The sequence below is a fragment of the Melopsittacus undulatus genome, chromosome 1 (genome assembly GCF_012275295.1).
Source record: "Melopsittacus undulatus isolate bMelUnd1 chromosome 1, bMelUnd1.mat.Z, whole genome shotgun sequence".
In the NCBI taxonomy this organism is placed as follows: Eukaryota; Metazoa; Chordata; class Aves; order Psittaciformes; family Psittaculidae; genus Melopsittacus; species Melopsittacus undulatus.
Window position 1 is genome coordinate 49,926,761 of NC_047527.1, and position 72,089 is coordinate 49,998,849.

Genomic DNA, 72,089 nt, shown 5'->3' on the forward strand with positions numbered 1-72,089 from the left:
CACATCGACCTGCTTTCATCAAACTGCTGTGTTTCAATTAACTGCTACTGGTTTGACTACGTCTGTATGTCCTCCTTTGTGCTTTCACATGAGAGCTGTGTGAGCCTGTCTTGTATATCATAACTACTACCCCTGACTGTGCAGGCTGGGGAGACTTGGTGTTAGAAGCTATCTCATCCTGCAAAATTTCTCAGTTTCAGTTTAGAGAGCAGGAGAAGAGGCTGCTGTAAGTTCGGATACTACGCTCAGAACTGGAATCGGGTGCTTGCTCCCAGGATTTTCTTCATGATAGTGCAAGGAATCATTAGTGCAAAATGTAAAGAGTGTGGAAAAAAATATCAGTGCACCAGCAAACTCATCTTGTCAAGTACATTACAGAATTTCTTTGTATCCTAGATCTCTGGACTTAGGTATGTACCCTCTAGAGGGAGCAGCAGTTACTGCAGAAGCAAATCCATGAATCCATGTGGCAGGAGGGACAAAGGATCTCATTTGTCAGCCAGTCACTAGCAAGTTTCTTCATCTGTTTCAGAAGGCAACCCAAGAAAGTAGTTGCTAATCATACTATACAGTTTCAGCTGTGATTTGTGCTGTGAAAAGACTATTTTTCAGAACAAACCTGTTCTGGGTAATAAAGTATGAAGTTCGCAGCAGCAACGAGCACTAAATACAGTAGATAAAATTCTGAATTCTCTGCAGGCCAGTAAAAAAAAGAGAAAGCTCTTGACTTTAACGAATGCAGATTTCTGCACCAATTTCACAATACTGGAGAAGAAAAAAGATGTTCCACTGTATGGTATTGCTCTTACTTGAAAATGTGTCTGTTTAATTAAGATGTCCCACTGAGCGCTGTGAAGTGTGGAATTCAATCAGCTGCTTTAAAAGTTAACAAAATGGAGCATGAAACAACCATGTAGAGTTAGCTTGTGCATTCAGCTTGGAAGAAAATTATTGGGGCGGTAACTTGTGTAAAGAAAGCTGTCACTAGAGCTAGAATGTAGTAAAGAGCCACAGGCAGCCTAAGCAGCCTAAGGGCATGGAAATTTAAGAAATACGTCCCTTGGAGCTAAAATTATCACTGTAATTGTTTTCTGGGGTCTCTACTCTCAGATAGGCTTGTCCTCAGATGCGTAGTAAATAAGCAATATTCAGGTGGATGTTTGTCTTTGTACCTTTTTATAAACACATATGGGATGCAGCACCTAAAACTGTTTCTTTCTGAATATTACATTAGCCTTTTACTTAAGAATGTAAACAGTCTTGTTTTGCTTAAATTCAAACTGCATTTCATTGAATTTGTGTATTACATTTAAAGTTGGTTTTATGGTGTAGTGCAATTTATTGTGGTACCAAGTACAATGAAATATCAAAGATATGTGACTGTGTATTTATTGATCTGTCTACTGTTCAGGCCTCAAATAGGATTAGGTCCCATGACATTTCCAGATATTAGGCAAACTATCAAATGTAGACTTTCAGAACATTCTTAAAATAGTGTAATATGTTTACCAGCTCAAAGATATCAATTCTTTTCGTAAGGCCACATCAACATAATAACAAATTCTGAGGGGGAAAAAAAAAGCAATTTTATATATTTCATGCTGATAAAATACAAAAGTGATAAATATAACCTTCTCTAGGCAAAAGATTACCTGAAAAATTATCAGTGAAAGAAAAATGATCTATAGATTTTAAGCATCCACATTTTGGAACAATGCACTTTCTCAAAAAAATAGTGCCTATACCATAACAGGAAGAGGTCGTCATTGATCAACATTGTCAGAAGTCGTTAGAGTAACATTACCACTGAGTACTGGCAACACTAATTCATCTTCATACTTTTTAGTTTTTCCACAGGTTCATTTTTACAAAGTAAGAAAGTGGAAGAATACAATGTTGTGTGAAGACAAAAGTATAAACAAGCAAGCCAAATCAAAGGAAGCCCAAAATCAATGCCCAGGAGTGAAATCCATTTACTATTTTGAATTCTGCAACAGGTCTTCAACATAGCAGTATATTAATTTTCTCTAGGGTGGGAAAGGGAAAGAGACGCAGTGAAAATATTCATGAGCTTTATCACCCAGAGACACATCCAGATTAAAAAGGTAGGCATCTCCTACAATCTATAATTGACAAGGCACTGACATTTTACCTTCAAATCAACGAGCTTAGGTTTTCATACTAGAGCCTGACAAGCTTTTTATATATTCTCCCTGTTACACTCATTTGAAGGATCTACCCTTTCTTCAAATAGCTCACTGAGGGGAATAAAAGGACTATAATGTAAAGGGGAAAAAGCACTTTATTAAACCTCCTACTTAGCAAGCTAAGCTAACAAATATCCCATGGAATTAAAATTCCATTTTGGATTTTGGATTAGACAGTTCTATTGTGTCAGATTTCTGAAATGGTATCTGCCAATGCAGGGGCCACACCAGGTCACTGCACTAGCATGTTCACAGCTAGAAGAATGCTTCAATCAAGCACAAGACCAAATGACTGAAGGGAAAGATCTAAATTGATAGTTCTAAAGGTCATGAGAAATAAATTCAGGTTGGGAAGGAAAGTAATCAAAAAGGCCTGGTACAGAAACGTTGTCATTCCTCAGCTTAATGAGTACTTTACAAGAGTAAATAAAGGGAGAAGGTTGAAAGTAATTGCTAGTTAAGTGTTGAGATAACTGTGGTTTTGGTGCCTCCTAGAATGGCACGTGGTACACTGGCTAGCTGTGATTTGGAGGAATTTGATATTGGTGATTTTCATTTTCAGTAATCCTTCCCTGGCTTCAGCTACAGAACGTGACCTCTTTGGGGATATATAACATCAGTATAAAATAATTTTGCTCAAGTCAAAAATAGGAACAGTGTCCTTTTTCCTGCCTTCCCTGATCCCCAACTTTTTTATGCTTTTGCTTGGACATTCATGTGCCTTAAAAAGGGTAGAATATGCAAAAGAGATTAGAAATAATCCTGCATGAAACTTTCAGATAAGCAGGAGTACCTTATTACATTTCCTTTGTTTAGCCCTGTTTTCTTTAGAAAAATGAGAGATTGTTTTTCCCTATATATATAAAAAAATTCTCTGTGGCCTTTCTCCATTGGTTTGATATTATGTTCTTCTTACTCTGTCAGACAGTCTGTTCAAGACTAGGAATAAAATAAGCCAAGAAGACCACTAACTATTTCAGCTTCCTGAGAAAAGCGGAGCTACTAAATACTGAGATGCATGGGTATTTCTTTTTTCTCATGCTTCCATTGTCAGATAAAATTCATTTGGTTTAGCTATTTTCATTTGTTCAGAGGAATGGCTAATGCAGAAAACAACTGTTGAGAAATACTTGACAGCACTGTAATGTTCGGTTAGGGGTAAATCTTCAGCTGGTGTTAGCTGGCAATGCATTAACAAGATAATGGAGCAAGACCACCTTTGCCAGTGGAAAGGCAAAAGAAAAGCTTTAAAGTCAGTTTTTCCTGCCTGAAGGTGGTACCACCTCTCTATACTCTGTAGTAGTTTGTACTATATGACGTGGGTTAATGATTTTAGAGGGCTACAGCTTCATCTGCAGAATACATGAAAGTTCCCGGGAAGTAACTGCAAGTCCCAGATAAACTGTTTTGAGTGGACCCTGTAATAGCTTTCCAATCGGAGGGACAAAAATGATAATTTAAATTAAAAAAAATGCTTACAATGAGGGCCACATCTGCCCTGTTTCTGAATTAAACTTTGGTAGAAATCAATATAGTATTTCTTCTGTATTAGTTCTGAGTTGCACCATCTTCTTTCTAAGCAGGTACACACAGATGAACCCTCACCAATGGCATCATAATTTTTTTTTTGTATGTAACAATGACCTTTAAAAGTGAAAAACAAAAGAGAAACCTGACAAGCCCTGCAAGCTGCACACCATTTACACAAGAACTCTGTAGAATTTACTCTACCTGTGCCATCTGCTTATGCTACTATCTAGAGGGCTATGTTCATCGGAGAAAGGGCAGAGTTGACAGAAAATGGTTTTCTTCATTTCGGAAGAAGATTCATAGAAAATAGCTGGGACTCTTTCAGTCTAGTGTCACACACCTTCTCTTCTTGGATAAGGTCAGAATGAGACATAATGGAGAAATAGATGTGACATTTCATGAGATGCCAATACTTGAAATTCCCCACTCCATGTCAATTTAGAATAAAAATACAAACACTACTGTGAAGCCTGATTTCTGAAATATTTCAGTGCAAGCTTGTCAAAAGTAATTTAGTTGACAAAATTCTTACTTATTTTCCAGAATTTCTCAAAAATACTCAGAGATGCTTGATTACCATGACATAAGCATTAACAGAAAAAGCAGAAATGCAGAAAGAGCAAAACAACATTTTGGGGCATTGCCAGTTCAGACATTCTGACTATGATGAAATGAAATGTCGGTATTGTTTGATAATTCCCTGTCATTAACAGACAAAACTGTTACGCTCTTCTCAAATAGGTCTGTTTCCTGAAGCACACTCTGCAGCAGGAACCTGCACCCTCAGGAGTGTTTCTAACCTAAACCTCCCATGAGATACCTGCAGTGTACAGCACACCACCAGTAGGTAGACACAGCTCATGATGATTTAGAAGCATGTAAGAATTAAGGCCATGAGAGCAGAATCCTCAGACTGTGTTGGCTGGCTTGAAAATAGGGTTATTTAGCCCAGGTAAAGCACCAGACTGGCCCATGGGCTTGCTGGCCATGCCAGACAGCTGAAGAAGTTCACCCAACAGAGGTGTAAACCTCTGCTGCTGTTGTTCCCCTGCACCACTCAGACCTGCAAAGCATACTCTTGTTTTCTGGTACTTTTTTATCTGGCACAAAAAAAGCCATCTGATTACCCTGCAGGAAGATCTTCCTCAGCTATATTCATATTCCTACTGCATTAATTTCCTTCCTTCACTTCTTTGCCCAAGTTCTTTTCTGTTACCTGTCTTGATTTCATTTTCACAGAGACAACAATCTTTTTATTCAGATACCTCGTAAAACTCACTGTTTTCCATGACTGAGTGGAATGAACACAAACCATGCCTGAGCATCGGCATGCATTCTTTCCATGCCAGGATTAAAAGGTGGAAAATAGAGAGAAAAAAATAAAGCTACAGAAACCTCTGTATGTATTCCTTCCTCAAGCTTTCCCAGGGCATCTTATTTTATCTGTGTGGGGGTTTTTATGATTAATTCTCCCCAGGGCAAGAAATGTCTTTACTCGTATTGAATGCAGTCATGAATATCTCACCCAAGTTTAACAATATATAATAACAAGTCTGTAAACAAAAACAGCAGGAATTTTGAAATATCAGCAAGCTCACTGGCTCCCTGGATTTTGTTGTTGACCTCAGATATGCCAAGACTGGAATGACTTTTGCAAGCAAACAAAAATAAGTTACCATCAAGTTTTGCTGCTTTAGTTGTTTGCACCTCCAATATACCACAGGTGTCATATGTTAAAAAAAAAATAATACAATTAAATCCTATGAGGAAAGACAAAAGGTATCATTTTGGAAGGAAAATGACAACTAAATGTAAGGAGAAAAGACTTGAAACTTTTTGTCCATGAAGTTCCTAAAAGGCATCAGTAATAATTTCCTAATACAAATGCCAGCAGCGCCAACAGCACTAACACTGTACTTGACCTGCTGCTCACAGACAAGGAATGGCAAATGTGGCTACTGACAACAGTTTGGGTTGCAGTGACCATGAAATTATTGACTTTAGGATTCAGAGGATGCCTGGACAGGGGAGCTGCAGAGTTTGAAGTCTGAGCTTGCAAACTTTGAATTCAATAGAAAACTTCTAAGCAGAATTCCCTGGAAAGTAGCCATGAAGGATATAGGTGCCTTGAGGAGTGGGGTTGGTTTTATAAAGAAAATTTCCAGAGAGCTCAGGAAGAGACTACCCTGTTGGACAGATATATTGTTGGACAGGAATTTCAGTGAAAGGTCCACTGGTCTGAGTACAGAGACCCCAGTGAATCAAGATGTGAAAAAAAAAAGACTTAAGAAGTGGAAATGAGGACAAGTAATAAAGAAGAATGTAAAAGCATTGTTTCAGCACTTAAGGACCACATCAGAAAGGTCAGTGCTCAGATGAAGCTAAAAATAGGTAAGGACATATTGCATAACATGAAGAGATTCCACTGGAGCGCTCATAACAAAAGCTTGGAGAAGATATTGGTCCACAGACAAACAGGAAAAAAAAGCCTCATGTCTGCTGATATAGAAATGACTGAAACATTTAATGCCTTTTTTATATAAGTGTTCACAGCTGAAGCCTGCTGCCAAACACCTCACGTACCAGTTCATTCTGGGAAACAGAAGGGCAGCCAGTAGTGAAGGGCAACATGGCTAGTGGCAGTGTAAGGAAATTAGATGTATTAAAATCCATGGGGCCAAGTGGGATCAACTGAGGGTGCTAAAAGGGATGACTGGTACACTGTTCACCACCTCTGAATAAAATGGCTGTTGGGAGGTTACTGATGACTGGAAAAAGGTAACAATAAGCCCCTCTTTAAGAAAAATTAGAATCCAGAAAACTATAGACTGCTGAGCTTTACCCACAGCTCCACAAACCCATAGAGAACAAAAACATAATCAGAAATAGCCAGAGTGGGTTTACCAAACACAAATCAGGGTTGGTCAGACTGATTGCCTTATACAGCGAAATGGATGGCTTTGTGGGCACAGAGAGTGGTGCGGGAAGCTGAGTAATCTTGGACTGTGCAGACTCCTACATGGGCTGCAAATTGGCTGGACCATCAAGTACAAAGTGGGCAAACATCCATTTGATGGCCAGTGACAAGCAATCTACTTCAGACAGCAAACTAGGCACAGTGTTCAATATATTCACTGTTGATGTGTATGATGAGACAGAAAGGAGGTCGCAGAAAAGGCTATCTTTAATGAGAAGGAGTAGCTGACACCCCAAAGTGCAGAGCTTCAATCCCAAGGGAACTAGCAAGGCAACAGAACCTCAGAAAGCTGTGCTGTCATTTTGCAATTGGACTCATACATTGGTTTTTGTATTGTTAGGAACCTGATTTACTGTTGGTATTATTTGAATTCTGCTGGAATATGCTACCAGCTTTAATATAAGTGATCATTTCATTTATTGTTCTCTTTCTGTTTTACCTTGTAATTCAGCTTTATGAAAAAAATTACCACCCTTTGACCAGTTTTTTGACCAAAATTAGACAGTTCTTTCCGAGTTTTCATGTACTTGCTTTTGAACCAAAATGTGTTTTGTGAGTATGTTTTTTTTCTCAGTTGTAGTGCAAAAAAACAGCATTTTCAGATTCTATGCATCAAATTTGCTCTTTTCAGAAGTGCCCAGTTTGGTCTGTCTCTTCATGTAGCTGTCTGCTGCCAAATGTCTAATTGGCTCCCAGTTTGTCAAGGTGAACTTTTACCATGTCAAACTAATTTCTGAAAATGTATATTGTTTCCTTTAACAGCCTCTGCATCCTGAAGAGTCTGGAGTGAATTCGGTATCAGCTGCTAACCTTTTCTGTATAAAAGAATAATCGTTAGGTCCAATAGTTTGAATGGATTGGTTTCCTGACCACATTAACTAGCCTGTGGCTTGAAGCCAGCAAAGCATTTAAGCATGTATACAAATTAATGTGTGAGAAGACTCATTCAGTAAGAGCTCTAATCACATACTTATATGTTTTGTATTTACACCATTAATGCCTTTAAGCATGCTTCATGAGCAAAGAAACTAGTTTAAGATTAAAAGTAACTAAATTTATGGCATATAAAAACATTATCAAACAGTGTACAGAGATTTTAAAGTGGTTTATTATCAGCTGTGGACAGAGCTCCTAATTTTCTTTATGCACACCCCTACCTTAGAAGACTGAAATTCTTTATTTGAGCAGCATATGATGTCTGAAGCAGTAATTGCAGTGTCAACATCAGTTACAGGATGTTAGCCAATGTGTTTTGCTATCACTAATTTGCTATGCTTTTATTAGGTCTCCCAATCCCCCTTCTTGTTTTTATGTTATAAATTATAATAATAGACTCTTAATGGATTTTCAATGGTTACATCACAGATTTCTTGGAAAACATTAAATCCCAATCAAACCATTAAAGAACATATTTCATGCCAGTTTCAACCAGTTCCTTTTCACCCTTGTTACAGGATCAAAGCCAGCTTGCCTATACCTTATTTTACAACAGCTATGAAGGGTGACATTTTAGACTTTTGAGAGAAGCAGTCATTATTCCTCGAAGCTTTGTACTCTCAAAGAGTTTTCTCAGTTGTAGTTTTTATTATAAATGCCATTTCTGCATCCTCATGGTACTGGTTCAAATATTGTGAAACGAAGTTGCTCAAGAGGACCCCAGCCTAACATTTGCTGTTATGAGGACCTCATCAGATCATGAAATGAGCTGGTATAAGGCAAAAAAAAATGCCATTATGCTTTGATAACTGTACTCTTTGTTCTGGTAGAGTGACTAGCCCTTCTTTTTAATATTTGAAATGTCTATATCATGTGGGTCTGTGCATGTGCAAAGAAACACAGAGAAAGACTGAGATTTAAGTATGTAACTTGCACTCCCCAACAACAATTTTTTCATCATTGAGAGTCTTTTACTATAACAAAATTTTAAGAAAACACTCCAGGGAAAATCTTCACAGAAGAAAAAATATTCCGTGGTTCTAAACAGCACCAGAATCTTATCTTAAGCATAAAATTATATTTTACATAAAATGCACAGACAACATATCAACAGTAGCATTAACTCACTAAAACTACATATTGTTTAAAGACATAATCATAGAATCATAGAATAGTTAGGACTTGAAAGGACCTCAAGATCATCTAGTTCCAACCCCCCTGCCATGGGCAGGGACACCTCACACTAAACCATGTCACCCAAGGCTTCATCCAACCTGGTCTTGAACACTGCCAGGGATGGAGCATTCACAACCTCCCTGGACAACATATTCCGGTGCCTCACCAACCTAACAGTAAAGAATTTCTTCCTTATATCCAATCTAAACCTCTGCTGCTTAAGTTTCAACCCCTTACCCCTTGTCCTGTCACTACAGTCCCTAATGAAGAGTCCCTCACCACCATCCCTGTTAGGCCCCCCTCAGATACTGGAAGGCTGCTATGAGGTCCCCACGCAGCCTTCTCTTCTCCAGGCTGAACAGACCCAACTTTCTCAGCCTGTCTTCATATGGGAGGTGCTCCAGTCCCCTGATCATCCTCATGGCCCTCCCATTGACTTGCTCTAACAGTACCATGTCCTTTCTATGTTTAGGACACCAGAACTGCACACAGTACTCCAAGTGAGGTCTCACAAGAGCAGAGTAGAGGAACAGGATCACCTCTTTTGACCTGCTGGTCATGCTCCTCTTGATGCAGCCCAGAATACGGTTGGCTTTTAGGGCTGTGAGTGCACACTGCTGGCTCATGTTCATTTTCTCATTGACTAACACCCCCAAGTCCTTCTCTGCAGGACTACCATGAATTTCCTTTTTGCCCAACCTGTAGCTGTGCCTGGGATTGCTCTGACCCAGGTGTAGGACCTTGCACTTGTCATGGTTAAACTTCATGAGGTTGGCATCAGCACACCTCACAAGCGTGTCAAGGTCCCTCTGAATGGCATTCCTTCCCTCCAGCGTATCAACAGAACCACACAGCTTGGTGTCATCGGCAAACTTGCTGAGGGTGCACTCAATCCCACTGTCCATGTCAGCGACAAAAATAGTAAACAAGACCGGTCCCAACACCGATCCCTGAGGGACACCACTCGTTAGTGGTCTCCAGCCAGACATTGAACCGTTGACCACATCTCTTTGAGTGCGCCCATCCAGCCAGTTGTTTATCCACTGAGTGGTCCACCTATCAAATTGATGTCTCTCCAATTTTGAGACAAGGATGTCATGTGGGACAGTGTCAAATGCTTTGCACAAGTACAGGTAGATGAGGTCAACTGCTCTACCCCTGTCCATCATTTTTGTAGGCTCATCATAGAAGGCCACCAAATTGGTCAGGCAGGATTTTCCCCTAGTAAAGCCATGCTGGCTGTCACCAAGCACCTTGTTGCTTTTTATGTGCCCTAGCATGCCTTCCAAGAGAATCTGCTCCCAGATTTCGCCAGGCACAGAGGTGAGACTGACTGCTCTGTAATTCCCTGGGTCATTCATTGTCCCCTTCTTGAAAATGGGGTTTATATTTCCCTTTTTCCAGTCATCAGGAACTTCACCTGTCTGCCATAATTTTTCAAATATGATGGCCAGTGGCTTTGCAACTTCATTTGCCAGCTCCTTCAGGACCCGCGGATGGATCTCATCAGGTCCCATGGACTTGTGTACATTCAGGTTCTTAAGATGGTCTCGAACCAGATCCTCTCCTACAGTGGGCGCAAGGTCTAGGTTTTCACAGTCCCTGCGTCTGCCTTCCAAGACTCGGGTGCTGCGGTCAGAGCCTTTGCCAGTGAAGACCAAGGCAAAGAAGCCATTCAGAACCTCAGTCTTCTCCAAGTCCTGTGTAGCCAGTTCTCACGATAGCTTCCGGAGGGGGCCTACATTGTGCTTAGTCTGTTTTTTAGCCGCTACATACCTATAAAATCCCTTCCTATTATCTTTAACATCCCTTGCCAAGTTTAGCTCCAATTGGGCCTTAGATTTCCTAACTTGGTCCTTAACTACCCTGACAACTTCCCTGTATTCATCCCAGGCCACCTGTCCTTGCTTCCACCTTTTATAAGCCTCTTTTTTTCTTGTAAATTTTTCTCAGCAGCTCCTTATCCATCCAAGGAGGTCTCCTGGCCCTCCTGCTGCACTTCCTTCTAGTCGGGATGCAACACTCCTGAGCTTGTAGCAGGTGATCCTTGAATATTAACCAAGAGTCTTGGGTCCCCTTGCCCTCTAGGGCTATATCACATGGAACCTTACTAAGCAGGTTCCTGAAGAGCCCAAAGTCTGCTCTCTTGGAGTCCAGGGCGGTGAGCTTACTGCACGCTCTTCTCACTGTCTTGAGGACCTCGAATTTTACCATCTCGTGGTCACTGCATCCAAGATTTCCCTGGAGAGTCACATTTCCAATGAGCCCTTCCCTGTTGGTGAGCACGAGGTCAAGCAGGGCACCTCTCCTCGTCGGCTCCTTTATTGCTTGCAGAAGGAAGTTGTCTTCCACACAATCAAGAAACCTCCTGGATTGCTTGTGCCGGGCCGTACCGTCCCCCCAACAGATGTCAGGGTGGTTGAAGTCCCCCATGAGAACAAGGGCCTGCGAGTGTGAGGCTTTTCCTATTTGTCTGTAGAGTTCTTCATCCACAGGTTCCTCTTGATCAGGCGGTCTGTAACATATCCCCACAGAAATTTGTCCTGTCACCGATTTCCCCTTAACCCTGACCCACAAACTTGCTGTTAACTGATCACCTGTCCCCAGACAGAGTTCCATACTCTCTAGCCTATCCCTAACATAAAGGGCAACTCCCCCTCCCCTCCTACCAGGCCTGTCTTTTCTAAAAAGCCTATAACCTTCCATTCCAACACTCCAGTCAAAGGAGCCATCCCACCATGTTTCGGTGATGCCTATTATATCATAGACTCGTAGATGTGCCCACATCTCTAATTCCTCTTGTTTATTCCCCATGCTACGGGCATTTGTATAGAGGCATCTGATCCGAGCTCCAAATGAAGCCGGCTCAATGGCTGGAGCGACTAGAATATTACTACATTGCTCAGAGTATTTATTATAGGTGCTGGCAACTGACTGGGTGTGTTGGGATGGAATGATGCTCCCCTCCCCCAACACAACTAGTTTAAAGCATCCTTGGCAAGTCTGGCAAGCCTCCCAGCAAAGCCACTCTTCCCTTTCTTTATCAGAGCAGTTCCACCAGCCCCCAGTAGGCCTGGCCTACAAATGTGGGCCCATGTCCAAGACACCCAAACCCTTGACTATGACACCACCCTTTTAACCATTTATTAACCTGTCCAATCCTCCTTGCCTTTGGAAGGTCCTCCCCTGTGTCTTGGAGAATTGTCGAAAAGACTGTCTGAGCTCCAGAACCCCTGACCACCTCTCCCAGAGCTCTGTAGTCCTTCATTATACTCCTCAGGCTACTACTATCTATAGCCTTAGCACCCACATGTATCACTAGAAGCGGGTAATAGTTGGTGGGACTTACTAGAGCAGGCAGCCTCTCTGCAACATCCCTGATCCATGCCCCAGGTAGGCAACACACCTCCCTTGTGACCGGGTCAGGCCAACAGATGAGCGCTTCTGTCCCTATCAAGGCAGAGTCCCCTACTACTACAATCCGCCACTTTTTCCTGGCGGCACCAGTAGGGATCTTCTGTACCAGTGCACCAGCTGGCTCTTTCTGGTGCAAGTGCATTTCCTCATCAGCCCCCTGCAGGACAGCAAAGCAGTTCTGGGTGGGTACAGCAGATTTAGGAGGAAGCCCCTTGCTTTTCAAAGAAGATTAAGAAAGAACACGGGCAGCTTTGTAAGGCAAGCACTTTTCTTCCCTTCTGAACAGAACAAAACTAGGAAATTTCCCTAAAATGATCTTTCACTCCTCCCAGCATCAACCCTGACAGCAACTCTGAAAATTTTGTACTCTTATCAAAATGGTAACACTTTTTACTAGTTTATATGTTTCGTTTCAAAAAAACTTGTTAGAAACAAAATAAAATATTTAGGAATATTGATTAACCATGACAATGGATTTGGTTACCTCCAGGAGAATCTAGGTTGTTTTATACAGAAGAATCACAGAATCATAAAATAGCTAGGGTTGGAAAGGACCTTAAGATTACCAAGTTCCAACCCCTCTGCTATGGGCAGGGACACCTCACACCAGACCATGTCATCCAAGACTGTCCAACCAGCCAGGGATGGAATATTCACAACTTTTCCTCTAAATTGGAGGAACATCAATTTGATAGGTGGACCACTTGGTGGATAAAGAACTGGCTGGATGGTCACACTCAAAGAGTTATGGTCAGTGGCTCAATGTCTGTCTGGAGACAAGTAATGAGTGGTGTTCCTCGGGGATCGATGTTGGGATCAGTCTTGTTTAACATCTTTGTCACTGACATGGACAGTGGGATTGAGTGCACCCTCAGCAAGTCTGCCAGTGACACCAAGCCGCGTGGTTCCGTTGATACGCTGGAGGGAAGGAATGCCATCCAGAGGGACCTTGACACACTTGTAAGGTGGGCTGATGCCAACCTCATGAAGTTTAATTATGCCAAGTGTAAGGTCCTACACCTGGGTCAGAGAAATCCCAGGCACAGCTACAGGCTGGGCAGAGAAGAGATTCAGAGCAGCCATGCAGAAAAGAACTTTGGGGTGTTGGTCAATGAGAAAATGAACATGAGCTGGCTTCAGTGTGAGCTTGCAGTCCAGAAAGCCAACCGTATCCTGGGCTGCATCAGGACGAGAATGACCAGCAGGTCAAAGGAGGTGATCCTGCCCCTCTACTCTGCTCTTGTGAGACCTCACTTGGAGTATTGTGTGCAGTTTTGGTGTCCTCAACATAAAAAGGACATGGAACTGTTGGAACAAGTCCAGAGGAGGGCCACAAGGATGATCAGGGGACTGGAGCACCTCCTGTATGAAGACAGGCTGAGAAAGTTGGGTCTGTTCAGGCTGGAGAAGAGAAGGCTGCATGGAGACCTCATAGCAGCCTTCCAGTATCTGAGGGGGGCCTACAGGGATTCTGGGAAGGGACTCTTCATTAGGGATTGTAGTGACAGACAAGGGGTAACGGGTTAAGAGTTAAACAGGGGGGGGTTCAATTGTGTATAAGGAAGAAATTCTTTCCTGTGAGGGTGGTGAGGCACTGGAATGGGTTGCCCAAGGAGGTTGTGAATGCTCCATCCCTGGCAGTGTTCAAGGCAAAGCCTTGGGTGATATGGTTTAGTGTGAGGTGTCTCTGCCCATGGCAGGGGGATTGGAACTAGATGATGTTAAGGTCCTTTCCAACCCTAACTGTTCTATGATTCTATGATTATATGATTCTTGGACAACCTATTCCAGTGCTTCATCACCCTCACAGTAAAGAACTTCTGCTTTATATCTAACCTGAACTTCCCCTGAACCGATTATCTCTTCTCTTATCACTACAGTCCCTTATGACAAGTTAGGTTTTCTCAATGGGATTTCAGTCATATGTAGATCTTTGAAATACCTTCTTTCCAGTACTCTATCTTAGCATAAGCAGCATAATCTATATTAAAGATGTCTTTGGTTTTGCTTGCAAGTCAAAACTGAACTTTGGTTTTGCTATTGCAGAAGTATGACACTGAAATATAGCAAGAGAACTCAGGGGATGTGTCTCGAAAATACCAACCTTGAAAGTCTTCTTCTTAGACATTACTAGGATTACCATTAATATTATTACATAACTGAAGCTGTATAAAAATCAGGAGATGGATATCTCCTGCCTGACACATCAAATAGTCTCAGAAAGGCCCAGAGTTCTACGCATATCAAGATGCTGTCACATCAGGATGCCTTGCTATACCTCTAGCTGCAAAGTAGAGCAAGCTGGGAGAACAGCTCCAGCTCCTCCCAGTCCCCCCAAGCTCTTCAGTCTCAGCTTGCACCTCTGAGGAATTCTGGGGGATTCTAAAGCCAATACTCAGGTGCAACAAGCTCCCAGGAGTGAATTCAATAAGGATTGGAATATAAAACATAGTTAGAGATTACATAAATGCTAACTAATGCATATGAAATTCCTGCAGCTCTTACTGGAAAACTGAGTTAATTTCACGCTTTAGGAATCATGCAGAAAAAAAACAGATAGCACTCAGAAAACAGATCTGCCACTCAGTAACACAAAAGTCCAAAATCCCACTTTATTAATCTTTTGAAGGAAGCCATTAGGTTATGCTTCAGACTCACCAGAAATGGCATGTTCAAAGCAGAAGATTCAAGATAAAAGGCCCAAGGCAGGATGTATCATGTTGCTACCAGAGGTCTAACTGTTGGATATCAGGAAATCTGGTAGATTTCCACTGCTTAGAGGGGTAGGTGACAAGATTCATAAATAAGCCATATCGTACTATTAATTGCAGTGTTAAGATGGAGCCTTTCCTATCAAGCCTGTTCTCAGAATAGTACTGTACTGGATATCACATTCATCAATAGTTCACCTCTCAGTTCAACTAACAGGCTGTGAATGTATATTCTTTCCCCTTACATGCTCACTGTGTATACGACATCAGTATAGCAGGACCACAAGAGCACTGGGAGGTTTTAAGTCTCGTGACTTCCGTTGCCAGAGTGCACATTGCATTTTCAGCAGGAGCTATATCTCATCTTCTGGAAGTCCTGACATCTATTTTTACCAGTTAGCACTCCATCCCTGCTTCTATAACTGTTGAACAACATGTGTTTGTCAACTGTCTGCTAGCTCTGTAGGCAATTAAACCAGGACCTGAAAAATATTTCTAATATGATCACAAGCAACTAGAGGCTAGAGATTCCTGATAGCAGAATGTGGCAGATCTATTTAAGTTTTGCAGACACCTCAGCTGAAAGGATGTACACACGGGTGTTCACTTCAAGGCATGGATTGATCTGTTTTGTGGCAGCATAACAAACCAGCACCTCTCTCAAGCTGTTATCTTGTACTCTTATTTCTCAGCTTTTGATTTTTTTTTTCTATTTCTGTTTGCTGGGTTTTGGGTTTTGGGTGGGTTTTTGGTTGAGGTTTTTTTCAGTGTATAGCCCTAGTAGTTATGATTGTTAAAGAAAATGTTCAAAGTTTTGCCAGTGCAGATTTCTATGTGAATATTCAGGTATCTCAGAAAAGCACTGACAAACAAAGCTTAAAGACCCCAGGCAATCCAGGGCAGCTAATACCACCATTCCTTCACAGTTAGTCCTATCTGTTTCAAGGGGTGACTTACCAGAATGAAAACCAGAGTGCATTCTGGTTTAAGGTTGAGAGCATACCCATACATATTCTTTCTTGTCTTGGCTTCTGGTTCACTGTGGACCATTTTCAACCCTGATTGATGCCAAAGACAAAATTCTGTTCACTACTGAGCTGAATAGAGGGGTCTTATTAACTGAAAACTGGATAAATCTTTTGCAGTCTCCTGGTTACTGATTTCTTTTCTCTGTAACCTCTTCACAGACTTTTTCTAGCAGCATACTGGAACAGAGGTAGATATATTCATAACTCTTACTTATAAGATGCTATAACATTAGATATGCAAGTACTCTCCAGGTTCTTTGTTACCAGGACAAGCACTGAAGAGCAGCTGAATCTGGATTGCAGAGACACTCCAGATGCCTGGAAACTCCAGACTTACCAAACCTGGGACCATCATGTTGACAAAGCAACCTCAGAGCCATGGACAAGGGAAGCCTGAACAAGCCTGGGACAAAAACCACAGTTCTCACCAGGTTTGTCAAAACAGGTGGACTTACTTGAAACACTCCCTTTTTTGTTGAATCGGCACTTTCTAGCGCAATTTCTGACCAGCTTTCACCTCAGACTTCATTAATGTTTTCAGGCTTAGTTTTAATGCCAAAAATACTGATACAAAAGGAATTATCATGCCCATTCTAGCAGATTGTCTGCTCCCATGGAAATTAGCATTTAACAAACCTAAAAAGACATGTACCAGGCATTCATGAATCCAAACCAGTAGGCCCTTTTTTGATTTAAAACTGCATTAACTCCCACTGTGAGCTTCTGCAAGATATAGAACATGAAAAGACAAAATATATAAAGTATCGTCCACTTGCTCAGAATTTGAGCTATTAAAAAAACTAACTGTAACTTTAGCTGTAAATTATATTTGCCTAACTTTACTGTAGCTGCAAATCTTATTTGCCTATTTCCAAGAATGTGCTTGTTTGAGGCACAGGAAATGCACAGAAACACATCTTTCCTTTTATTTTGCTATACCTGTTGTGGTTTTCCTTGAATATTTGGGAAAAAAAAAAAAACAACCCAAGGAAATAACCAGAAAGACTAACTTCTGATTTGAATGAAAATTGGAAGAGCAGAATCCTCGCTAAATCTCTTCTCAGTCAGCATAACAGTGTGAAGCCATTCCCTAAAGTAAAAGGTAATAAATGTATACATATCACGAAGAAACACTCCTGTTAAAATGGGTGACTGGACTGCCAAAATCATTTACTGCAAAATTTTACTTAGCTGAGACATAGCAACCTTCTAAAAGATTTAGAAGTCTCATGATATTTTGGTGATGTATACCCATGTTGTTACGGTGAAACAATAACAAATACTATAATGGAGAGAAACATTTTTATTTTCAGTGCATAAAATAAGGACTTTTATGAAAGCTCCCCTGAACATTCCTTTATGGTTCATTTCGTATTGTCTTCTGAAAATCTTGGCAGTCAGCACAGGTAAGAAGTCACCAGGTTAAAGACCACTCACTTGCATCAGGCTTGTGTTTCCTGTGTTGCTGATAGCTTCCTTTTTATGTATTTCTTGTCAATCTATTCATCACTGTTAATGGTATTTCTGTCTTACTTTGTGGTTTTCAGCTTATGGTAGGTGGACTCTGGGGTCCATGTACTGCTTCTGAGGGACCTCAGAAGCTACCCACCACAAGAGGTTTGCACTTGCTCTGCTGCTGCCTGAAAGTTCTTAGGAGGTTGCAAGTAATCACAAATCTAAATGTTCCTAATTGAAATTAATAAATAGCTGTGATCTGCTTTGAAATTCCCACATCTGTATGGATCAGCCAAGGGAGCAGCAGCTCTATTTTATCATTTGTGAAATGGTATTGCTTACATAGTGGCTAGGACATTAAACATCCTTATTATACTAAACATATTACAGATGGGTTAAATTTTGTAGGTTTTATTCCTGTAAAATTCCTGTGCCTGCAGCAGTTTTGTCCACACATTTCTAGCAACACAGGTATTAGCTGCACATTAGCCAATTTAATCTACTTACTTTTAAAAGTACCTGGGAGAAATGTTTAAGGATCTTCTACAAGCAAGAAAAAAGGAATTGATATTTCAAGGTGATGTTTATTTTTTTCCTTGCTTGTTGATTTTTAATTTATTTGTATTACTGCTGAGAACATACACATTTTAGTATCTGACAGATGTCAACCAATTCCAGAGCTGAGGAAGACAGGAAACTGAAAGCAAGAAATAATATAGTAACAAGAAGCCTAGTAGCCTTGTAATGGCGTAACTTGCGGAGGAAGGCCCTGGGCAGATAAAATTGGGCTAAGCAAGTGCATTTAGCAACAGAGAGGGAGTTTGAGGGGAAGCCTTGTGCATTTGGCTCTTGTCATTTGCTGAGTTTGTGAAATACTGTGAGACTTTATGGTGTTTGGATGGAAGAATAGCATTCATGTGAGGAAAATAAATAACTCTTGTCAATGAAGAATGGGTGCAAGTGGCCTTGAATAACCCTTTGACTGAATGATGACAGAATTGTAATTTTTAACCCAGTCACATCAAAGGCAGAGTGAATATTTACATTTGTGTGCAGGAGACAGCCTTCGACAAAGTAGCAGCTCTGTCTAAGATTCAGAGCCTGCACTCCCTTCAACATGGGTGTTTTAATTTAGGCACTAGTGGCAGATTAGGACCCAGAAAGTGCCACAGGGCCAGAAGAGAAAAGAAACAGATCATATTGGAGTTCAGCTGAGCAGCTGAAGGATTCAGAAACTACCTCTTTGCCTTTTTTCAGTGTTTTCTGCATTCTTTCTCTGAATTCTCCATGGAAAAAAGCTCATCAGTTTACAAGTAATTACAGTTATTGAAAAGGAAAATTATGTTTGCTTTTTCTTGAAAATGTGCAGAGCTCTCAGTGAGCACACCAAACTGATTTTCACCCACTTTCACCGTGACTCCATTTATAACTGATTGATGTATCTCATTTGCACCAGTGGCTGTGAAAGCATGGTTAGGTCCATACAGTTCAGATGCCCTGAGTTATTTCAGTGGACCTAATGGTCTTATTAAAAATAATAACCATCATAATAAAAGAATTTAGAACTCTGTGTAACTCAGCAAGGCTCTGATGAAATCATTGCAAACACATGTATTTACTTCAGGGAATTTGATGCAAGATTATAGTTCTAATGTGCTAATACAAAGGTTTTTGACCATTTTCTCTAATCTCATCTTTATTCTAAACTGAATAAGGAAATTGTACACAGACTAAACGTCAATGTACATTGCATTGCTGTCCCTCTTTAATGATCCTCATTACTACGCCAGCTATAAAGTCAGTTCCTTTGCAATCAAGGAGATGATGTGATGAATCCCCAAACTTCAAGGGTCTTTCTCCTTCACCAACAAGAGTGAGATACAACACTGAAAATAAATAGTAATTCTATACACCTGTCTCTCCAGACACAAAACATGTTCGGGAGAGGAAAATGAGACTTTACACAGAATTTTGAGGGTAAAAATGGTTTCCATTTAGTACAGAAATTATATGACAATATAAGATGACTGGATTTAATGGAAAAGCCAGAGAAACTTTGTGTTTCTGGGGCACCCTTTATTGGTAGGGAATGAATGCCTATGTAACTTTCAGAGACATGTCCATTAGCTTGAGAAGTGTTTAAGACATACTTCTTTCTGCTTCTTTCACATTTGATAGACCTTCAGTGGCTATAAGAAAGTACTGATGAATATATATTATATGTATACAAAAATAGGTTGAAAAACGTTAATCTTATTAGTCTCAGAAAATATCATATTCACTCTGCTGTCAGAAAGGAAAGTGCACACAGGTATAAATATTTTATTAGTCTGGTGCACCTGTAATTAATTAAAATACAATACAGAATGTGTGCACTTTAAATTACCATCATATTATTCCTATTCTACTATTCAGTTTTTGTTATCCATTTCTCAGTGACTAGAAAAACATGAAAACATGAGCTGGGGTTTTGGGGAGGGGTTTTTGTTTGGTTTGATTTGTTTAGGGAAAGATTAAAAAAAAATAAAAAATAAAAGAATAAAAGGAATAATAAAAAGAAAACAAATAAGCTTGTTAACTTAGGGATCTCTCTAATGACATCTTCACATGAAGCTAGTGATGAGAGCTTCAGGTTCAAGTGGCTGGCCCAGAATCAGCTACTTTATCCAAGAGGTTTTTTCTCAAAACAAAAACATTGTGTCAGATGATCTTGTGATTTTTACATTGTAAGATATCAGTAGACATACATTCACCACTGGTGATGTCTTCCCAGCTGATACAAGTGCCTGCAGAGTGTCACAAAGTTTACAGAGTGATCTGTGCAGGGTGCTGGGAGCATTAATATTAGGATCTGCATCAGAATTTCACAGGATTTGTATCACATGTTGAGAGGATGTGCTGATGTTGTATCCAAAACATAAGTTAATTGTTCCTACATTGTGCAGTCCAGAGGTCATGCATTTCTCCTCAATGGGATCTTTAGCTTGCTTTCCAGACAGTCCCCTCTACAGACACAAAGACTTTCCATGAAAGAAGTGCCCCTGAGGTTTTGTTCCTAAGCTGCTTCAAAGGAAGGCTTCTAAGGCTACCACAGTTCAGTATGACACCCTGAGGAACGAGGGCTCAGGGCATGCATGTGCCAAGTAGAGTCAAACAAACCAGCTCCAAGCAGATTAAAGTATCAAGAATCAAGCTGATTCTGCCTCTATTCAACATATTGCATGGAGTAGCACCACCATCTGAGGAAGTGACAGTGACCTCACCATGCTTGTGCATGCACAAGTCTCTACCTTCCTACCTCACAGAAGTAAATACTCTCAAGGCATTCAGTCTATGAGCCAAGTGAGCCCTCTACAAGCCAGAGAAGAGCCATGACACTCCTGGCATGGGATCAAGAGCTGGACAGTGCACTCATCCTCTCCCGCCGCACATCGGCTCCTCCTCCCTGACACCCAGCACGTATCTGTCACATGTGCCCCAGTGGGGACAAAACTGGTGACAAGTCTTGTAGAGTGATCCTGGATGCAGTTTGGTGTGCTCACCCAGCTGGCAACCAGATGCAGCAGAAACCTTGCTAACATATGCAACTTCTGATCGTGCATCTTGAGAAACTACACAGTTTTTAAAGTCCACTCCTATTTAGAAATACCTGTGTATTAAGCCTCCAGGAAGAGTCAGCTGGCAGAAGAATGTGCCAAAATTACAAAAGCAGGGGTAAGACAGATTCTTTGAGTAACTGCTATATCAGCTGTGACACATTCGTATTTCCTTCCTCCATGAGAGAAAAGCCATTGAGTTTCATCCCTTATAGCAGGATGGATGTGTAGAAAATATTCAGAAATGCCACTTAGGCATTGGTCATTAAAGTCACAGTCTGGAACAAACCTAAGACTCAGAGCGATCTCTCAGCAGTCACATATTCATTATCTCCTTGTCTTACGTAAGTGCCCAGACTGGCCTCTCCAAGTCTGATCCTCCAAAATTTCCTTATTTAGCCTGCTGAAGACTTTGTCTGCCTGTAAAATGTTATAGCCTGATTCATTAATGCCCATGAGATGCATTTTGATGGAGGGGATAATGGAACTATGTAAGAGTTCTTGTTCTTTATTAGCTTCTTTCACTCTCAGTTTTCAGCAGCCCCATCCTCCCCACAGAGAGCACTGGCTGAAGTAGACTAGTACATAACCTGCAGTGGAGATGTTTTCAGGTTCACAAATTGCTTGTACTACAGGTCATCTTGAGGGAGGGTAGGCAAGGGGGAGGGTAGGCAGGGGAAAGGTCTGCTACAACACAAAATCCTGACATGCAGATAAAGCTGATTGTATGCTTGATATGACTGAGCAGCTTCATTGGCTCAGACTTCAGGAGAGTCTGTCACTGAGCGAAGACTCAGATGCAGCAAGGTCACACATTTCAGGTTCAGTCAACACCAGACATATTTTACCAGCTTGTGCAATGATATTTTATAGTGACTCTTGTTACCCCTTCCTGTCTAAAGGCTTTTTAGCAGTGTTTCCTCCTGGACTTGCTGAAGACAAGACTGGGGCAGCCATCAATTCCTGCCTGGCCTCGGCCTCACTTTGACATCAGCAGTGATGAGGTAATGGCTCTCCTGCCTTGTGAGTTAAATGTAGATTTCCCACCACATAACACTTCTCAACAAAAAGAGTAACCCTCATCCCCACAAAGCAATTACAAAAATTCACTGCAGCCTCCTAGCATGCTTGAACCCAGAGCTAAATTAGCAGAGCAAAGGCACGGACAGAAAGCAAGACTGCAGTGATAAATCCTCCAAACTATAAAGCAAAGTCACCAGGCCATGGAGGTTGCTGACCCCACTGCAACAGCATCAAACAACAGGGATGTTTCCAGGCATGGCAAAATCCCTGAATGACACAGAGAAGTCTCCTGTGCCTTCACCTTCACCTTGAAGCACACACCACAGTGGCTCCTAAACATGTAGAAACTGCATCCACCCATCTCCTTCAGTCCTGAGCTGTCTGCTGCTGTAAGCAGACAGCCTAAGATGGCAGAGGCCTGATACCTACCAAGGAACTGCAGATAATGCATGACAGGTGTGGGAGATCAGGCACAGTATAGAGCAAGATATATCCCTGTACTTCCCTGGCTTTTACAGTGTTTTGAGAAGGGGTAAAGATCCCAGACTAGATCTCATCAGGAATCCTCAGAGGGGAGACCATGCGCTCCCCACTGAAATGCCTCCTGGTCATTATTTGCACTGCCTATGTAAAGGTCTGGTAAACAACACAGAATATGAGTGCACACTGCAGTGTGAATGTTTGTCACCCATAACCTTGATTAAGACCATCAAATGAATTCCAGATGAGCTGTCAAACTGTTCATCAGCCTTGTCAGAGCTCAACCCCTGCCTTGTTACGGATTTCAGCAGGCTTTGGGACTTGACCAAGAAGAGTAATTACAGCTTGGACTGGCTTTGAATTAGCAGCCCAGCAGTGAAACAAATCTCTAGAGTAGTTTTTTCCTCCATTTCTGTATGTCAGGTGACCATGTGATGAATTTTTCTTTGTTTTATTGTACTAAAAATTCAGTCTTAGACCACCCACAAAAGAACATTAAGGAGCACATGAAAGTAGTTTTGAATGAAAGCAGAATAAGGACAAAACAACTTTCAGAGAATAACACAAGACTACTTTAGTTCTTTTTCTTCAGAGTTTAGATGGATCTATAATTTCATTTTTTACTTCATGTTATGGAGTGACATTTTATGCTAGCATGTTGTGTCCTTTTAATAGCCTCTCTATGACTAGCTGTGACTTTTGCTCAGAGATTTTGCTGTTAGGAATCTGTTATTCAGAAGTCAGCAACAGTGACTTTAGTTATCTGCTGTAATGTGTTCTGATTCACAGATAAAAGCTTCTGGGAGGGCAGACAGATGCCTCCACCCTGTGCAACAGGACTTGGGACAGAAAGGTGAAAAGACTGCAGCAGCCCGAATGACTTTGCCGTAGTCATGCAGCATGATGTCCCAGGCAAAAGCCCTGCACAAAGAACCCCATCAGCATGACTGCAACATGCCAGCATTTCTATGGGTTGCTGCACTGTGCCATGGGGCACTGCAGCCTGGGTGAAGAAGGTAGTGCTGTCCTGGACAGCAGCTGTCATTGTATGTCCAAGCCATGCCCAGTGACTGCTGGAACTGGCTTCCACCTGTCATACAAACCCATCCAAGAGCTGCCTTCCTGAAACTGCCTTAACCAGCAGGTGAATGCATCATGGAACTGTTATTTTTAATAAAGGTTTCTGCAACATTAATATAACATTGCCAAAACATGCTAATTTCTTATTCCAGCACTTTGGAGCGCTCACAGGAAGAGCACAGAAAGCTGTGCAGAAAAGTGGCTGTCAGCTTTTTTCATTATGTAAATACAAGTTTTATCAGAAAGCTGTCAACATTTAGCTATATTGACAGGCAGATGCCACTTTCCTGAACAGCAATTGCAACTCAGCATGTAGTCATACCTGTGACCCAGAACAACATGAAACACCCACATAATGACCATAGCACACGCCACCTGTATCAGCTCTGCCACTTGGGGTCATGGGCAAAATGAAGCTCCTGTTATACACAATAAAAAAGAAATGTAAGGACACTACCCTTGTTATGACACTAAAGCCTTGAAAGGATACCAAACTGAGAGTATAAATCCCAGCAGCATGAGGTGCTTCTCTTGCAATAGAAATAAACAGTATCTAAGGACAGACTAGGCAAGTGGCCCCTGGAGAGGAGCCACCATTCCCCAGCACGTGGCTCCTCAAAAAGATTCATCTTTTGCTGTTGTCTTTTGGGAATTGAGTATTTTAAGGCACAGCTCTCCCTGGCTAACCCAGAATGTCAGAGGAAATGATACTTTAATGTTATAGTACAGACTAGCCTTAGGAAGATGAAACACAGCATCCTTTTCTCCAGGCTTTCATACATGAATTGTCTAAAAGCAAACTCTTCCTTCCTCTCCTTTCTTGCCTGGGCTAACTGAATTGATATTATTTCACTGTTAGCAAAGTTATATATATTTTATGTGAGCAGAAAAATCAATATGATAGAAAACATGGGATTTCTAGTATTTGTTGTCTGATAACACAGCAAGCAAGTTCCTGTACCACTTCAACTCTTTCCATTTCTTTTCTTTAAACAGGAATACAACATCTCTTTCCCAGGGCACTAGCCATGTTACTTTCATTATTTAGTAGGACAAAGACACATGAAAAAGACCTGTGTTCAAAAATTAAAAATACTTTTTTTCCTAGTCTGTTTCTTTGTTCCACCTGATATAGAGAGGAGACAGTAAGTTAACTCTGTTTGCCCTCAGTCCCAGATAATACCTCTCACTCATACGTATTTTCTTGAGTCTATGGTACCATGCGGTATTTTGCAAGAAACACAGTTTTAAGTCAGCCTTAAAAACTTTACATCAGAGGTATTTTGCACCCTGTTTGATTCAGAGAGCATAGATGTATGAAACATTCCGGCATAAGCTTGACCTCATGGGCAGGGGTAAATTAAGCCAGTATTGAGTCCAAACAATATTGATGCTTGAGTTGGTACACCATACAAACCTGCTCTTAATTAGAAGCTTCAAGCCCTTATGTTTGTCCCCTTGTCCTTAATAACGTAGCAGCAGGAATATTTTAAACAGCTGCAGCTTTGTCTTTTATTTGCGTTTTGAGGATTGTTAAGTGCTACCAGAGGCAGAAACATGGTTTTCTCCCTAATTAACTCTTCAGGTGAGCACTGGAAATGGAAAAGTCTTGTATAGAAACTTACAACAATACACAGAGGGAACCTGCCTGTCCCCACTGTGAGGCAAGTAGCCTGTCCCCTGGTCGAATCACTAATGGCCCACCCCTGGTTAGAGGCTGCCAGAGGGTTAAAAGCACTTCTCCTGGTTTCCCTTCATCCTTCTGGCAGGTGAATGCAGACCCCACTTCCAGGGCATGGCTTTCTGTGGTGATGTGAAAGAGCTCTTACTCATGCCAGCCAGCCCAAAGTGGACATGCTGCCCCCTTCCCTCCATCCCACCTCCACAGGTAGTGACAAATGGCTTGGGCTATCACTACTGTCAGCACAAGTCCCACCAACCGGGGAAGTTGAACCTTGATGTAGAGCTCAGATGACACCTGCAATCTGTGTGTATTTGTCACTGAAATTGGTTGTACCGGGTCTTTTTTTTTCTTGTGTATTGCTCTGCATTTTTGTACTGATGGTGGCTTGGAAAAAAACAGCAGAAAAAATACATGAAACACAAAAGCAAAAAAATAAAGGTAAACCCCGTAAGTTGTCAGAACGACTTTTAAATTTGTGTGACACAGCATCAATGAGGGCATTTGCCCACGGCAATAACAAACACAAAATCTCTGGATTGATTCATTACTTAAAATTACCTCACTTAAAGCGTCATTTTTCCCTTTTTCAGCAAGGATTACGTTATAGCCCTTGTTTCTTCACCTCCTCTGTAACAACATCTGCTTTACAAGAGGCAAATTTTGCTTCTTCTTACTTTGAGCTGAGGTCAATTTTGCTTGGGTTGTTTGATTTTAAGTTTGTGTGTGGCTATTTTCTTCTTTCTTTATTTCTTTTTTCTTTTCTTTTTTTTTTCAAGTAGGCAACCTACCTGTCTCAGTATCCACGGCAACAAATCTTTGGTTAATGAATGTCTAGAAATTCACTGCAGAAGGTTTATTAGTTTTTCCAAGAACTTGTGAAAGAAGCTTCCTTAAAATAAAAATGATCCACCCCAAACTTATGAGTCTAGCAACCCAAAGAAAACCAACAACTAAACTTTTTGCAGCAGGGGTTTAGCTTGGGCTTTGTTTCTGTTTTGAGGGAAGAAGTACACAAAACTCAACATCAAAAAGAAAAGAAATATCAGTACTCATTGGAACTAGTTTAGCATTTGGTCACCTGGCAAAAAAATGAAAGGATAAGTAAAAACAACCACCTCACTATAAGAAAAGAAGAGTGTCTTAAAATTTTGTATTAATACTGGTTTTATTTAATATATGTACAGTGCTCCAGAAAAATGAAAGTAGAGTTGTCACAGCAGCACTGCAGTCTTACATAATTATTTTGGTTAATCACTCCAAAGCAGCCCTATCTACATTTTGACCCCAGCACAGGCAACTCCCTCTATGGGATCCAAGGGAGCAGAAGAACCTGATCATGAGAACAGCAGACAGTCTTGTCTCTGTGACGATTAGTATCCACATCCCTACTCTCAGAGAGCTATAATTTGTTCAAAATTAAGCTGGACCAACAAGAACCCCAAGCCAAGACATATTTTAATCACTGATGCCAAAGCACAGGGCTTCTAGAACTTTACAGGAAAGATGACGCTAAAAATTAGAATAAAAATGGGGTTTTTTTCTCTCTTTTTTCAACAAAAAAAAATTTACAGTTCAGAATTTCTAGAATGGTGTGATCTTAGGTACACAACCAGCATGAAGAAATTCTGTTCAGACAGGAAGAGCTTAGCTAAGATAAAAACAACCATACAGTTTGATAGCTGAAAGTGTGATAATTACAGGTATTGAAAATAATTACAGTAAAGGTGTAATAAATTTCCCCAATGTAACAGGGGTGCCATGAAATTATGCCAGAGGAAGGGAGAAAGCTCCTTTAGGTGATACAAGTTGTTGTTCCAAATCTCTTTTGGTTATAATTGACTGCATAATGATTATTTTAGTTTTTCCTCAAAAGTTCCCTTTAATTTCAAAAACTCAGTGGAGTTACTTAATCAACCAGGAAAAATTTACATCTCACTTTATGCATGATTAGTGTCTTTAATACCTCTTAAGAAAGCCTTTGTCCAAGAATTTTTGAAAGCTTAATTCTCCATTCTTCATTATTTTGCTAGACAGTTCAACATATTAAAAGAGGTTAGCCAGGCATAAATTTCTACCCTGTAAATCCTACCAATATCCTCCAAGATATCACGTTGTTTAGCCACTTTATTCTTAATTATCATTTCCCCTTATTTACTTGATACTAACGTAAAACTCAAAAACTATTATTCCTAGTATATTTTGAAAGGAAATATGACATTTGATTCCCTTGCCATTTCTGCTAGTATTAGCTCATTTAATGACCATTTCCTTGGTCACTAAGACAGCCACACAGTCTGACATAGGTCAACCTTCACAGAATAAATAATCCTTTGCATTTAAGTCAGAATTTCAACTGTGGCTTATTCCAGTTTTAATTACTCTTTTAATTCCAGAAGCTAGGCAGATGTTGTTCTACGTTTATTGTAATTCATTAGAACTAATTACAGAAGCTTGTTTTCCCCCATCGCCAAACTAACCCTAAGTCTGGACTTCCCATGCTCACTTTCAAAGCCGTTTTCTTTTAGAGCCTCTCTCAGCTCAATTGCTGTAAAATCCATTGTCCCTATTACTATCACTGAAGTTTATGCCATTCATGTCTGGTGGCAGCTTAAAAATGATCTCTCTAGGATGACAGGCACTGATCTATCACTAATGTGATCAAACAAACTAGCACTCAGACAGCTTAAAACTGATGTATATATGATGGACTCAGGATGGGCCAAAAGGGAAACAGGGCCTATGTGATGGCAGCAAATTAGCACTGCCTGCTGCCAGCACACATGAGTAAAATGGGATCTCCAAAGCGACCTGCTCTTGTGGATGAGGTTCAACCACAACATCTTGTGCTGCTGGTTGCAGCTCCTCCTGGAAGCTATTCCTGCATGCTCACATGTGAGTACTCACAGGTCAGTTCAGTGCACAGAACTTTAAACCACTGCTGAATATCAGCATTCTCATTAATCACAAGGGTACAACTGCAGTCAGACCTGTTCCTGGTTTTGATTTTTAAATCTTGTTTACTATGAATTAAAATGGGACATCAGGAGCTTTGTTTTCATATCTACATGACATTCTTCTTGTTGGTGCTTTTTAGGTGTGCACAATACTTGAATCTTTTTTTTTCTTGCCAACCACAAGCCTTGCACAGATGCGTACAAATTAGAAATTGGCTTGGCTATTTTTCCTGTTACAACAACAAGCATATTCAGAACAGTGTGAGCTTGTTTTCTCCCGACTCTGGTTTTAGTACTACATCTTTGCACTCTAGTGAGAATATTGATATGTTCTGTAAAGATGCTGAAAACTGGTAAACAAACCATTTCTGGGTTTTGTTTCTGAGGTTTTTGTTTGTGCAATGAGTGTTACCTAGCTCATAATTGCTTCACTTCAAGCAATTAGCCAACTGAAGATGCTGTTAGAAAAAATTGCCATTAGTGTCTGAAGAGGTAATGAAGGCTACTGCTATCAATTTGTGCTTAAATGATCATAGTTTTCTCTCTTACTTTAATGCCATATTCCTAAAGCTGCTTGATGTGGTGAAAAACCTTTCTATTGTTCAGCAAGGACCACTGTAACAGCCATTATTCACTTAGCAGCAAATATATTACACATATATTACATGGAAAAGGGAGTAAAGCAGCCCAAAATTACTGGCTGGATATCCAGGCCCAGGCAGATCATCCTACTCTGAGGCTGTCAAAGAAACCAGACTACTGGGGGTTTGATGTCACTGCTGAATCTGAAAACACAGGATAACAGAGACAACTCTTCTAAACTTCAGCTTTCCAACACCTCTGTTTTGGCACAGGGATGTTGCAGAACCTTCCACATCATGCTGTGACATAATGTATGTTCATAACCATGGAGTCATCAGTGCCAGCTTGAAAATTTCTGATGGCTTCCCAGCTCTACACATTTGTTAGTATAGTATATTAAAATAACACCTATTTCTTCAGATAGCTTTTTCAGCAGCAGATAACAGACTTCTCTACCTATAAAGCACAGGTTCCCTTTGAGACAAAACACTTTTTAAAAGACATCATTTAGCCTATGCAACACAGACGAGCTTTATCACCTGCAGCTGATGAGTTCAGCTCCTAGCTGATTTTAGACCACTTGGGCCAGAGTGGGGCCAGAATGGAGCTAATATAATTTATCTGGACTTGGATGGTGTCATGGTTTAAGCCCAGACAGTAACTGAATACTATGCAGTCACTTGCTCACTTCCCTCCCATTCCACCCTTCGCTCCCCCTGGGCAGGATGAGGAAGAGAATTGTTCCCAATAAGCAGTAATTTCCACACAGGTTGCCCAGCCCCATGTGGCTTCTTAAGGCAGGACACAACAGAGATCCACAAGCTTTCCTCTCAGCCCACATCATGACCAAATCCCTCCAGCTGAAAGTCAATATTGTCAAAGAAATATGAGCCAATAAAGTTTTCAGTTTGCCTTTCACAACACTTAATTCAGCAATGCTATCTATTGCCTTATAAAGTAGTAGAAAGTGGGATGTTGTGAGTAACATAATTCACAATAAGCACAGATAACTGAGCTTCATTTGAAATGATCTCATTTCTAGACAATCAGGTTTTTGATTATAGCTATGCCTGAAGCTGTCTGTTCTCTTTTCTCTGGATGCTTGGCCATCCTAAACAACTGTTTACTCTTGATAGTGTTTCAGTTGCTAAACAAACACCAGTCTGGTGTTTAATTTATGAACAAAACTGCTGCAGGATGTCAAAATGCTTGAAATAGAAATGTGGAAATCAACAAGGTATAATTTCGCAGGTAATTTGTAGTGCTGCACGTAAAAACTTTACTCAATCAGGCCCAAAATTCAGCCACATCAACTTGTCTCTCAACACTATTTCATAATTGTACTACAAAAAATTAACAGGAAAACTGGTTTTGCTGATGTCTACCATTTCATAATTAAACATGTTTCCATTCACTGTGTTCCAGAACATTAACAGTCTTTCAACAGGTTATACAAGAATTTGCTGCAAGTCCTTGGAAAAAAAAACCCAAACAACTTAGATTATCCAAAAAACTTACAAACTTACAGCTCCTTCACTCTTCCTACATATATTATGGTCAAGCCTTTAGTAAAATGCACAATAATTATTGAACACACAGAAGAAGTTGTCAAAATCTCTAACAAAAGCAAAAGGAAAACTGGCTGCAAATTCATAAGATTGAAGGGAGCCACCTCAAGTAAAAAGAAAAAAAAATCAATTGAGGGGTATGTTGGTTTTTCATCCTAAAGTCTGCATCTCTATCTTGAAAGTGGAAATAATGGATAACAAAGGAAGTTAAAATCAGCTGGTGTCCCAGGGTATATGTTGCTCCATTTGCGTCCTAGCTCTAGGGCTCCACTACACAATAACCAGGAAACGTTACAACAGAAGGCAGAGACTTTGTCTCTTCATTTCCCAAGTACCAAATCCTGCCTTCAAACAAGCAATACTAGCCAGAGATGCATTAGTCCATTAAATGCCCTGTGCAAGTCTCTTAATGCTAGACACAGTGGCTATAGTTTCTCCATGCTATGGCTGCAAGCACTGGTTTGATAAAAGAACCCACACTAGACCTTCCCTAGAAATACTGTGTGCAAGACAAAGAAGACTGAAGCTTCAGAAAGGAAATAGGATTTCAGACACAGGTTTCCTGGACCAGACCTGGGCATGAAGAGGGTTGGAAAAGAAGTATATATTTTTATGCTTTAAAAATAAAAAGGAAGAGATAATAAACCAGGTCATGGTATACCCAAAATTCTGTCAGTCTTCTTCGAGTGATTCATCCTTCCTTCAGTCAACATACACCTTTTCTTTGTCTCCCTACCACTGTCATTTAAAATAGTACACTGCATAAGTTTGTTTCTTGTACTCTATTACCCCCGGTATCAAATGACCTGGCCTAAGCAGTTCTTTTAAAACCTTTGCCTCCTGCACTGAGATTTCCTTCTTTTTCTTTCCTTTCAATTTTGCATTCAAGCCTCCTTCTAACTACATTTCATTAGATCGTTCAAACAGATCTGCCTCTTAAACCAAATAGGAAACTATATTAATATTTGGGCAATACAGAGCCATTTTGTCTGCTATGTAAACTTGCTCAGATTGATTTCCCAAGTTAAAAAATAGATGTTCAGAAATTAATAACAGTGCAGACTGAGAGTCACCAAGGCACAAGTGGAGCAGCAAAGATGTGCCAGCTAGGGACATCAGCAAGTGGTGTATCAGTGAGATGTTAAAATTATGTATAAGGCAGCTCCATGCAGCCCAAGCAGGGAAAGGCAGCACCACGAAGTCTGGAGTGAGATAGTGCAAGTCCAAACTTTGGAACTAGATTATCTTAAGGTCCTTTCCAACCCTAACTATTCTATGATTCTATGATACTATGATGTGTGCGAACCATAAAAGTAGTTGTAAACAATTCATTTCCAGTGACATTTTCGATATCTGCACATGTGCAGAAACAACTACTTCTCATACTGGTAATGCTGCTTTGTGTTTATTTATACTTTCAAAATACATTTAAATATATTTGAGAAGACTTTGGTGCAAACCTCATACAATACGCCACACTTGAAGCTGCTATAGTACTAACTACTTACACTGTGGCAACATTGTGACCTACAGGATTACATAGCAACCAAAGCTCTGGGCTTTGCCATAAGAGGTACTGTGTCTACATCTGAACTGGTAAAGACAGATGAGGACAGCAGGGGGTCTTCCCAAAAGATACATCAACAGCCAGCCTGTTGTGGATTCCAAGGGTTTGCAAGTATGGGTCTATACCTTTTCCTGATGGTTTGACTTCAGGCCACAGAGTAATTCTCAGCAAATTTAGTTTACTAACATAGGCTTAGCCATAAAGAAATTCCCTATCCAAAAAAAAACTCAACACAACTAAAGAGCTGGGACTCACAGAATGCTGGGGGCGGGGGGGCAGTATATAAACACAAAGCTTAAAGAGTGTCATAATGTGGAAATACCACACTGGCTCCAAATGTATCTTGTTTTGAATTTATTTACTTCAATAGTCTCTAGCCTGTGGCTCACAAGGTGATGACCACTCCTAGACTACCTGGCATGTCACAAACCAAAGGCCCCACACAGCTGCAGTCTAAGCAGGCAGGTGGCCAGGAGCATGATACCTCCACAGGCAGAGTCATCCAGGGGACAGCAAAGCTTGGAAACTGCAAAACAGGGTATGTAGATGGCTGCAGTTGCTCTAATAGCTAAATAGCTAACTGCAATAGTGCTGCATGAATAACGGTAACAGTGTAAAACCAATTCCACTGAAAAAATACATATTAAAAAATATGTATCTCAGTTTCAAATTACTTCACCCACAGAAATGTGAACAAACTCTAGAGGACACTTTGTGTGTCTTGTGGGTTGCTTCCTGTGTTGTTAAACAAATCCAACTCTGACAGAAAGACAAGAAACAAGTCTTTTACTCTTCCAGCTTTCTACAGGTACTTGCACTTTTCTTCACTAACCTTTTTTGTAATGCAGCCTTAATTTCCTCTAAAAGTGTGGGACAGTTAATTCAGCCTTTTCTTGTTCCAATGCACATGTGGCATTTTCTATTTTTAGCTGAATTTTATTATGAAAAATCAATGTTTTCTGAAACCTTGATGATAAGAAACATATTGTTTAAAAAGTCTACTTCAAATTTCTGAATGTTCGTTTATTTTCTTAGTTAAAGCAGGTTTTTTTCTACTGTTTCTGGGTTTTGCAAACATAAGAGCATTTTTCTTTCAGTCAAAGATAAGGAAATTTAGTTTGTCATCTTCTCTCCCTTCCCCCCCATTTTCTCTTACAGTCTGCAGGCTTTGCAAGAGAAACAAATGAGAAACAATCATGCTTTTACTCTGACTTCCTGCTGTATGTTCTTTTGTATAACTGATGGGAAATATACTATGTTGGGAAATAAGTGAGGGTGAGACTGGAAGAAGAAAATAGAATGAGGCTGCTCTTTTAGTGGGAGAAAAAGAGGAAAAACTATGTTCAGCATGGCATTTGGTGAAGGAAGGAAGGAAGGAAGGAAAGGAAAGAAAGGAAAGGAAAGGAAAGGAAAGGAAAGGAAAGGAAAGGAAAGGAAAGGAAAGGAAAGGAAAGGAAAGGAAAGGAAAGGAAAGGAAAGGAAAGGAAAGGAAAGGAAAGGAAAGGAAAGGAAAGGAAAGGAAAGGAAAGGAAAGGAAAGGAAAGGAAAGGAAAGGAAAGGAAAGGAAAGGAAAGGAAAGGAAAGGAAAGGAAAGGAAAGGAAAGGAAAGGAAAGGAAAGGAAAGGAAAGGAAAGGAAAGGAAAGGAAAGGAAAGGAAAGGAAAGGAAAGGAAAGGAAAGGAAAGGAAAGGAAAGGAAAGGAAAGGAAAGGAAAGGAAAGGAAAGGAAAGGAAAGGAAAGGAAAGGAAAGGAAAGGAAAGGATGGAAGGAAGGAAGGAGAAAAAGAAAGAAAGAAAGAAAGAAAGAAAGAAAGAAAGAAAGAAAGAAAGAAAGAAAGAAAGAAAGAAAGAAAGAAAGAAAGAAAGAAAGAAAGAAAGAAAGAAAGAAAGAAAGAAAGAAAGAAAGAAAGAAAGAAAGAAAGAAAGAAAGAAAGAAAGAAAGAAAGAAAAAGAAAGAAAGAAAGAAAGAAAGAAAGAAAGAAAGAAAGGTACCCATTACAGTCCTCTGTCATCTGTTGTCTTGAAGTCTCCACACTGATGACTGAGCAGATTATTTTGACTGTCTTATGTGCCACAAAGAAACCAATAGGATTGAGCAGGTCTCTGGTGGCTGCAGCAGCAAAGAGTACCAGTCAAACCATGCCCTGTCTCCTGGACCAGGAGCAGTGGCATATGATACATGATGACCCATTCCATCACCATGTTTGTGCTTGCAAAATGAAGGCCCTGAAAACTGCATCAGGAATATGTGAGGCTTTGAGTACACTCCTCTGAGCAAAGATTTATTGAAATGACATAAATCAATTGACCTGAGAAAATTAGAAGAGGTGATAGTGAAGGGAAATTAAAGAAAGGAGATAGAAAAAAATATGATAAAAGAGAAGCGGAGTTCAAAGAAGAAACTAATCTGTGAGTAATAAGAACCACTGCTATTAGTTGCCTGGACATACCACATGAAAACCTCTCTTTAGAAAAGAATTATGAGCAACTTTAACTCAAATAATATTGTCTTTCACTGGCTGGTATCCTTGGTTCAGTGCTCCCCTTGGCAATCGCATATATTAGCAAAGATTTTTTTTTTAAAGAGCCTCAAGAGTAACTTTTTTCCCCCTACTGTGTTTGATACCATCAAAGCTTTCCACAGGATTGCAAATTTTATTCTAACACAGCTATATAAAGAGCTTGTGCCAGCCTGCTTTTACCTGTGAGCAGTCTTTGTTGTCTAGGGGTTACAAAGAAAATTCCAGTGAAAGATCTGTGTAGAGTCAATCAATTATGTTACCATGATCAATTTTCACTTGCCTTTGATCCCACATATAAGTAGCTTATACTTATTCACTTAGGTTTCTATGAAAGAAAAGCCAAGTGCTACTACCTCTTCCTCTGTATGATTATTGTTATACCAGACGTTTGATACTGTGAGTAGTCAGTGTTGCAAACATTCCCTGTTTTGCCAGGGAATTGCTGGTTCTGATGCATTTACCTCTCCCAGGGCTGAGCAGCAGGTTCCTAACCTGGTGCTGCTGAAGGCTATACTGAAAGAAAAGACTTTTCAGTCTTTACTGACTTTATAGCAGATAACTCACTGGGGAAAAGAAAAAGTGATGTGGAATTAAGCATCTAGGCTGAATGGACAGCTTTTTTGGTATCTGATAAATCTTGATCTTTGATAAACGTAGATATTTTTAATCCTGGAGGTGAAAACAGACCTAGAACTCCCACAGATTAAAGCATTCGATTAAATAAATATGCAGTCCATAATGTATTTCCCTTTGCTTTAGATGAAAGGTCTTAGTCTATTCTTTGTACAATGCTCAGAGTACTTCAGGGTCTTTGGAAGTTCTCCATCAATCTTCTCTGACAGGTCCCATAGATGCTGGTGAATCATCCCTGTTAGATAAGACCAGAATCTTTACATGAATTTTAATTACTGCTTTTGGCATTTAAGCAGTGCACAAATACCTAAAACAGGAATACAGTCAGACTGTCTACATGCTGGAGTCCAAACTCATTCTGTAAGGTCACAGACATTTTCATTTAACCTTCAAAGAATCTGGTGTTTTCCATATAAATTATATTTCTATACTCTGGCCAGATACATCGCAATCCATTCACCCATCTTTTCCCTTTACTCCCTGTCTCATTATCAAGGCTTCATTGAAGTTCTCCCAGGCAGAAGTAGAGTGGCAAGTGCTACAGTGTTAAGAGAGGCAGTTTTCTCAGTAGTTTACACTGTGATCACATACAGTGTAAAGATAAAATCTGTGGCAACTCAAAGGCAAGTCAAGAACTTCATCATAATCTAACGCACTTCTCTGGCTTGAAATACATGATTCTTTGTTTTGTTATTTTTCTATCTGCAGAAAAATACCATAAAAACAAAGGGTTTCATAGTTGTTCGTTTTGATTTGTATCTCGGGGTGGTGGAGAAAAGGAATCATTTGTCTTATTTTATTTTCAGACTGATTTCTTACGAAAGGGAGGCTTAAGCAGTCACACTTACTGTCCATCTGCGTGTTCATCTGTTGAGCTGTCAGTCCCTCCTCCTCAATATTTTTTTGAGCCCACTAGCCACTTTCAGTCAAATTTGACAAATGGCATCATAAAATTAGTAGTGGGTACCAAATTACAGCACTGACTGAGGGGATGGCAGCAGCCAGCTGGCCAACCAGTATGTGAACACTGCCTGGCCAGTAAGTGGGCTCCAAATTAGCCAGAGAACAAGGCATCCCTTACACAGGCCACCAGGCAGGAGAGGCTGAGGAGATTGCACCAGTGATGTGTAAGACATCTGTGCTACTTCAGCCACTAATGGAATACTCATTAGTGTGACATGTCAGATCTGTATCTGATTGTTTACTTGTTACATACCTGTACAACATCTGTCTCACTCTGAGCATGAGATATTTGCTGCTGGATAGAAGGGCAGTATCTGCTTTATGGCCTATACTCAGTTAAGCCTGGGAGAGCATTTGTTTTGCATCCATTCTGCCAAAATGCCATGCATTGGCAGAAGGGAGGAACCTGCCTTTTCCTTGCCAGATAGGAGAGAGTCCTCTTTTCCTGGAAGCAGCCAAGCTCCCTGTGGTGGAGACTGGAAGACTCCTAGGTGCAACAGAGAGACAGCACACATGCAGATCCTGGACAGGGAGGAAAGGCTTTTCTTTGTGACCCAAATTAAGAGCCCTGTGACATTTGTAGCAATGAACAGCTGCTGCATTGCAGGCAGTCATGCTGTCACTGGACTGGGAACAAGCTGGAACTGAGGATATATTTCACAACAGTATAGTGGTAGTTTTTTGTGTAGCCCCCTCCTATTCATACTCTGATTCAGTCTGAGTTCTCTCTAGTTTAAAATGTTCAGTGTTCCAGTAAAACACTTTCTGTGTTGTTCAAAGGCCATCTGGTGCTGCTAACTGCTTGGTTTGATACATTATTTAGGCAGTCACCTCAAGGCTCTTGCTGGCTCTGGGTCCCATGACATTGTCCAACTTTTCCTTATGTTAGCTCCTGTATGCATCACTTTACATGCTGGTCATGATTTGAAATATCAGATAAGGTTCTTGCTTGCTACTGGATATAGTGGGAGATACAGGGAGAGGAATGGGTGGCAGGAATAGTATTCAAGAATTGCTGCCATTGGTTTTTCTCATTTTGTATGTCATCTCTCTATTTGCATTTCTCTTGTGTCTCAATTGCCTTCCAAGTACAACAATCTAAATCTAAATGTCAGTCTGTGCAACAATTCCAGCTATTCCAATGTAGTTATTAAAACCCCAGAAATGCCTGGAAGCATCTACGAAATATATGCGTCTTGTTAGCAGAGATCCTTGTACCACACAGAATTTGGAAGATAAAAGTAAAATTCCAGAGCAGAAATAATCAGGGGCAAAACCACACATAGCTTTATGGGGTTTTGTTTGTTGGTTTTTTTTTTTTAATTAGGGTAGTACTGTTCTTCCTGGAGAAGTAAAACTTGGTTTTGTTGTTACTACTGTTTTGACACAGTAATGACTGACAAGCTGTTGCAAGCAGCGAGGGCAGGTGGAGAGGGTTGTTTCTTTTAAAAGGCTAAAACAGTGAAGAAGCCAGAATAGGAAAATAATGGGCTTCCAGAAAAGCAGACTTCAACAACTAAAGGAGAAGGAAAAAATGAAAAGATAACCTGAGAGATATGACATGTCAGGAAAACAGGCAAATAGAAAAAAAAAATTATACAAGTTTAAGGGTAAAGTATTCCAATGTGAAAAAAATATGGAAATCTGATTATTTCCTTCTCTAGGGGACCAAAATGACAGTATTAGGAATTTTCTAAGCTCTTGCAGATGTTAATAGATTCATACAAAAGAGGAAACAAGAGTAAATGACTCACTGAAGAGCTTAAACATAGTTCATGTCTTCTTTTGCTTCTGTATTCACAATAAATACAGTGTGAATGCGTCTAATTTTGATAACAGGCTAGGCACAGAAACTAAAGCAGGTTTTTAAATGTTTTTGAAAGTATTAACACAAACAAACAAACAAGCAGACAATGTTCAACACAGCACAGGCTATTCAAATTCACTCCTGTTTAACATGTTACCCAAACTGATGTTGGCAAATATCATTAGGATCTTGATTGCAAGAGGGACTGATCAGAGAAATGGAAACAGGCAAGCACATTTAAAAAAAGGGGGGAAAAGTAATATGTTAGTCAGCCTAACTCCAAGTTACCAGATACAAAATAATAGAAACCACAAAGCCTGACAGCCTCTAAACAATAATAAAGTTACCAAAATCTACCAGTCAGGGGTTGTCAAAAACAGCATGGGTCAGGCTGACTCAGTTTCATACTGAGATCAATTGCCCAACCATAAAGCTTGGTATGGCTAGGTGGGCAGAAGATGTGCAGAAGATGTGGGAGCTACAGTTAGCAACAACTTTCTCTTCTTCCACAACACAACAAACCTATCAAAGCATCAAATGTCCTGTTGTATTAACAGAATTGGCACACCCAAAATGTAGTGGAAGTCATCTTTTTGCTCTACTTGGTGCTACTTAGGATCCCTCTCTAGGGTGTTACTTAGGAGAAACTGAAGAATTATAACAGACTTGAAAAGTACAGTTTAGGAGAAAAGACTGAAGGATGATGTGCTTGCTCTGCCTAGGAAAGAAAGGGAAAGGAAGTGCACTGATTTTTTTCCAATGTTTGAAAAGCCTCTGTGAAGAAAACTGTCATAGTTTTTTTCACATTTACAGGGGATGTGACAGGAAGAAACTAATCAGATCTAAAACAAAGCAGATTTAGGTTAACTGCTGCAAAATAGTTTTTAATGAATGATAAATACAGTTATATACTGCAGTACACACACACATACATGTGCAACGGGATTGAGGATTTTTTTCCTCTGGAGATTTTAAGAATAATTATACTGGCATTCGATAGGGACATTTTCTATACTTTTTGTCATGGTTTTACAGGGTGTTGTGGTTTAAACCAAGTCCCCCAACTCCCAGAGAGTTAGGAAGGAAAATCCAAAGAATGTAGCCCCCACGGATTGAGGTAAGAACGGTTTAATTGCTAAGGCATAACACAGAATCACTACTGCCATTACCACTACAAATAATAATGATACAGCAAACAACAAGTGAAGAGAATACAACACCTCACCAGCCACCGACCCATAACTCACTCCACCCTGCCCGGCCGAGCACCGCGTGCTCCTTCCTCTATTTTCCTCCAGAGCTCCACCCCTCCAGCTCTCTCTCTCCCAGTATGCATCCTGGGCATCACGTGCTATGGTATGGAATACCTCATTGGCTAGCCTGGGTCAGGTGTCCTGTCTCTCCTTCCTCCCGGCCTCCCCTCCTCCCCGGCAGAACACGTGCCTTGAACAAAAGGCACTTGAACAAAAACAAAGGCCTTGAACAAAAACACCTTCAAAACATGCTCACTATCAAGCAACTGTTCCCAGCCCAGAAGTCAGAACACAGCACTGCACCAGCTACAAGAAGGAGAAAAATGACAGCCACGGCTGAACCCATGACACAGGGGTATGGGCTAAGTCACCTCTTGAATCTTTTCAGCCCCATGATTTTTTAGTTTTTATTTCCATGCAGTGATTAGGCACAGATTTTTTTTCTTCAGAATCAAACTGTGGTACCGAGATTATTTAAACTGGGATTGGTTTATACACTGTACAACAACCACGCTTCAAGGACTGTCTCAATAGGTGAAATTAAGCAGGTGATTCTAACAAAACATCCTTCTGAACTATTGAGATTTTTTTCTTTCAACTTACAATTAGCCTACAATGTCTTGATATCTGCCAATTTTCAACACAAAGAAAATAAAAGCTTTGAAGAAGATTGGCTTTAAGGTGAGGTTTATCTACTGGGAAGTACTTTGTGCCTTGATTTAGGTATACATCCACTTGGAAATAAGACTGGACTCAGTTCACAATTTGTAAATATGGTAAGAGAAAACCCACAGCACTGTTTTATAACATGACTGTGACTATTGCTTCACTGAGGGAGTTCGTTTATTCAATGTTCTTGATACGGTTATGCTAGCAAGATAATTTAAAGCTGATTGCTCCTGAAGCAAAACCAGAAAAGTCTCTTGGATACAGAGAGTTATCTCTAATGCCTTCTCTACTAACATTTAAATAGAGTAACTGGTTCTTAGGATTCAGGGCTCTTAATTTCCCTGGCTGCAGCACACCACATTGTATTGCATTAGTCACAAGGTATGAGGTTCCCTAGTAGAACATAATGTGACTGATGTAAGCAGCTTTGATGTGGGCATTCATCCCTCAAACGTACCTTGCTATTAGGCACATCAACCATTTCAGACCAAAACTCCCTTCCATCCTACGCAGCACCAGTGTCAACTTCAACAACAGGAATCAAATTAGTGGTCACCGGAGGCTAAGGTTTACAACACCACTTATACTCACAAAAGCAACAAACCTCACCACACTAGGATTTCTCATCTGCAATTTTTTATTGCATCTTCTCTTTAATGCTCCTTACCAAGCTTTTGGGGCTTCACATAGGTTGACATCCACACAATACAGATCATACTAGTATCAGAAATAAACCTGAAGCTTTCTTTCTCAAACAAAGAATCTGTTTCAGAAAGGAAAAAAATGATGATTAAAAAAAAACAATAAAATAGAAAAAGTGTTAACAGTAAACTTGGGATCTGGGCTAAAATAAGTAGCTCTTAAACATTGCTCTGGCACAATCTCCAAGTGCCGTGAAACACTGAATAACTTAGAGACAGATTAAAGAGATTATGTTCTCAGAAATATACAGTCTATTCATTTCAATGTGCGAGGACAAACTGAATGACAAGACAGAACACATTTCTAAACTGAACGACGTGTTCCTCTTTTGCATACTTTCCTGTGTATTATTTCGTTGTCTTAAATTACTGAAGTTGTTGGCTCTTCACATTTAGCTTTCTTAGAAAACCCTATATTAGACTAGAAAATGCATTTTCTTCAACTTTAGTTTTGTTACATTAACCAGCGCAACTCTTTCAGTGTTTTCTAATCTTCACTGTTAAACACAGTAAAGCCATGCACAGCAGTCCATAAAATATTGGAATGCATTCTCAACACAGTGAAGCATAAACCACAATCCCCAAAATGATGGAATGAGTAATACAAGAAAAAGTAGTTCCTTATAAAACACAAACTGCATGCTGCATTAACGTAGAAAAACTATGCAACATGCTTCCTTCATCAGTGTTACCGCATCTTCAGTCAGCCATGTCTTTTGTGGACTCAGTGTTCACTGAATATTTAAAAATTATGCTAAAACGTTTAATAAATAATGCATTAAACATCTGATGATCTGTCAACTCCAACTATACTGGAAAATGTTAAAAAAAGGCAAATACTTTTATCACAGATTGTGCTCTCCACCAGTTTGTTATTTGCACTTTATGAATAATTTGTGATTCTAAAAGTAGTATTAAAATCCATTTCCCAATGGTATCTACATATTTTGCACTGTGCTGTGAGGTCCTACAACATGAAATATTTAAATAATTTGAATATTTTCTGTGAGGCAGTAGAAGAGGCATTAGCTATGGGAGAGGGGAAAGTAGAGGATGTGTAAAATATTTCATAGTACAATCTTTCTCAGATTGTACAAAGTACAGCAAATAAATCCATGTAATATTAATAGACAGGGAGAAAGAAAATTTACTTAAAGGCCATTGTCTTGTGCTCTTGGTAGATTTGTTGGTTGTTTTATTTCTTTCTCAAGCTTTTTTCTGGTTTTATTCTTCTAGATTCTTTCTGTTACAGATTAAACTTTTCAGATAATGGGCTGCACTCTTAAGGATGAAAATACAGTCAACAGACAAGTTGCCACTGGTTTTGATGGAGATGCTGTGCTTCACACATTCTCCACAAAGATTTACAAGTCTAATTATCTTCTAGCAACACTCACTTTCCTAAACAGCCAGCACTAAGGAAAAGCAATGCTGCATGGAGTGGGGATCCATAGAAATATAGTGGCGTTTCCTGACCTCCTGCTTAGAAACCACCTGGCCTTTTGCATATTTCTGTGTGAAAATTCCCACAGATTTCAAGCCCTCTTTTCCTTAAATATTTTGGCTATTAAATACTGTGGACCACCATAAGTCTTGGCTGGTCAAACAAAAGTTGTCAATGTCACAAGTTCCTTTTGGCAGTTTGGATTGCTTTACACTGAAAGCTCCCTGTAAAGTGATGAAACATTTAGGGAACTGATAGCCCATAGAAAGCCTCTCCATTAGACTTCCAAGAGATTATTACAAAATCTGCAGAACTACAAGATGTTTTCTGTCCTAGATTCAGCAGTAGCAGTCATTTTTCTCCTTCTTAGTAGCTGGTCCAGTGCTGTGGTTTTGACTTTCAGCCTGGGAACAACACTGATAACACCGATGTTTTTAGTTGCTGCTCAGTAACATTTACTCTGACCAAGGACTTTCTGAGTCTCATGCTCTGCCAGGGAGGAGGGGAAACTGGGAGGAAGTAGAGACAGGACATCTGACCTAAACTAACCAAAGCTGTAATCCATACCACAGCACGTCATGCCCAGGATGTAAAACTGGGGGCAGTTACCCAGAAGGGCAAGCTCAGTGCTTGGATCGGGCTGGGTATCAGTCAGTGCCTGGCAAGTGATTGAATTCTCTTCCCTTGTTATTTCCCTTATCATTATTATTATTGGTGGTAGCAGCAGTGGTTTGTGTTTTACCTTAGTTACCAGACTGTTCTTATCTCAACCCATGGGAGTTACATTCTTATGATTCTCCTCCCCATCCCTCTGGGACCTGGGGGAGGAAGGGAGGCAGAGAGCGAGCGGCTGAGTGGTTCTGAATTGTCGGGTGGGCTTAAACCACAACATTTTCCCAGGTTCTTCTCAGACACCAAAATCTAGTCCAGTCTAGTGAAGGTCCTCCCTCTTCCAACAATCAGAAAACAAGTTACTGACCAGTCCTTCCAAGCATTACACATTAGAAGTTCACCACATCGTAACAGGACATTTGTTCATAATTCCAAAAGAATTCATGTGGAAAATGAAAAAGACTGTAAAATTCGTTAGCAACCCAAATAAAGGGCTTAGATCTGAGAAATTTTTAAAATGTGGCAGTTGCCAAAGTCCTGCAATGGGAGCAGGATTCTCAGATTTCTCCCTTTGTATCAGTCTGCATCTCTGTTTTTCTTTTTAAACACTGCATTTCTCTTCTGCAGACCACTGTTTGGCTTTGTAGGCAGTAAAGTCCTCAGGGCAGAGCAGCAATTGCTTTTTATGGTACATGTTTACGATGCTTCACGCAACGGGACCTTAATCTCCTAATAAATGACACTCACACAGTAAATCTGTCACCTTTCTAAAAATACTTTGTTCATTAAAAATAATAAAGGAAAAAAAACATTATACACATCATACATGTTTGACAGCTGAATTGAACTGGTGCTTGGGTATATTTCTAATATTTGCATAAGATGAGGGTTCTTCTATTTCTCCCTTCTGTTTCCTCCCCCTTGAAAATAGACATGTTCTGATTATGGGCATTGTTTCCCTTCAAGGCCTGCATTCAGTGCTTTATCATATATTGTTTGTGATTTTATTAATAAGCTGTTGGGGAATACTTACAAAAACTAAGAATGTCTGTGTGTGTATGCATACACACAGCTACACATTAAAAAAGATGGGTCTGCTGAGTGATTTGTTCTGACAGCTGTGCTGTCAAGCTACTGGAGGAATGAGAAAGATGTAGGCTGCAAAGAATGAAGGAGGTCCTGCTGTAAAACATCTCCAGCAGCTTTTAAAGAACAGCTGACAGAGCACACCAAAAGGTCTGATGAGCTAAAACAAAAAGGGAGATAGAGGCTACACGAAGCAGCAGCCATCCCCAAGGATGAAAGCCCTCCTGAGAGGCACCTGGTCTCCCAGTTTAGACAGGGAAACCCCAGAAATGTTGCTCTGCCCATGGGACTGTATGTCTGAGGTCAGGACTTTCACCCTTCCCTTCTGCCCAGTGAGCTTTCCCATTGAAATTGCACTGATCCAGTGATTATCTCTTACTCCAAGTAAGGTGACATAGACATTCTTGTGCTTCTCTTATGCTTTTCAGCCTGAGTTTTCTCCTGGTGTAACATTATTAGTGACAGTGTTAATATGACAAAAGATATTCAAAGAATGGAGAATTGAAAGAAAGCAGGAGTATAACTCTTCCTGTAAAGTCCAAACATATCTGGAGAAGAATCTGGGATCATTGTAAAACAAACAAGAGCTTGAATTCACATACTTTAACCTTTCCAAATTGTATGAATATACAGCACCTTTTAGGAAATAGGTGAAACAGCTGGTAGCTGACACAGCAACCCAGGAAATCTATGAGGATCTTAAAAAGCCAGAATGACCCAGGGAGGTTACTCTGCTCCAGGAGAGACAGATGTGATAGGAGAGGCAGCTGAAACACCAGGCTCATCAGCACCTTGACAGATGACTCCTGAGGCTGTTGATACTGACATGTGGCCACGAGTTTTCAATGAAGATAAGGTTTGCTCCACTCCCTAGCCAGCCATTTTGTTCTTTGGAAGAGAGGAGAAAAGTGGGACCTTTACAGCCAAAATTGCAGTAAATGGTCTTTGAGGAGGCAGCACCCCCAGTACTGCAGAAAGAGCAAAGGCATTTTGGGGGCAATGACATTAAAGAGTAGCAAAGACATTATGGCAGCAGTGACAAGTATAGGTAGACTATTAAAGAAATATTGTCAGAATAAATATCATACTATCTAACAAATTGGTCTGCCTGTGTTATAAAGAGATTATTAAAATTGAAAGAGTTTAAAGAATCTAATTTACTCTCCCCTGTCTAAGGTGTTTACTTCCTGCATTGCTCCCAGCTTGCACTATGAAAGCAGACTAGTATATTTCACTTTTACAGATAGTTTCTGGTTGATTTTATTTTTGGACTCTAATTCTATCTTATTAAATATTGCAATAAAGCCTTGAGGCTTTCTAACAGGTCATGGCAGTTTTGTGCAGAGCACTATACAGACATAATAAACAGCAACCCACAAGTACAGACAAAAACAGGCTTTTATGGGGAAACAAAGGAGTAAGAAAAAGATTGGGACTGTAACAAGACAATGCTAGTGACAACATATACATTATATCATGTATAACCATATACATTGTATTGTGAATATTGTATATTTATTAAAAATATGTACAAGGTGTATCACAGTTAGCCTGCTATCAATTATCACAATCCACTGTTTTCTTCATTCTGCTATCAGTCATAAGACTGTACCACCATATAAGTTATATTTGGTCTTAGAAAGTAGGAACACCAAACAGAAGCCTGCCTTGCTTCACAGTTAGCCCCCTTATGCCAAGTTTTACTCCAGGGTAAATAACATTTAAAAATTACAAAAATGCTTTACAACTTGCACTGAATAGGGATACTTCTTTTTGCTTCATTTTTCAAAACAATTTATGTTTTATTTTTACAAGACCTAAAGTTGGAGACTTAGTGTACAAACTCTTTTCTAGTATAGAATCTGATCCTCTCAGATTCAATATACATGCCCAAATAAAGCATTCTTCCTTTGACTACTGAGATTCAAGCAAGTGCCTCCTATCACACTCCTGAAAACCTTTATTCTTTTCCTAGTATCTACACTAAATCTACCCTCTTCCATTTTAAAACCATTCCTCCTTATTCTGTCACTTCCTGACCTTGTAAAAAGTCCCACTCCAGAATTCTTGTAGGCCCTGTCATATTGACATGGTTTACAATTTTTACCTTTTTAACTTCAGTAGATTATGCCTTCATAACCTGGAATTATTGAGCAAGGTTCAAATCTTCTCTCCTTCCCCTCAATATGCTTAAAAACAAGTTAAGAAACACAAGTTTAATTATTCTCCTTCATGAAAGAATAAGCCTAGAGATGATTCACTGAAAATAAGTGCTCCACACATAGCTTTAAAAAAGTATAAAAGGCAACTAAATATCATCACAAATTGTCCCTTTTCCTAAGGCACCCACTAATTTCTGTCTTTCCAGATTTCAACCATCAGTGTTAACTAAAAGACTTCCTTCTTTAGTAATAATGTGCCATATTATTAGGCTTAGCAAGTTTTGCTAAAACTGCAATAAGAAATCACTTGATTATGCATGGACTCCTTCCAGTATTGGAAAACACTGTAAAATGCTAGGTACTAATAAAATGTTTAGCTGAGAGCAAATATATTGCTGGCAATAGAAAAGTAAACATATTCACTTAGGCCAATAATGATAGGTATGATCAGAGCAGGTCTGCATGGCTAGGTCCACAAAGCCTGGCATAAAGTAAAAGTAGTGATGCCACAGTTGTTCTCACAAGTAGATGCTTATTAAGCTATGCCATGTAGGTAGTTTCAATCTATACACAAGAGGAATATTCAAATAAAAAATAGCTATCATCAGCTACTAGTGTTTCAACAGCTATTAAAATTCACAGCATCTACTTTGACTGCAGGTGTAAGAACCACCTATTATAATTTGTCAAAGTGTTTTGCTGGAAGCAAAAACTTCTGGAAGAAGGTAAAAGACCTGAAGTATCTAATGCTGAAGCCACTTCATACTGAAGAGTTTTCAAATGCTTTTTCTTCCTCCCTCCTCTCCCCAGCTTCAGCTCTGTGTGTTAGAGGAATAAAAAAACCTCAGCAGTTGACTTTGTGTGGCATATTAACCTTGCTAAGATGTGTCACTTAGCCACTCACAAGGACAGTGAGGCAATAGGATGAGAAAATTTGGGAGTAAAGACAGGGAGATTGCTTAGCAGTTACCAACAAAGACAAACATTAAAACAACATCTTTTCTCCTTGTTTTCCTAGGCTCAACTTCACTCCTGACCCCCCTCCCCTGTTGAGAAGGGGACAGCTGTGATCTGTCCAGAGATCAGTCCTCTCTGCTGCTCCTTCCTACTCCCACTTGTCCCATGCTACTACATGGCTTTCCACAGGCTGCAGCTTTCTTTGGGAAATATCCACTGGCTTCAGCTTGAGGTCCTCCTTGTGCTACAGTGTGGATATATGCTCCACCATGGTCTTCCATGGGCTGCAGAGGAACAACCTCCTTCACTATGGCTTTCATCAAGGACTGCAAAGGAATCTGTTCCAGCACCTGGAACACCTCTTCCTTCTTCTCTGGCCTTGGTGACTGTAGGGCTGTTTATCACCCTTTTTTCCCTCTCCTCCTCTCCCTCTCCATCATTTTTTGCCCCTGAAGAATCAACTGGTAACAGCCCAACTTCCCTCTACTGACTGCACTCAAGAAATGCAGCATGATTGCAGTATTAACAAGAGCCATTAATTTGGAAAACCATAACAATGCTTTTCTATTCTTCATATACAGTCATACATTCCAACACTATAATTCAAAACCTTAAAATCTTGGTTTCATATGTGAAGAACAGCTTAGACTATGAAAGTTGACAGGCAGCAAATTACTGGTTATATGTGGGTGGGTGAATGTCTACACCCTCAAGCCTGCTACTTTCTACTGAAACTGTTATGGGCTAGTTGTAGATTTTGATAACATCTGGACTAAATAAGTAAAACATCCCAGAACCTCCATTTAATAAAGAGACATAGGACAGAACCAGGAGTCCTATGCATGTACAGTATTCAGATTGAGAAAGCCATGGTCCAAGAAGAGAAGCCTAAATAAGTAGTTTCAGAAGAAGTGGTCTTGGTAAAAAGGACAAGCTCCTGACTGAAAAAGAGATCCTAGAAGTGCAAAAGATCCTGGAGATGAGGGACATAAATAAAGACAAATGTTGTGGGCTTCCCAAGGTCCTTGGCCAGTGATGCCAGAGAGCTGAGAAGTGGTACAACATAAACCAACATGACTCCATCCAACCTTCCCAAACCAGCAGCAACCTCCCTGTGGAAAAGGAGAAATGAGGCCTTTCGGAGTATTAATATTGGGAAGAAGTGAGTGAATGTGTGAGATAATAAAGATCTGATTGCTACTGATCAATCTCATCAGTACTTAAATAAGCCTCAGTATCCAGATCCAGTACAGGTTGTTCATTTGCTCTGCTTGCTGTCCTCTCCCTCCCCCATCCCAGCTATAGGGCAGGCATAGCCCCACAGCAGAACAGCACCAAGACTGCCTCCTGGTTTCCATACAGAAATGTTTTCATTTTATTTTCCTACATCCTCTCCTAACAGGCAATCAACACCCATAGGTCTGCCTGGACCCTATAGCTCTCTCACTTCTTGATAACCTATTATCTTATGCCAGGTCTTGCTTTAACACTCAACCAGTATTACTACACTGTCTTGTTGCATACATTTCCCTGAACACAGGCACCAACGGCAGAGCCACATTTCTGGGCTTTTCCTCTTACACCTCCTCCAGTCAGGAGCTTGAGTTAAATCTCTTTGCATTCTCAGCTGCTGGTGAGATCATGGGGTGGAAGGAAAGCTCAATGTTGCTGTTTTCGCAGAATAACCTCATCCCTAGAACTCTGCCACCTGCTCTGGACCCTCCTAATTTTCTCTTTTCAGAGTCCATGAGCCCTATTTTTAAGGTCTGTGCTTTAGCAGAAAACCCCTCTATAGAAGAGCTTTGAATATCCCAAGACCCTTGGGAATTAATATTGACTATTCAACAAAAGTACCAATCCAATTCACACTCCTTCCTTTTACTAGCACAGACAACTCACTATCCAGTAATGACTTCAATTAGCTTTAGATCACACATCCACAAGGATTTAGGAGACACAGGTGTTTGAGTTCACCCTTCACTTTTTCTTCATCAGCACAAAGAGTGTTCGCATTGTTTTTTCCATGCCCAACTTGTTAAATATCACAGGTGATAGAGGGAAGATGGTAGAAGTGGTTGAATGATTGAAGTGGTAGAGAGAAGAAAAAGAAGGGAGAAAGAGGCCAGCAGATCTGCCAATACCATTTAAATGTACATAAAGATGCAAGGCTGAATGTTGCTGATCTTAATCTTAGACTCCAGACTACAAAGCCACAAGCTAAGGCATCATGGCTGAATAGCTGGCAGTTACTGGGCCATAGGAAGCAAATGCATCAGAAGATTTTGGTCCAGCCTGTTGTTGCTGCTGCATTGATACATATGGGAAAAGGAAGAAAGGATGAGCTAATTGCCAACCTCTGTACTCATTCAGTTGCAGAGAAGTTAGGAACTTATCCCAAATGGTTTTTCTTTTGAAAACGCAAATAGGTCAACACAAAATTGCTGGGGGGAGACTGACATCACTGGATTAAAAAAAAAAAAAAAGAAATAATAGTTCTTAATTATTTTTTCTTTCACATTTGTAATTAACTTACTAAAATGTCCAGGTTTTGCATTGAAATTGAAAAGTTCCAGTTTATCAAATAAAATGTTTTCATTGCTGATTTGCAAAATATAATTTTGTTCCACTTCACAAACAAGTCAAGGTTTTTTCCACACAGGATGAATATTTTACTAAACAAAAACATTCTTCATTCAAGAAAAAGGGGAAATTATATTTTAAGAACTTGTCCTAAGTATCCTCCTGTGTTTCTCTTTTACTTTTCTAATTCTCAATGCTCTTGCTAAAGTAAAATGCAGACAAATTTTCACTTGTTTTGCTTTTTCCCATCTGCATTACTGTCAGAGCCTGCTTTCTTATTTCTAAGCTGGTATTCTAGTTTTGTAGTGGAGGAAGGGAGAACAGGACAAAATTTATAACAACATTCTCTTCAGGATGCTGTTCTCATAATGAACACAAATTGCTCTCATTTATCATCTTGTGATGTAATCATATAAAAGCCTTTCCTATCCTCTTCCCTATAAGGTAACTGTTTTGCAGTATTGGATTATAATGACAAATGACAAAATCTTTTGCATTACTTCAACCATTACAATGTTCTGAAGGGATTGTTGCTCTATAATGCTACTAAGGCTTTCTGATACAGGTAGCCCACACTGAAAGCTGCAGTTAGAAATACTTAATATACCGATAATTTTACTATGCAATGTTGACTCCTGGGGGGGAGGAATAAAACCAAACCAATCAACCAAACAAACAAAAAATACCCCAAACAAGTTGTCTTTAAGGCAGCCCAAAACACCACAGGGAGTAAATTCTGGTTACATGTTACATCTGAATGGGAGATAAATCAAAGGGTTCTACTTCAGGATATTTTATTCAAAACCAAAACCCAGTTGGATTTTTCAGTATATCAATGCTCACAGGCTACAGGAGTTGTCTGCAGGACTCATTTGCTTCCTGTCTTCTGGAAGCTGTTAAATCCATTCCACTTACGGCTGCTGAAATGTGCAGACCTCCAGTAAGAGCTGATGGAAGAAAAGGGTGCTCAGCAATGCAGAGTTGTGCTTAACACTTCTCAGGACAGACTGTGTTGCTATTTCAAGTAGAAGAGGCAGAAATCTCCCCTAGAGTTCCGGTAGCAAAATTTATCATTTCGTGTTCCCCAGAGTATACTAGCAATTTAAAAGTTGTCATGGAATATTTGTGAATAGGTAGGTACATAATTAATACACACAGTGAACTTAGAACATTTAGTCTGTTGAGCACAAGATTTGCCACATAAATGAATGTCTTTAGGGAAAATCAGGTACATCTATTTTCTGTACAAGTATCTGCACAACTCCTCAGGTCAAAAAGCATCCCCAGAGAAGTTGAGGTCTGATTTCCTTCTCTCTTCCACAAATTTTTTTATGGAGATTTCCATCACATTCCCTGCAATCTTGCCTCATTATGCATCAGTGTGAGTCAGCTTTGTCATATAATTTTCTTCATTTATACCCACCTTTCTGTAAACAATGAACTACTCCAGGAGATTGTAGCGTTTTCCTTATTAAAATGAATTCTGACACTTTTAATCTAATAATATTGAAACACATAGCTCCAATTGAAACGCATTGCAAAAAATATATATATTTCTACTCTGCATTTCATTAAAAAAATTTGCAGACCTTGTCAGGCTTGATTATACATTTGCTTCAGGTCTTCACAGGATTAAAAAGGTAACACACTGCTGTTCTCTAATTATGACATTGTCCTGAAATCAACCATTGGCTCTAATGAGTTCAGTGAACATATTGGTGAGAGCATTGTGAATTTTTTTATATTGTTAGATGGGGAGAGAAGTAGTTGACACAAAACAAGTTGATCTCTTATGACCCAAGGAAGAAAATCATATATTCTCCCCCAGGTAAACATAACCACAAAAATCTTGCTTAAAACTTGTATGTTTCTCTTTCTATAAAAATGACTGAAATGGTTTTTACTCCTATAGAATAAAAGCTCTGCTTTGTGAGATGCCAAGCAGCAAAACAATGGAAAATTGTAGGTCTTCCATAAAGTATCCTTTTTCCCATATTATTCTTGTCTTTTTCTTTAGTGTTTTTAATATTATAGTAAGCAGTACATTGATAACACTAACAGTTCAAGAGATTAAGAAATAGGATCAGGAATACCATAATTCTCCTGATGCTGATCTGCTACTAGCAATAAGTAATTTGTATTTCTACATTTCCCAAGCTGTTCATTTCATTACTTGATAACACATAATTGCTCAGTGGACATCACAGAGGAAAATAACAGGCTCATAAACTTAGGGCTCAAAGAGACTTTCATCCAGTCCATTCCCTGCCTCAGTCCAAATCATTTAGAGAAACTTCAGCAATCTGGAGCCTAAACTGCCCCTTAAACCCCCAAATGAAGATTTTCTGCTAAGCATCTTATTGTTGGCTTTAAATATACTTAATAAATGTCTATCAGTGCCTAAACTGAATTTCAAATTCAGTACCAGAAAAAGCTCCTTCTGTTAGCAGGACTCTTTATGTACTTGAAGACCATTACAATCTCCATCCACGTCTTCTCTATAAATTACCCAAGTTCGATCTTTCAACAGAAGTTGCATTTTCTAGATCTCCAGTTTCCTCCTCAGGCTCTCTTCTGCAGCTCTATGGGAAGTCCATGGGACCACAGTGGTATCTCATTACAAACTGTCAACAAGTATTTGTCATATCATAAAAATGCATTAAAAATCACTGTAGAAATAATATCTGGTCCAGCTGAATCTTGCCCAAAAGTGACAAAAAATCCTGCATAGAGGAATATGCAAAGCACATTATCAACATTAATCTTCAACATATTTTTAAAAATTCCCTTTGATGGCAAATACTTCATTAGCTACTGGCAGTAAAGTACAAGTCAGGATCCAGGAGGCATGTTTCTATACAACTTTCCATTTCAGAGAGTTCACGTTCTCCTGCTTCAGCTATTGGCACTACAGGTATGTGTCAGGGATTCCAGGTTGCTCTCAGTACAGTACAGGAGTCTCAACGGATATGAAGGGGTGGAAACAACTTAGACATAAGTAGAATTCACAAATGAAAGTTACCAGAACACCAGAGTCACAGAAAATTATTCACCCTAGGTTTCCCCCAGCAGCCTCAGACATCCAAGTCCTAGATAAAGAATTTAATAACTGAGTGGTACAGGAATAGGAGCAGCTGACCTGGGTGCCTCCAGGAAAGGACCCAGGACAAAGAAATTCCTGGGTGCATGGAATGCACCCAGCCGTCACAAGCTGTTCACATACCTTGCATGCTCTCATTGGTCCAATGGTGAATTGGTCTGGGATCTCCCCGTACATCATTGGGTTCTTTCGTGGTCTTGAGGTGGTCTCCTCTCTCAGATTGTTGTCCCTGCAATCAATGTGACTCCTTTATCTTCTAATTTGCATAACTAAGCACAGGTTGTTGTGGTCTACGGCTCCAGCAACTTCAGTTATGAGTGTGAAGTAAAACCACCCAAACAAGACTAAAGAAATTCAGTGAACTACACTTAATTCACAACAACTAGAGTACCTGTGGTGAAAATATCATGCTATTCTCTTGAATCAGTGAGCTTATGTAAGAAATAGAGATGTGTTTCACCTATTACTCAAGCTCCTAATATTTGGAATCCAAGGCATTTAGAATTCATACATACATTCATCACTTGGATTTTGCTACTTGAGTTATGAAGGTATACTTATCTATCGATAAATTACTCTTTATCTTTGGCTACTCTTTATCTTTGGCTGAAAGCTCTGTATAACAAAAGATTCTCAAAATAATATTTTTTCTTAAAATAAATTTACTTTGTCAGCATCTGACTTTATGGCTGTCACACTTTTTTCTAGTAAGCAATTATCTGACAGTTTTGTAGAGTTTTTCTTTAATCACAAGTAGTTTTTATGGTCAGTTTTGTGATTACAGTGTATTCTTATCATGATATTCAAGCAAATCATCATCATTTGGTAGCACAAGTGCCCAATATTGAAAGTAGAGGGTGAAAAAATATATATTTTTACACATCTCTCTATGGCCTGCTCAATGCATTCTGCTCATTTCCCATGTTCCAGCCATCTTCCTTCCTGATGCTGGGGGAACGTGGAGGGATAGAGCACCATAATCTGCTCCTATCAGATCACAGACTTTTTGAGTTGCAACTACTCTGGGATGTGCAGCAATGATCTTTGTAAGAGATCTGACAGTAGCTCAGCCTTGGTCTGTTCTTTCAGTGTCAGTTGCTATACAGCCACCAGACAGATCTGATGCAAAGAGTATCTTACAGAAAAGCCTTTCTTAAAGCCTGATACTGCTTGTTTGTTTTCCTTGGTCCCCTGCGAGCTATGGGCGAGCAAATCCTCATGTCCGCTAACTTCAGGTGCTCTCACTCTTTACAGTTTTAATCTTTTTTTTCTTCTTAGCTCTCTGAAGAAGGTCAGAACAACCTGTATTGACCACAGGCATGCAAAATTTCAAAATCTTATTAGCTGCATTGTTTCAGCACTTGGACACTTTCATTAATTATGTTTATGTGCCTCTAGCGTCAGCCAGAAGTGTCCTTTGGGGTGCCTACAGCTTCAGTAGCTGACAGATCATCAAAGATATGCTTATAAAGCTAATACCATAGCATAATCCCAGCTTCCATGCCACAAGTCACATCTCAATACAGCAGTTTTTAAATGTTCCATTATTCCAGTGCACTGGGACTACCACAACAAAAAATTCAGTTTAAATAAAAACAAAAAAAAAACTCAACACTTCCTACAATGACTGATTTGGGATCAATTTGAACAAGTCACCTGAATCCTTCATCATACACCATGCATTGTGCATCTTTACACACTGCTATTTGTGACCAAGATGAAAACAAACACTGAATCTTCCAGAGGTTTTGACCTAGTATCATACTCAAGTCAAAAAATTTTATTATTTTGAAGAAGTTTTAAAAATCAGCTCTTTGTTATGGACAAGCATGGCTGGAAAATATAGATACATATGGGACTTAGACTGCTAAGCAGAGCACATCAAGTATTTATACAAAAAGCAGCAGGCAACCACGTGTAAATGGCATTTTGTTAACAGAGGTGTTTGGGAGGACCTCTTTATTGCTAGTGAGGAGGTTTGCTTTGATTTTCTGGGAGAAGCTGAAGTCAAAAGATGGAGCATGGCAGTACAAAGAAGTCCAGTTTTAAAGAGGGCTTGGCACACTCATTACTTCAGTTGACGCAATGCTAGCTGTCAACAGAAAGAGAAATAAATGGAAGTCAGGATAATAATTTCCTAAACCATATAGATCATGGTACAAGAGCACATCTGACTACACTTTAACTGAAGCTGGTATCTGTCACCAGCTGTGAAGAAACATTAACCACTAACCCAAGAAAAGGCTTTCAGGTCAGGATTTATAGACATTCCCTCTCACTTTCCTATATACTCATTTTGCAGTTTCATCCAAATCACAGTTCACTGAACTTTAGGCTTTCCCTGTATCATCACCAAAGTAGCTTCCTTCAACAAAATTCACAGGACATTTGACTGTCTTCCAAACTCAAATGCTATGTAAGAACCAGATTTCAATACTTGTGGTAGAAGGTTTTATTCATGCAAGAACAAAAATAGAAACTGAGCCAAGTTACTTAATAAACATAAATCTATTTTGATACATTACATGGGCTTTCTAAGGAGGAGGTTCTTCACTGTACTTCAAACAAGTTACAGCAGTCATCTGTTCTAAAAATGTTGGCAATGATGGAATGCATGAATCTTACTTTTGAAGATTAGAACCAGCTATATGTCAAAGGAATCAAAAACCAAAGTGTTTCTTAAGTGAACAAATATAATGACAGTACAAACTTATTGTGGATTCCAAAGCACCTGCAGAAAAACATCTATTGGCATTAAGAAAGACACTATCCTATTTGAGTTTTTAAAGTGATTGGAGGTGTGTGTGTGTGTGTGTGTGTGTGAAATGTATGGACAGCTGCAAAAATGACACATTTGCACATGTTAATAGCTGGCTGAACACCTATGTACCTAAATAAGTTTGTATATTCACACTGTACCAATGATCCTAATGGGCTGCAATTTGCTATTTTGATACCTAGGAGCTGGCACCCCTTATAAGCAGCAGCAGTTTCTTAGCAGTACGTTTCATTTTTTCCTTGTCATAATATGTAGGGGTAAGACATATGAAGACATCCTCCACCTTCACAAGCAATGTAAAGAAACATTATCATGAGCTTTATGATATAACGTGATTAAGTCTGGATCTGGGTTTGGGTTTGATTTTGTAATTAAGTGGTTAATTGCAGTTGTTTAGAAAAGGTATATAAAAACTAATGGAAATGTGGAATGTTTTGTCTTCTGATATACTTCTACCCTTTGGCCATCAGACTTTTAGGGTCTTCCTGAAAAACTGTTTGTACCTAGGCCATCTTGGTTAATATATATCTTCAGAAAATTATTCTCAGCAATCCAAAGGGGTCTTTTTCCTGAGTAGTAATAATTAATATATCCATCACTGCCTATGATAGTTCACATTATTTTTCCCAAAGGCGTTACTTCTTGACTAGCAGCCTGAATTTGTTTTCCTTTTCCTCAACCAGTCATTTGCTACCGTAACATTCTCATGGGTTTACAGATTAAAATCTCCCTTTTGTTTATTCCTCTACAACTGCTAGTGACCAAGGCTGTACAAGAACAAAGCTCTTTCAAGCAGAAAGAGCTTTTGAAATAAGAGGTTTCTATAAAACATGTTGGCTATGCAGGTAAAACAGATGTTAGAACCAGCTGTCATGGTTTAAACCCAGCCAGTCATAAGTCACGCAGTTGCTTTCTCACTTCCCCCCTTCTTGCCCTCAGCATGCTCCCGGAGGGATGGGGAGGAGAATCAAAAGAATGCAACTCCCATGGTTTGAGATAAGAACAGTTTAGTAACTAAGGTATAACACAAATCACTACTGCTACCACCAATAATAATAAAGATAAAGGAAATAACAAGGGAAGAGAATACAACACCTCACCACCCTCCGACTGATAGCACCCAGCACGACCAAGCACCAGCCGATACCTAGTCCAACCCTGCAATGCACTAGCCCTTCCAGGTAACTCTCAGTTACATCCTGGGCATGATATGCTGTGGTATGGAATACCTCTTTGGGTAATTTGGGACAGGTGTCCTGTCTCTGCTTCCTCCCAGCTTATCCTCCTCCCTGGCAGAGCATGAGGCTCACAGAGTCATTGGTCAGTCTAAATATTTGAGCAGTAACTAAAAACATCGGTGTTGTCAGCTCTGTTCCCAGGCCAAAAGTCAAAAACACATCACTGCGCCAGCTACCAAGAAGGAGAAAAAATGACTGCTACAGCTGAACCCAGGACACTAGCACAAATGGCAAGCTGCAGTTTCTAGGCAGCAGTACACAAAACTTGAATTTTTCATCACTTGCCTGCAGGCTAAAAAAAATGAGACTGATAAATTATACAATTTGAAAGAACTATTGTGCTTTTGCTGTTTTTCAAGAGCACAGATATTATTTTGAGATTTTTAAGCTCACTGTGTGACAGAGATCATGTGCTGTTGTCTGACTCAATATTTTGGAGCTACTTTGAAAATGTGGTCTCAGGTAGGGGAAAAATACTTAAGAAGCAGAATTAGCATCAGAACTTTTAGGACTATTGCAAGCTTTTAGAAAAATCAAACTAGAAATGTTTTTCAGGCTATGTGAAAAGTTCTCCTAAGATGACATCTTTATTTTTAATAATGAAAGATTTTGAGAGCTAATTCTAAATTGTGTTGCTTATGGTATCGGAAAAGATAAACCTAAACCCAGGATATTACTGACTATTAAAACCTGGGAATAATGAATAAGTTAATTTTGATCCCTTTTAACACATACCTTTGATGAGAAGAAACCACTGTATGCACTTTTATTCAGGGAGCAGTGTGAGCTAGACTTCCTGTTCATTGTAAAAAAACATATCTGTATCATCATCTTTAAAGAGTCTCTTACTAATATTTTCATAGTGAACAATATCTGTATTAATCTTTTCCACATGATCTTCGGTGAGATAAACAAGTATTTCCATAAAAACTCTATTTATACCACTACCATTGACAAAAAATAATGAAAACCATTTATATTAAGCTAGGAGCAAAAGCTTTGCCATACAAAATGAAAGGTATTATCGGAATTTCCCAGATTCTTATTAAATACTAGGAGGTAATCATTAACAGAAAAATAAAAAGAGAAAAAATATAAACAATATCTAGTACAAAGATACAACTCAAGGCAGCAAGGTTGTTTTTTTTTTCCTCAAGGAAATACAAACACCAAGGTGAACTGGACTAAAGTACCTCTATACATCATCAGAAGGATGGAGATGAAAACCAGATCACACATACATGCAAAACAGGTGAAGAAAATAGAAAGAGCTTTGGCCAGACACAGGCACATCTATGCCCACACTGTCCTCCAAGAAAGGGCCAAGTCCTTGCCAAGTCCTTGGAAACAGTTCTCATCATACTCCTAACACATTTGAGCAAACCTTTGTGTTGGACTGGAGTCTGTGAAAACCATCTCTTGATTCTATACCAACCTTGCACATAGCTGAAGGATTTTCACTTACAGCCCAGGAAATAAGCAACCAGCTGCTCCTACATAGCCTTCTGCCACCCTCTACAGTCATCAGTATAGTGTGAATGTCTGACTGATGTCAAGCAGGCAAGCCAACACCTTAGTTTTACCCAGAGAGACCTCAGCATCATGTATTGTGCATGGACACCACCTGCACATGCCTCTGGGCGTTAGCGTGCTCCCTGGCCCTGAAATGTGGAGATTAACTCACTGCTTTTGCAATGTATTGTATTTCATGGATTCCAAGGATGATGTTGATGGTGAAGGAAAGTGTTTGTTCTGCAAACAGGTATCGGCATCTGGCCAATGCACTCCAGATGCTGCAAGAGCCATGTTTTTAATACCTGCCCAAAACATTGAAGTGCTGCTTGACAGAGTAATGCTACTAAAATGAATGTTGTGAAAATAAATTAACTGGTCACCAAAGAGATTGAGTGAAAGATTCACAAACGATACAGAGGACTGGCTCTATCTGACAGGCACTGCAGGTAAAATTGAAAAAGGTATTTCCACTCATCTTAAGGACTTTTAACAGCACAACTTCAGCACCCTAGAGAAACCCTTGTTGAAAACTTATTGTGTTCCAGCTGTAGGATGGGAAGTTGTGTGTTTATGCATGCCTAGACACTAAGAAAGCTGCAGTCTTGAAATCAGCCAAAATCCACTTGTCCTCCATGGAGTAGCCAACGTGTTATAGTTTGAAGCTGATATGCTTGTATACCGGAATATTTTACTCTAGATATATTGCATCACATCATTACAAAAGTCTTAGTGTCCTTTAACGAGTAAAATTTTTTCAAACAGCATTTTATTGAAAAGTTCACTTACCCAGTCTTTTGAAATACCAGCTACAGGATGTACTAGTTGCTTCTGAACACTCATGGAAAAAGGAAGGTGGAAGAAAATCGAAACACACAGACTTGGTTAGCTTTGTACATGCCACGAATGGCATTGTGCTGTAAGCCAAAACAGCACACTGCAGTCCTCAGAGGAATCTATAAGACAGAGCTGAAGAGGTTATCTAGCTTATTTCTTCACCCTAAGGGTCAACTGTCTTTCCTGACAAATATCCCTTCAACCTGTTCTCAAAGGTAATCTGATGGATTCCAGCATTTCTCCTAGCAAGCTACTTCAGCACTTCACTGCTTTGTTAAGAGTTTTCCTCATCCTAAAGTCAATTCCTCAATTTAGTATCCCCTGTCTTAAAAAAAAAAAAAAAAAAAAGCAGATGTAGAAAATAGTTTCTTCTTTCTTGTAGTTACTTTCTTTCAGAACTTTCAGTTTTTATTTGGTGACCTGTAGGAAGATGAAAAAAGTGGAGATTGTAGGAAAGAAGAAATATTCAGTAACTGTCATGTCTTTATCTGGTCAGTCTTACGTCTGCATGATTCTACAGTTTATGAATATCCTTTTTAACTTTGTTCGTCATTTCTATTCTTATTAAATTGAACACCCATACAAGCCGCAGCTCTGCAGGAGAGGCTCTACCAGAACACTACAGGGTGGTACTACTTCATATATCTTAAGGGTAGTGCACTAGTTTATATACATCATAATGTGCTGTTTGCTTTTTCACAACATCATGAGTCGTGCTAAGCTTGTGAGCCATTGTAACCAATAGCCTCCTCAGCAGTATTTCTCCATGGCCATCACTATCCATTCTGCATTTGTCCGTTATTATTTCTAGCTATGTTTAGACCTCTCTTTCTTAAATTGCATTATATTTTTCTCTAAGTCATTCCTCTAATCTAAAACAAAGCAAATCAAACCAAAACAAAACCATCTGAGCATATCCTTCAATACGTTTTAAATCCTTACGAGCTCCAGACTTAGTAAGCTCTTACATTTATGGAGTACTCCTCCAAAGATATATCTTCGCAGTCTTTTTGGATTTTACTCTCCTATTTTGAACAGTCTTCTTTCAAAAAAGTCTGAAGGAGAAAAAATCCCAAACTGATGATGTTGCATGTGTGTATAATATGTCATTTTAATAATATGAATAATATTATCAATATTATTGAAGTTCCCGATGACTGGAAAAAGGGAAATATAACACCCATTTTCAAGAAGGGGAAAATGGATGACCCAGGGAACTACAGACCAGTCAGTCTCACCTCTGTGCCTGGCAAAATCTTGGAGCAGATTCTCTTGGAAACACATGAAAAACAAGAAGATGCTTGGTGACAGCCAGCATGGCTTCACTAAGGGGAAATCCTGCCTGACCAGTTTGGTGGCCTTCTATGATGGGGCTACAGAACTGATGGGCAATGGTAGAGCAGCTGACGTCATCTACCTGGACTTGTGCAAAGCGTCTGACACTGTTCCACACGACATCCTTGTCTCTAAATTGGAGAGACATCAATTTGATAGGTGGACCACTCAGTGGATAAAGAACTGGCTGGATGGGCGCACGCAAAGAGTTGTGGTCAATAGCTCAATGTCCAGCTGGAGACCAGTAATGAGTGGTGTCCCTCAGAGATCGGTGTTGGGACCAGTCTTGTTCAACATCTTTGTCAGTGACATGGACAGTGGGATTGAGTGCTCCCTCAGTAAGTTTGCCGATGACACCAAGCTGTGTGGTTCTGTTGATACGCTGGAGGGAAGGAATGCCATCCAGAGGGACCTTGACACGCTTGTGAGGTGGGCTGATGCCAGCCTCATGAAGTTTAACCATGACAAGTGCAAGGTTCTACACCTGGGTCAAAGGAATCCCAGGCACAGCTACAGGTTGGGCAGAGAAGAGATTCAGAACAGCCCTGAGGAGAAGGACTTCGGGGTGTTGGTCAGTGAGAAAATGAACATGAGCCGGCTTCAGTGTGCACTCACAGTCCAGAAAGCCAACCATATTCTGGGCTGCATCAAAAGGAGCATGACCAGCAGGTCAAAAGAGGTGATCCTGTTCCTCTACTCTGCTCTTGTGAGACCTCACTTGGAGTATTGTGTGCAGTTCTGGTGTCCTCAACATCGAAAGGACATGGTACTGTTAGAGCAAGTCAATGGGAGGGCCATGAGGATGATCAGGGGACTGGAGCACCTCCCATATGAAGACAGGCTGAGAAAGTTGGGTCTGTTCAGCCTGGAGAAGAGAAGGCTGCATGGAGACCTCATAGCAGCCTTCCAGTATCTGAAAGGGGGCTGTAAGGGCGCTGGTGAGGGACTCTTTACTAGGGACTGTAGTGACAGGACAAGGGGTAACGGATTCAAACTTACACAGGGGAAGTTTAGATTGGATATAAGGAAGAAATTCTTTCCTGTTAGGGTGGTGAGGCACTGGAATGGGTTGTCCTGGGAGATTGTGAATGCTCCATCCCTGGAAGTGTTCAAGGCCAGATTGAACAAAGTCTTGGGTGTCATGGTTTAGTGTGAGGTGTCCCTGCCCATGGCAGGGGGATTGGAAGGAGATGATCTTAAGGTTCTTTCCAACCCTAATTATTCTGTGATTCTATTTATGTTTACCAAATTAAATATTCAGGCATGCTAGAACATTACTTACTTATTCACTTCCGAGAACTAATCTAAAACCAGAGCTATGTAGGCAAAAGCATATTTTGTTCCACCCCCAAATTACGTATAAAGAAAAGCTTTTCCTTATATTTCTCAGTCAGACAGACAGTTCCTTGAAGTCAATGAGAAAATGGTTATTTTCAAGCAGTATGTGCTGATGCAGTAGCTGTTTGAAAGGAAAAGAATAAAGCTCCCATAATAAAAACATGCCATGGGTTTTTTTTCATTCATATGATGATTTGCCTCAGGTTGTAAAAGTAATCTTTTTCAGACACCTCTCGTTCAATTTAAGAGTAATGCTTTCTCTTAGATGCCAAGAGGAGCGTGAGTAGTGAGGGTGACCTCACTTTCAAATGGAAAAGTCCAGTGCTAGACAAAGCACGATCTACTTATCATCAAATTCTACATGAAAATGTCTTTTTTTTTTCATTGAAAGGTTTGCAAGGACAGATGGGCAAGGGCTTTTTTACCATTTAAAGTGGTCTCTTAGGTGTTTTGAAGCAATGATACATGGATACTTGTCAGCAAATGGCCTAAGGCAGGTCTCAGCAAGAGGGTAAAAAAAGCTTGACAGTTATAGACACCCAAATATTATTTCAAACACTTTCAGGAATAAGCAGAATATTTTCTTAGACACACATGACGTGTAAAGAAAGCAAATTATGTGCTGTATGGGTGTGGGGTTTTTTTATTAAGTGCGTGGCTTCCTCCTGTGAGGGATGAATAAATTCTTCCTGGATCCTGTTTTTACTGCACAGTTCTACAGATAACTCACATTTGTTATTCCTCCACACCCCCTTTTTCTGGTATTAATAATATCAGCAGAAAGAAGAAGTACTGAGCTGAAACATTTGCTCCTCACACTGCAAGTAAAGTAGCCTGGGTTCAGTGCAGAGAAAACACATGAGCTCCTGTGTGTGAATGGAGTACACTCCACAATAGACAATAGTCAAAAACTAACTACAGAAGTAGCCTGGCCGTGGTTAGTTTATTTGAAGATGCTACTCAAGATTTCTCTTTAGCATAGTCTAGCTCATCCAAAGGAATAAAATTGTCCTGTTCACTAATGGTGGGATGGCCTGTTTAGGTATGAGACTTGGATGTGTTGAGAGCAACTGAGCCAAAAAAAGAGAATACAGACTGAAATATCTGGATATTTCTGCTTAATACATGAGTAATGACAAATGTGAGATATGTGTGAACGTAATTCCTGTTCTCTCTCCATTGAAGAGGACAAAAGGCCTTCTCCTGAGAAAAAGTCTGGTTTTGCACTCACGCAGTATCATCAGGACTTCTGGTGAGGGCAGTGGTCATGATCAGAGCAGGTGCTCATGCGCCATATCCCGTCAGGCTGCAGTTAGGAGTACACCTAAGATCAAATCTTTCCAGCAGGGATATCTATCTAGAAGTCATGACAATCACTGAATTCCATTGCTTTGTAAACTTCCCAGAAGCATCCCAAAAAACTACTACCTTCAAGCTTAACTGAAAGTTACTGTATACGCAATATTAATTTTTGGGAACACCTAGCAATCTTTCCAGCACTTTGGCTGCTCTTAAGACTGTCACACTGCAAATGAGAAACTTATCTGTATAAAGGGGTAGTAAAAAGTAATCACAGAGAGGATGAGAAAAAGAATATTCATGAGGCACACTGAAAGTTACCATTTATTTAATGTATGCCCCTTCTTAAAGCTCCTTTTTTTCTTTCATACTCAAAAAAAAAGCATACAGATGGTACCACACAGTCATGATAATATTTCAGTATTTTCAAGGGGTATATAGAAGACAAAACAAAGCAGCTGCAACTTTAAATCCTGATAATTTAAAAGATGTTTCTCTGTCATTATTATAACTCATAAAAAATGTATTGTTGCCATAACAACCACCTCATCACATGTGAGACTGCCTGAAAAACTCAAGCTTTCTTTAATCAGTCAGATACACGGGCCCAAACCTGAAAATAATTCACCAATATATTCATGACACTTCCCCTCTTTCTTGTAAAATGAACTTTAATGCACATAAAATTCTTTTTTACAATCATTATTTTTTTAAAATCCATAATCAAAAGACTCTAAGGGATTCTCTTTTTCCTCTTTGGCAACAGAAAATTTGTATCTGGGAATGACAGCATTTATTCAGATGGAATAGGGTCGATGAATGCATTCAATGTGCATTCTATTCACTGCCATTATTTTCCCAAGGCATTCCCGTGTATCATTTGAATAACACTCAACATAAATCTCAAATGGTGGCAGGACTTGCAGATGATCTAGTGTGGCAACCCCTGCATGAATGCAAGGATTCATTGAAGAGAATTGCATTTTAATGGCAGTAGAAGGTATGCCACCTGGCTCCATGTGGTAAAAAGCCTGCAGTAATTCAATCGTATTTCCCAGTCCTAAGGACATGAGACAGATGGCTGAGCACAGGACCTGCCACTGAAGTTGTATAGTCCAAGCAGAAACACATAGTTCAGCTGGTCACATGGAAGGAAGGGCAGCATGTCCCCATAATCCATGGCAGGCCACCCCACGTGCTGCAGCAGGGCACAGTTGTCTGGTGAGACAGGGAGCAGTGCAACCACACTAGTTTGCTAGTTGGACTGTTATGTGAAAGGTCACTCAAAACATCAATTTGATTTTGGTAATATTTTAGTTCATTCAAGAAATACAAAGAATTTCTTCCTAATATCTATTCTAAATCACCCCTCTTTCAGTGTACAGCCATTCCCCCTTGTCTTATCAGTCCTATCACTACATGCCTGTATAAAAATAATGGTGTTCATCCCCCGCCCCCAAATGAATCCCCCCTAGAAGTTTTTTTATGTTAAATGCCTAGATCCTTATGAAACTGTATTTCAAATTCACACACAGGGAAACAGTGCTTGCATATTTAACTATGCTTTCCTATACAAAACATGCTTTATTTCTTACAGACTGAATCACTAGCTGAAATGTCCCTTCTGGCCACATTTAAAATCTTGATTATAATCCTTGATGCAACAGGGAAGTGAACAATCCTTGTATTTAATCAGAATAAATTAAAATAATGAGCTTTCCTGGCAGATTTATTACTTTTCTTATGGATGAAGTTTCACTGGCTGATGATATGCAAGCCCAAATAAAAAAAAAAGTCTTATATAAGGAGTGGGGGCCATAATGTTTAAATTTCAAATAGTACATTCCTCATATGTTCCTAAGAAAAACTGGGATTGTACTTTTGCTTCACACTTGTACAAGGACCAGATAGGAAGGGTCAAAAGCAAAGTTCAAATCTGAGACTCAGCAATGAGACATGGAGGGGAGTGCTAGAGGTGGTTTTAAGCTAAAAGCAGTCCTGCTGAGCACTAGGAGATAGGCTTTAGTTCTTTGGCATTGCACTTACATAGTGCCAGAGGCGGAACCTTCTCACGTCACTGTAAAATACATACTAAAATAAGTCTAATTTTATGTATGTATTTAGGACTATGCATGCAAAAAGGTAATATTGTCCACTTGAATCCAAGCAGCTGATGAACCATCTTTCCTGTCTCACCCAGAGAAGCAGCTTAGGATGGAGAATGCAGAGCTGTTTTTCAGTGACAGGGGGACAAAGCCTGGTTCCTGAGCTGCAAGAATAATCAGATAGGAGAGTTATTCTCCATGAGCTCCCTCTTTCAAGCTCTTTCTGAAAAAACGTACGTGCTCTCTTCATGTTTGTCTCAGAGCAGTATCAATGTTTGTAAGGCTCTGACTGGAGCATCCTGTCCTGTTTCTCTTTTATTCTTATCTCTACAACCCCAGCAACATCATCTTCATGTGTAAAGCTAACTCCCAAGTAGATCACAAACAGCTACAGTTTGGGCAATGTTTTCAGCTTAATTTAATATACTCTGTAACAATACCAGGAGGATCTTTGCACTTGGGGCAAAGACTCTTTCCCCTTGCACACTGACACATTACCTGAGACACTTTTCAACAGCTGTCAATGTCCTTGATTCCTGGGTTGCAGATACAAAGATGTAAAACTGTGGTTTTCTGTGCAAAATGCAGAAAAGACCAATATTTGTCTTATGGACTCTGGAAGAAAGCACAAATCTGCTGAAGAATGATTTTCAATAACAGTTCAGAACTGGCTGGTAGCAGAACAGGAGAAGGCACTTCCCAGTGTGAGGTGACAGAGTCCAAGAGAGTTCTGACCATACATGTACTTTGATGGGCAGTAGTTAGCAACAGGATCACAGACAGTGTAGCAATAAACAAAATTCAAGACATGAAAGGACACAGAAATCACCATATTTGAAAAATATTAATTTCCTCTTGCAATTGTCTTTCTGTTCTTCTTTTAATTCTGACAACCAGATGAAGAGTGGAAGGCCACTTGTCTGCAGGGAGAAGGCAATCCCTGCTTTGCAGTCCCCTAAAGAGAGGACTCAGTCACTGCTTAAGGAGAATCGCAGGTCTCAGCAAATTACTGCAGACTTTGTAGACATCACACACTTGTTCCTTTATCCTACTTAGATAGGAAAGTATTTTGAAATTAAATTCTACAACTTTGTTTTCAGAACTCTTTCTGGTGTGTTTTTAACAAAACAGAAAGGAAATGCTTAACATTTCTACTTTTGAAATTTTGGTCATTCATACTCTGTGACTTTAGACCAAATAATTCTGGTCCAAGGACATAGATAAACAGATAAAGGTAGACATGCCTTTCGCAGAACCTTTCTGTTGCGGCACCTTGTTAAAAGGAGTGATGTTGCCTTCTGTTGTAGACAGACGGTGTTCCAGACTTTGTTATCCAGCAGCAAACTCAGGCATCAAAGGACATCTGATTCAGTGGAGCCCCCACAAGCCTGATCAATAAATCAACTAGATATTGCCTAGCAGGGCATTACCTCTGTTATTCTTTCCTTCTGCCTTTCTTCTCACCTCATGAAATAACAGGTGAGAAAAGTCTCCCATCCAAAAGCTAACCAAGACACAGAGATACATAGCAAAAGTGAGAAAGCTGGGCAGCTGCTTCATTACAGAGTAATAGGCTCTCAGCATTTGATGGATATTCCCACAGGAAAAAAACAAACAAACTCTAGCTACTAGCATTCATTTTAATTCCTCCTTTACGCCTCTTTTAGAAGCCATAATCCTTTGATAATTTTTGCTGAATTCTCCCTAATAAATAGGTAAAATGGGGCTCCAAGCATGTTGTGCAAAGACAAGCCCAATAGAAACAAGAGAAGCGATATTAAATTCCAAGGCATTCTTATTTTCCTTTGTTGCTCCTTTTGCATGGTCTCAGTGTAGCGTACATGGAGAATTTAATTAAGGAGGACCAATGGAAGCAAACCTTCCCCTGCCCAGCGCACATATCCTGATTTCAGTTTTAGAAGCTCAAGTGATTATTGCAGGAAGAAGTTCTACAGAAAAGCAAATCTTGTTTGTTCTTCATTCTTAAACTCTGTTTGATTACATCTGGTAAATATTGTGCCCTTAAGTCTTTTAATAATTCAGCTTCTCCACTTTGAAATATTATTACTCCTACATGAAAAGTTACCTGGGGGGGCAATTCCAATTGCTGAACACATCCTGCATAAAAATATTCAAAATCATTTCCAAATGTTTACCAATTACAGCTTCAATAATATTCTCTTACAAGTCTACCTTAATTGCAGTGTACCTACTTTGTTCGTTTTTTCTGATTGAAATGCTAGGTTACTTCAGTTGTGGATTTCTCGATTTTTTGGAAACAGGTGGCTGTTAAAGTAAGTTCTGGTTGAGAGGATAGTATTAATGAATATATTGCAATTTGCAAGACACTGAAGACTTGAATCCTGCACTAAATCCAAATCTATCCTCACAAGACACTAATTATGGAAATGCATTCATATATTTCAGTGATATTAGTTACACATCCACATCTGCCTCAGGCAGACAAATGAAAAAATACTGCTGTAACTTAAACATGGAACTCTTAGACACATGAGAAGGTAGATGCAGCACTGTAGGCTACCACCTGTTACAATAGAATATCATAGCTATACAGTTATAATTGTTCCATAGCCAGCAGATAATTTCCAAATACAATCATGGAATAGATTTAAGGAATTTATGGAATAGAAACCCATAAAAAACAGAAGCTAGTTGTAATTTTTCTGGATAAAAACCTCTGAGGTTTACATTTGTTACACTCCCAGATTGAGCAAATATTCAGAGTCACTAAAACATAGCCTCCATCATTTTACATGCTGTTAATTTGTGTAATAAAAAGTACAGCAAGCACAGCAATATCTGTTAAGTTTATTTACAAAAATAAGGCACTCGATTTCAACAATTTTCTTAGATACATTATTCAAAAAAGAATTCCATCACCATAGCTATAACAAGTAATAATCTTTGCAAGGATCTGAAAAAAAGAGACATGACAATCATACGGATTTATAACTCTTGGGGCATATCTAATTGGGGTAATAATATCTAAGACAAGCAAAACCTTCGGAAGACTTCCCTTACATTAAAGACAGTACGAAGTTCAGCAAAGACAGGTGGAAGGCTTCAGTGAGCTTCAGGGAGGATTGATCAGGCTATGACAAACTCACTTCAGTCAAACACGAATAAGGCTCACATTTGTTCAATATTGGTACATCACTGGTTTAAAAGAAAAAGAGGTTTTCTGTCTTCTAAAAAAGAATATCTAAAGTCAAAGTGTGATGTTAAAACCCTCACAAGTAGACCAATCAATGGATTTTCACCAGGCTATTGGGTCATACCCCTGTAACCCAAGCCCTTTGGTTCCCACTAGATTCACAGTCTTTGTTCCAAATCACGGACCACTCTCCTGTTTAAATTGCTGAGGATTTACTTCTAACACTGTAATACTATGGGTGGTTTAGGTAGAGGTAATTTTCTTCATAGAAAAGATCTGCTAGAGCTCAAACCTCCTGACAAAAAAAAGTTACTTTGACTGACAGTGGGCATGAAGTGTTTCAAAGCAAAAGGCAAATATTTGACAAGGTTATAATAAACTCAAATAGACCTCTCCAAATGAATACTGTGTGCAGCCTTAACAGCAGAAATACTCTGCTGTAATGACTACATCTATCCATTTCTCCAGACCTCACAAACATGGTGGACATGAGAAAGGTGTGATGGTCTCAAGCTGAGGTCTCACCTGTGGTTGAGGTCTGATTTAAAACCAGGGCTGTGCATTTGCACACCCAATAGGTGTCCCTGACAAAGACAAAGGGGGCTCTAACACAGACACAAGCACTGAATCTGACATTTCAACCTTACTTCTGTTGCAATTTCTTAACAAAAGAGATTATACATGAGGACAGTGCACTGCTTTCTGCTGACCTCAACTGAACCAGTGCCGTGAAAGGTTCAATCACCCTGTTAACGTTGTTGTACTGCATAGCCCTTGGCAGATATGGTTGCTGGCCTTAAAATATCCTGATAGAAAATAGTTCATTTGTCTCCCATGGTTCACACTATGATGACCTCAGCAGCTGAGGCAGGTTTAAGCTTTTATTTGAAAGAAATAAAGAGAAAAAAAAAAAAAAACAAAAACAAAACAGAAAAAAAAAACCCTCACACACACAAAAACACCACCACTACCAAAAGTAAAAGCAACACACAAAAGGGAAGTCTCTACATTTTCTGTCTCTGAAGTGAAATTCTCTAAAGTGTTTTGATGGTTTTGAGCTTCCTGGTCAAAGAACAGACTTCCCCTGAGGTACCCCTAATGCTCACTCACAGCGCAACAAGGCATGCTACAGAGAAGAAGAAAGTTCTTTAAATAAACTTTTGCATAAAGCTCAAGTGACCAGAACACAACTCAAAATTGTCATAGCCACTTCTTCCTCAATACAGCTTCTCATATGGTCTCTCTCCAAAGTAAGGGGTAGAAGAGTACAATCCTTAGCCACCACGAACTTCTAGGTGGAAAGATCTCCTGTGAGTGATGGGACAGAAATAGTTAACAAAATGGATCTAGGCATTATTGCTTAAGCCTCTGGAACAGTAAAGAGAACAATGAAGTGTCAAGATCGGTTAGCAAAACAAAGCAGGATAAACCAGGATGCACAACTCGAAGTGATGTAAATATTTGTAACCCTTAGTTGTTTTACTGAATCAGGATGACAAGGAAGTAAGACAGTGAAAAGTTACTGCTTAGCACTTAGTGGACTATAAAAGGGATGGAGACACGCAATAGAGGTCTTCAGATTCCACCAGAACTGGATTCCGTCTTTGATATGCTACAATCTCCTGGTTCTGCAGGCATGAGAGAAACCAAAACTTGGGTCTTCTGATGCCAATCATCATTTGAAAACTGTACTCCAAAGTCATCACTGCTGTAAGACTCTGCTTAGGTAAATCAAAAGTAAATAGGAAAAGAAGGTGAATGGTGCACTTCACCAGCCGTTCCAAGCACTCCTCCATATTCTTGAGGGTGCCGCTGGCATCAAAATGTTATTTTATTCTGATGTTGCTTTGTACCTAGGGTGTGAACGTTCAGCTTCAGGACAAATATGATCTGACTTGAAAGGTTCTTTGTCTTCCAAACAAAGCTTTAGCTTTTTATTTTTTTGAAGAATTTCAGCCTGATGGATATTGGCAGTGGAAGGCATGTTAAATAATGCATGAGGAGAGCGATGGACACAAGAAATGTCAGTTTTCCTTTTTATACCCTTTTCCCCTGCAGCCTTTGAAACATATTTTACACAGTTGCTTTATAATTCATACAAATATGTAAAGGCTAACTCTGTACATTAGGCTCTGATGAATATACTGTGCAAATTCATATGCAAAGCAGATGTCACCCTCAGGCCATTGGCACATGCCCAGCTGCAAATAGGTACCACAATGTCATGCAGCATTTTGTTGTTTTTGGCAATCCCCCTGAATTTAAGTCAGGAATGAAAGTAAAGGGAACAAATTACATATATTTTACACTCCTTTACACCAAAACTACAAACACAGATCAGTATCCTCTCTCAAAACTTGTGGGATTTTTAGCTGTCTCCAGAGTAAATAAAGTTGTTGTTGCTATTGTTCCTTCTCTTCAAAAATATCCACAGCTCTGTCAAGGATATGAAAGTGATGGTATAATAAGACATCTCAAAAATCTGATATTCCATATATAAGAAATTCCATATATGCAACAAACACCCTTTATTTAAAACACACACACATTGTATTGCTTGCTCAGAGCTATACAATGACTAAAGCAAATGGATAATCACATTCAGGAAATTTTCTTTCTAGTCATATATGTTAGCATCATATACTTTGACCAAAAAAAATTAGCTTATTAAGAACCTGCTGTAAAACCAGTGTCAATATGGAACTGATGTATCTTAAAATATTTGCTCCTGCATGATCCAAAGTCAACTGAAATCTTTGGAAAACTTTCACAGTCTTTCCTGAACTTAATCCTCTCCAGTGATCACTGTCTACTATGTATTAATACACCCACTTAAATAAAGTTGAAATGTTTGTGCATCAAAGAACAATCAGCCTCAGAAAAGCAAGAACAAAAAAAATACTTTCAAAGAACAGTTTCAATATTAATATTTTACCACTAGGCTAAAACACCAGAGAAAACAGCATATTATAACTACGAATGGTGACATAAGAAATCCATTAAAGTCCTAATTAAAGTGCATTCTGCATAACAGCAAGTCTTGGCAGTGCAAGTCGTCTACTAAACACTATGAAACACATTTGAAATTTGGAAAGTTCGTGGGCAGTTGTTTTTTAAAAAAGATATAATTTAGCTCAAAAGACAAGGATGTTTAATAGCATGTGACTCTCCCAACATTTTAAGTTTGCCTGAAATTACATATTTATCATATAATCTGGTCTTTATAAATATTATCTATCCTATCCAAAGCTATCAGGCTATCAAGCTTGGGGTCCCAGTAATCTGCTACTGTATAGGCAGAAAAGAAACAGCTTTGTTCAAGAAAGTTTAACATTTGTAGCTCTTATCCAACAATTGCTCTCCACCCTAATCTTTTTGGCATTAATAATTTATTATACTTAATGAGTTTTCTAACATGCAGAAAATTAGACAAGTCATTATATTTTCAAAAGATCATTTCCTGCCAGGTGAAAGTAAGAAAGCAGCAGACAACAAGGTAGAGGAACAATCAGTCTGGCTTAGACAAACAGCACACTAAGAGTATGAATTAATCTTCAGTTACCTCTTAGAAAGCCATTGTTACTTAGTTTTTATATATAACTGTACACCTCAAATCCTTTTTTTTAAATGTTGCACATCTGCCAATTACCATTACTGTGATAACAGGCTCTGTTAAGGTCTGTCTGTTTGATAAGCTTTTTAAAAGCTTAAAGTAGTTAATTTCCTCTCAGGCTGCTCCTCAGCACCAAGCCTGATTTCAAGTCAGTAAAATCATTCTTTTCTCTCTTTAAACCCTTCATTTATCTCTTTGTCCGCAGCAATGCTACTGCCTTTACACAAATATTGGTATTTCTTGACACCGTGACAGCCAGTTCCCATGGCAGTAAAAACATGGTACTTCTCCTCTCCGACTGCTTTTTCCCTTTCTTCTGATCTCAATGTGCACCGGACTGGAGATAGACTTAAAGGATCTTCACCAAAAGTGATTACCCAAAACATGACTGGTTCAGATT